Source organism: Phyllobates terribilis, unplaced genomic scaffold (assembly GCF_046119375.1).
Source record: "Phyllobates terribilis strain yellow unplaced genomic scaffold, ASM4611937v1 Scaffold_5__5_contigs__length_657084704, whole genome shotgun sequence".
Lineage (NCBI taxonomy): Eukaryota > Metazoa > Chordata > Amphibia > Anura > Dendrobatidae > Phyllobates > Phyllobates terribilis.
The window spans coordinates 5,875,724-5,947,812 of NW_027362765.1; the positions used below are offsets into that span (position 1 = coordinate 5,875,724).

The 72,089-nt window shown below is 44.6% G+C and overlaps 2 protein-coding genes across 2 annotated transcripts in view; one reads left to right on the forward strand and one right to left on the reverse strand.

Moving 5' to 3' along the window:
- Nucleotides 1-13,310: 13,310 nt before the first annotated feature.
- On the forward strand, nt 13,311-35,491 carry LOC141270819 (uncharacterized). The gene is made up of 9 exons (XM_073680924.1): nt 13,311-13,375; nt 19,392-19,464; nt 22,247-22,330; nt 22,460-22,639; nt 22,723-22,846; nt 22,930-23,027; nt 23,214-23,304; nt 33,015-34,222; nt 34,294-35,491. Exons 3-9 carry the CDS (start codon nt 22,253-22,255, stop codon nt 34,789-34,791), a joined length of 2,277 nt encoding a protein of 758 aa, XP_073537025.1. The 5' UTR covers nt 13,311-13,375; nt 19,392-19,464; nt 22,247-22,252; the 3' UTR covers nt 34,792-35,491.
- Nucleotides 35,492-71,376: 35,885 nt separating this feature from the next.
- LOC141271722 (uncharacterized) overlaps nt 71,377-72,089 on the reverse strand; it is an 8,619-nt gene continuing 7,906 nt past the window's right edge. Inside the window, exon 4 of the mRNA XM_073681817.1 lies at nt 71,377-72,089. This exon is cut by the window's right edge and continues 2,416 nt beyond it. The gene's annotated coding sequence lies outside the window, so the exon portion shown is untranslated.

Genomic DNA, 72,089 nt, shown 5'->3' on the forward strand with positions numbered 1-72,089 from the left:
GGGAGAACATACATGCCCCGCTTCTCCTTAAAAAATTTCTTTCAGGCCTAAAAAAGAGGGGGCGTAAAGGGGGGGGGTACTGTAGTATCGGCGTCTCTGCCCCCTGACAGGCAGAGACGCCGTCCCTCTTACCGCCGCGCTCCCCGCCCGGCATCCTCCGGCGCTCCTGCTTCTGCTGCTGCCGGTGCGCGCAGCTTCCCGGGCACTGTGCTTAGGGCGCGCGCACGCTCCCTCCCTCTTAAAGGGGCCACACGCGCTGTCCTAAGGAGTCCCCGACCAATGGCCGGAGGACCTATCATATAAAAGGCACCTCCTCCAAAATGGAGGTGCCCGTGCAAGATTGTAGCTTTGTGTGTTAAACTCTGCTTCAGCCCTGATTACCAGTCCTGTCCGCCAGCCTGACTACCAGCCCTGTCCGCCAGCTTGTCTACTCTCCAGTGCGACAGTCTGTCTATGGGCCCTGCCAGCTTGCTTACCTGGAAGCACCTGCCTGTTACCTGCCGTGCCTGCCAGCCTGCTTAACTGGAAGCACCTGCCTGTTACCTGTCGTGCCTACCAGCCAGCCTACCTGGAGGCTCTTCCTTTTACCTGCCGTGTCTGCCTGTCCGTCTACCCGGATCACCCGTCTGCCTGCCGTGCTCATCTGCTGTACTGGTCAGTTCCTGCCTTCTGACCCGTGGGAGTCACCTGTTCTCATACAAGGTCTGGCCCAGAGTACCACCTGGTCCCTCTGCTTGGACTTTCCCTGGTCACAGAGTCGATTGAGCCGCCGTACGACCTTGGTCAGTCCGAGTTGATACCTAGTTACGCTACTCTGGTCCCTCCTTGCACCGCAGCGCAGAGGTTCCACCACCCGGATATGTAACACATACTACTTTGATACAGTACCAGAACCAAGCTTACTACATAGCTACAGAACCAGAAACAAGCTTACTACACATCTACAGGAACATAACCAAGGTTACTACATAGCTACAGGAACAAAATCAAGCCTATTAGAAGCATACTGTAACAGAACCTAGATTACTGCTGATACACCTTTACAAAGGAGAGGTTACTGTGTATATATATATATATATATATATATATATATATATATATATATATATATATATATATATATATGGGATCAGAGAAAACTTACTGCATAGAAATAATAACATCCATACTCGTTATGTAGATACAGTAACACAATCAAGCTTTCTACATTGATACCACAACAATTGTATAATAAAAAGCGTGTGGCTTGGAAACTGCCGTCCTAATTGTGCTGCATTCAAGCAGCATTGTGATAACAATAGTGAACATTACATGAGGGTCTTAGTAAAGTCCCCACACACCAATTGTTTATTTAATTCACCTAAAAAAACTGATAGATAATGTGTACATAAGTCTCTGAATCATAACGGTGGTAGTTTGGAAATCCTGGGGAACCTGACACGATGAGAGGAGATGAATTTAATAACAAACCTGAAAACATTATATCTGCATAACCTGCATTTTCTTACATCATAAGACACAATACGTATATCCACATCATTGGTTTTTTTCTTTAAAAAATTGTTCCATATAAACAGCACGCAATTTGCAAAGTTCTATCCTTTTTTAGAAGTAGATATATATATATATATATATAGCACAGACCAAAAGTTTGGACACACCTTCTCATTTAAAGATTTTTCTGTATTTTCATGACTATGAAAATTGTACATTCACACTGAAGGCATCAAAACTATGAATTAACACATGTGGAATTATATACTTAACAAAAAAGTGTGAAACAACTGAAAATATGTCTTATATTCTAGGTTCTTCAAAGTAGCCACCTTTTGCTTTGATGACTGGTTTGCACACTCTTGGCATTCTCTTGATGAGCTTCAAGAGGTAGTCACCGGAAATGGTCTTCCAACAATCTTGAAGGAGTTCCCAGAGATGCTTAGCACTTGTTGGCCCTTTTGCCTTCACTCTGCGGTCCAGCTCACACCAAACCATCTCAATTGGGCTCAGGTCTGGTGACTGTGGAGGCCAGGTCATCTGGCGTAGCACCCCATCACTCTCCTTCTTGGTCAAATAGCCCTTACACAGCCTGGAGGTGTGTTTGGGGTCATTGTCTTATTGAAAAATAAATGATGGTCCAACTAAACGCAAACCGGATGGAATAGCATGCCGCTGCAAGATGCTGTGGTAGCCATGCTGGTTCAGTATGCCTTCAATTTTGAATAAATCCCCAACAGTGTCACCAGCAAAGCACCCCACACCATCACACCTCCTCCTCCATGCTTCACGGTGGGAACCAGGCATGTAGAGTCCATCCGTTCTCCTTTTCTGCGTCGCACAAAGACACGGTGGTTGGAACCAAAGATCTCAAATTTGGACTCATCAGACCAAAGCACAGATTTCCACTGGTCTAATGTCCATTCCTTGTGTTCTTTAGCCCAAACAAGTCTCTTCTGCTTGTTGCCTGTCCTTAGCAGTGGTTTCCTAGCAGCTATTTTACCATGAAGGCCTGCTGCACAAAGTCTCCTCTTAGCAGTTGTTGAAGAGATGTGTCTGCTGCTAGAACTCTGTGTGGCTTTGACCTGGTCTCTAATCTGAGCTGCTGTTAACCTGCGATTTCTGAGGCTGGTGACTCGGATAAACTTATCCTCAGAAGCAGAGGTGACTCTTGGTCCTCATGTGAGCCAGTTTCTTTGTAGCGCTTGATGGTTTTTGCAACTGCACTTATGGACACTTTCATAGTTTTCCCAATTTTTCGCACTGACTGACCTTCATTTCTAAAAGTAATGATGGTCACTCGTTTTTCTTTACTTAGAATTTGTATTATGGCAAGAAAAAAGCAGCTAACAGTCTATTAAGTAGGACTATCAGCTGTGTATCCACCAGACTTCTGCACAACACAACTGATGGTCCCAACTCCATTTATAAGGCAAGAAATCCCACTTGTTAAACATGACAGGGCACACCTGTGAAGTGAAAACCATTTCTGGTGACTACCTCTTGAAGCTCATCAAGAGATTGCCAAGAGTGTGCAAAGCAGTCATCAAAGCAAAATGTGGCTACTTTGAAGAACCTAGAATATAAGACATATTTTTCAGTTGTTTCATACTTTTTTGTTAAGTATATTATTCCACATGTGTTAATTCATAGTTTTGATGCCTTCAGTGTGAATGTACAATTTTCATAGTCATGAAAATACAGAAAAATCTTTAAATGAGAAGGTGTGTCCAAACTTTTGGTCTGTACTGTGTTTTCACTTCACAGGTGTGCCCTGTCAGGTGCTTTGCACACTCTTGGCATTCTCTTGTTGAGATTCAGGAGGTAGTCACTGGAAATGGTTTTCACTTCACAGGTGTGCCCTGTCAGCTTTAATAAGTGGGATTTCTTGCCTTATAAATGGGGTTGGGACCATCAGTTGTGTTGTGTAGAAGTCTGGTGGATACACAGCTGATAGTCCTACTTAATAGACTATTAGAATTTGTATTATGGCAAGAAAAAAGCAGCTAAGTAAAGAAAATCGAGTGGCCATCATTACTTTAAGAAATGAAGGTCAGTCAGGCTGAAAAATTGGGCAAACTTTGAAAGTGTCCCCAAGTGCAGTTGCAAAAACCATCAAGCGCTACAAAGAAACTGGCTCACATAAGGACATCCCCAGAAAAGGAAGACCAAGAGTCACCTCTGCTTCTGAGGATAAGTTTATCCGAGGCACCGGCCTCAGAAATCGCAGGTTAACAGCAGCTCAGATTAGAGACCAGGTCAATGCCACACCGAGTTCTAGCAGCAGACACATCTCTACAACAACTGTTAAGAGGAAACTTTGTGCAGCAGGCCTTAATGGTAAAATAGCTGCTAGGAAACCACTGCTAAGGACAGGCAACAAGCAGAAGAGACAAGTTTGGGCTAAAGAACACAAGGAATGGACATTAGACCAGGGGAAATCTGTGCTTTGGTCTGATGAGTCCAAATTTGAGATCTTTGGTTCCAACCATCGTGTCTTTGTGCGACGCCGAAAAGGTGAACAGATGGACTCTACATGCCTGGTTCCCACCGTGAAGCATGGAGGAGGAGGTGTGATGGTGTGGGGGTGCTTTGCTGGTGACACTGTTGGGGATTTATTCAAAATTGAAGGCATACTGAACCAGCATGGCTACCACAGCATCTTGCAGCGGCATGCTATTCCATCCGGTTTGTGTTTAGCTGGACCATCATTTATTTTTCAACAGGACAATGACCCCAAACACACCTCCAGACTGTGTAAGGGCTATTTGACCAAGAAGAAGAGTGATGGGGTGCTACACCAGATGATCTGGCCTCCACAGTCACCAGACCTGAATCCAATCGAGATGGTTTGGGGTGAACTGGACCGCAGAGTGAAGGCAAAAGGGCCAACAAGTGCTAAGCATCTCTGGGAACTCCTTCAAGATTGTTGGAAGACCATTTCCGGTGACTACCTCTTGAAGCTCATCAAGAGAATGCCAAGAGTGTGCAAATAAGTCATCAAAGCAAAAGGTGGCTACTTTGAAGAACCTAGAATATAAGACATATTTTCAGTTTCACATTTTTTTGTTAAGTATATAATTCCACATGTGTTAACTCATAGTTTTGATGCCTTCAGTGTGAATGTACAATTTTCATAGTCATGAAAATACAGAAAAATCTTTAAATGAGAAGGTGTGTCCAAACTTTTGGTCTGTACTGTGTATATATATATATATATATATATATATATATATATATAATATAATATATGACGCGCCCCCTGGGCCGTGGGGTACTCGGTGCCGGGCCGGTCGTTGCTAGGGGAGATGTCACAGTGGCGGTTACCCGGTCCGTGACCCAGGGCGGCCAATCAAAAGGGGAATATTACAGGGGATTATAGTTCTTATATACAGTTCGTGACGCCAACAGTGGTAGACGGCTAAAGGGAGCCGCCGCAGCGGAGCAGATCCTCTGGAGCGGTTGTTAATGCAGCAGAGTTGGTTTAGCTCTCCACAGGTAGAGCTTAGCTCCAGGGCTGTGCTGAGATGTTTGGATGTTGCTGTTGCAGTTGTGGTGCAGTGTAGTGCAGGGGGTGATGGCGCTGCAATAATTTTGCAGAGACAGTGGGGTGCAGTCATCAGGGTTTGCTCACAGATAAGTTCCTCAGGTTGCACTTTACGGATTACGACCTCCCACGTCGCGCTGCGTTCACCAGGCAGGGGTTCAGCAAACTCCCAGGTGTTTCAAGATTGCCTGACTGGACCCCGTTCTATATGCCCTTCTCTGCCGTCTTTCTGCACTGGCCCTCACCCTTCTTGCCCTGCGCCTCGCCAAACAATGTCCCAATCCGGTATCCTCGGATCTTTCTGGGCAACCTGGAGTTCCCTGGATCCTATGTGGTTACCTTTTTGGCGACATGAGTGCGGATATGGCAACTGCACCCTGAAAGTACAGAAGCCTCCGGTTTCTAGTTGAACTTTGTAATTCTCACTAGTTAGGGGTCGGTCCCCTCTGCGGCTGAATCCCTCCACTGCCTGGCAGATTCGGGCGTACCGGTGGCCTCCAGCACTGCCCGTACCCCTGGTATCCCTTCCACGTTCCTGGAGCCTTTCTCCTGCTCCTCTCTCTCTTCAGTCTTGGGCCTCTCTGGCTAGGCCCTCCTCCTGACCAGAGCTCCTGCTCCCACTCACTGTCCTCCTCTGAGTGGAACTCTACTAAGACTCTCTCTAGAATGTTCCACCCTCTTTTTATATCACTTCTTTCAGTGCTCCCCTAATCTTCTTCCTCCACCCACACCCACTACATGGCTCCCCCTACTTTGGTTCCCCCCACTCCAGCCAGGGACAGGGCTCAGCATTGAAGCGACGCATCTTGCCCTTCCTGCTGGTCTGGAGTAGTGTAGTGTTGGATGCAGGTGTTAGGGTCCCGGGCAGCACTCTATCCTTACCTGAGAGTGAGATACCACAACTCTGGGTGAGATGCAGTACCTCTGTGGCAACTGAACCCGCAGAGGCGCCACATATATATATACACATACAGTTGTGCTCAAAAGTTTACATACCCCAGCAGAATTTTTCCTTTCTTGACCTTGTTTCAGAGAATATGAATGATGACAAAAAACTTTTTTCTCCACACATGGTAATTGGTTATGTGAAGCCTTCTGTTGTCAATCTACTGTGTTTTCTCTTTTTAAATCTTAATGACAACAAAAAACATCCAAATGACCCTGATCAAAAGTTCACATACCCCAGTTCTTAATACCGTGTATTGCCCCCTCTAACATCAATGACAGCTTGAAGTCTTTTGTGGTAGTCGTGGATGAAGTTCTTTATTTTCTCAGATGGTAAAGCTGCCCATTCTTCTTGGCAAAAAGTCTCTAGTTCCTGTAAATTCCTGGACTGTCTAGCATGAACTTGAGATCTCCCCAGAGTGGCTCAATGATATTGAGGTAAGGAGACTGAGATGTCCACTCCAGAACCTTCACTTTGTTCTGCTGTAGCCAATGACAGGTCAACTTGTACTTGTGTTTTGGATCATTGTCATGTTGGAACGTCCAAGTACGTCCCATGCACTGCTTCCGGCCTGATGAGTGCAAATTTGCCTCCAGTATATGCTGATAACACGCTGTATTCATCTTTCCTTCAACTTTTACAAAGTTTCCTGTGCCTTTCTAGCTCACACATCTCCAAAACATCAGCGATCCAACTCTGTGCTTTACTGTAGGAATGGTGTTCCTTTTATCATAGGCTTTGTTGACCTCTCTCTTCAATTTTGGTCTCATCACTCCAAATTACCTTGTTCCAGAAGTTTTGAGGCTTGTCTCTGTGCGGTTTGGCGTATTGTAGGCGAGATACTTTGTGGCATTTGTGCAGTAATGGCTTTCTTCTGGCGACTCGACCATGCAGCCCATTTTTCTTCCAAGTGCCTCCCTATTGTGCATTTTGAAACAGCCACATCGCTAGTTTTCAGAGAGTCGTGAATTTCATCTGATGTTATTTGTGGGTTTTTATTTGCATCCTGAACAATTTTCCTGGTAGTTGTGGCCGAAATTTTTGTTGGTCTACCTGACCCTGGTTTGGTTTTTACAATGCCCCTGATTTTCCATTTGTTAATCACAGTTTGAATGCTGCTGACTGGCATTATCAATTCCTTGGATATCTTTTTGTATCCCTTTCCTGTATTATACAGTTCAACTAACTTTTCCTGTAGATCCGTTGACAATTCTTTTGCTTTCCCCATGATTCACAATCCAGAAACCTCAGTGCTTGGATGAAAGATGCAAGAGTCTGTCTGGATCCTAGAAACTCACTCAGCTTTTATGCACACACACTGATTACAAGCAAACCGGTCACAGGTGAGGATGTTACCTTTAGTAGCCAGTCAAACCCATTTATGTCAAATTCTGTGCATGTTATCAGGCCAAAATCACCAGGGTATGTGAACTTTTGATCAGGGTCATTTGGATGTTTTTGGTTGTCATTAAGATTTAAAAAGAGAAAACACAGTAGTTTGACAATAAATGACTTCACCCAATCAATAACCATGAGTGGAGAAAAAGTTTTTTTTATTATCATTCATATTCTCTGAAACAAGGCCAAGAAAAGAAAAATTCTCCTGGGGTTTGTAAACTTTTGAGCACAACTGTGTGTGTATATATATACATATATACAGTATATATTGTAAGGTGGCTGCCGGACAAGTCGTGGACGGGAGGTATGTGTCTCCGAAGTGCCGAGCTTCGGTGATGTAGGACCCAGAGAAGCAGGCTCCAGCACACATAGTGCTGAGAGGAATTTAATGGGCCCGGACTACAGGCCGGGTTTTACGAGCAGCTGAAAGAGTTGGGGGGGGGAACAGTTGCTCACTTACCTCCAGTCCAGGTCTTGGAAGGCTAATTTAAGACAGCTGCACCTATCTCTGTCTGTCTGTGTTGTTGGGCAAGGTGAGCAGACCTTGCAGGTGCTTCTTAGACTCTGCAGGAGGCAGAGAAAAACACCTTGTTTAAACGGCTGAGGCCGTGCTGCATGGACTTGTTATTTTGAGCTTTCTTCTGTTATTCCTTTCTGTGCCAGGAAAAGGCTGTTACTTTTGTTTCTTAACTGGTGTATGGACACTAAATAAACCGCCAGATTGTTTGAACCCGTGGACTGCACCACTGTGTGAACCCGTGCCTACCTCCAACGCGGCTCAGTGAGTACAAATCCCTTATTTTTATTTATATATATATATATATATATATATATATATATATATATATATATACACAAAAATAAAGGGAACACTCAAATAACACATCCTAGATCTGAATGAATGAAATATTCTCATTGAATACTTTGTTCTGTACAAAGCTGAATGTGCTGACAACAAAATCACACAAAAATCATCAATGGAAATCAAATTTATTAACCAATGGAGGCCTGGATTTGGAGTCCCCCCCAAAATTAAAGTGGAAAAACACACTACAGGCTGATCCAACTTTGATGTAATGTCCTTAAAACAAGTCAAAATGAGGTTCAGTATTGTGTGTGGCCTCCACGTGCCTGTATGACCTCCCTACAACGCCTGGGCATGCTCCTGATGAGGTTGCGGATGGTCTCCTGTGGGATCTCCTCCCAGACCTGGACTAAAGCATCCGCCAACTCTTGGACAGTCTGTGGTGCAATGTGACGTTGGTGGATGGAGCGAGACATGATGTCCCAGATGTGCTCAATCGGATGCAGGTCTGGGGAACGGGCGGGCCAGTCCATAGCTTCAATGCCTTCATCTTGCGAGAACTGCTCACACACTCCAGCCACATGAAGTCTGGCATTGTCCTGCATTAGGAGGAACCCAGGGCCAACCGCACCAGCATATGGTCTCACAAGGGGTCTGAGGATCTCATCTCGGTACCTAATGGCAGTCAGGCTACCTCTGGCGAGCACATGGAGGGCTGTGCGGCCCTCCAAAGAAATGCCACCCCACACCATTACTGACCCACTACCAAACCGGTCATGCTGATGAATGTTGCAGGCAGCAGATCGCTCTCCACTGCATCTCCAGACTCTGTCACCTCTGTCACATGTGCTCAGTGTGAACCTACTTTCATTTGTGAAGAGTACAGGGCGCCAGTGGCAACTTTGCCAATCCTGGTGTTCTGTGGAAAATGCAAAGCATCCTGCATGGTTTTGGGCTGTGAGCATAACCTCCATCTGTGGACGTCGGGCCCTCATACCACCCTCATGGAGTTGGTTTCTAACCGTTTGTGCAGACACATGCACATTTGTAGCCTGCTGGAAGTCATTTTGCAGGGCTCTGGCCATGCTCCTCCTGTTCCTCCTTGCACAAAGGAGGTAGCGGTCCTGCTGCTGGGTTGTTGCCCTCCTACGGCACCCTCCACGTCTCCTGGTGTACTGGGCTGTCTCCTGGTAGCGCCTCCAGCCTCTGGACACTACGCTGACAGACACAGCAAACCTTCTTGCCACAGCTCGCATTAATGTGCCATCCTGGATGAGCTGCACTACCTGAGCAACTTCTGTGGGTTGTAGAGTCCGTCTCATGCTACCATGAGTGTGAAAGCACAACCAACATTCAAAAGTGACCAAAACATCAGCCAGAAAGCATTGGTACTGAGATGTGGTCTGTGGTCCCCACCTGCAGAACCACTCCTTTATTGAGTGTGTCTTGACAATTGCCAATAATTTCCATCTATTGTCTATTCCATTTGCACAACGGCATGTGAAATTGATTGTCAATCAGTGTTGCTTCCTAAGTGGACAGTTTGATTTCACAGAAGTTTGATTTACTTGGAGTTATATTCTGTTGTTCAACCCCTTTACAGCCTGTGCTGTATTAGTACGCAACAGGCTGTAAACCCCTGTTCAGTGAGGGCTCCGGCGCTGAGCCCGCACTGAACCGGGCACATGTCAGCTGATTATTACAGCTGACATGTGCCCGCAACAGCCGCGGGTGGAATCGCGATCCACCCGCGGCTGTTGACATGTTAAATGCCGCTGTCAATCTCTGACAGCGGCATTTAACATCGCCGCACCGGAAGCGCGTCACTTACCCCGCCCATCGGTGACCCCGTCACGTGATCGCGGGTCACCGATGCATGGGCATGTCAACTCTGGGTCTGCAGCAGACTCCAGTGGTTGTCATGAGCTGATCGCTATGAGCGCCAACTAGTGGTCGGCGCTCATAGCACAGGATCATTTCTGCTACATAGAGGTGATCTGCTGATCACCTCTATGTAGCAGAGGCAATCAGACAAGTGCTGCTTCTACCCCACATACACATATTTGGTATCGCCGTGTTCAGAATCGCCCCATCTATCAATATAAAAAAAGATTTAATCCGATCGGTAAACGGTGTAACGAGAAAAAAATTCTAAACGCCAGAATTAAGTTTTTTGGTCTCCACAAAATTGCAATAAATGCAATAACGGGCGATCAAAACATCGAATCTACCCCAAAATGTTATCAATAAAAACGTCAGACCGGCGCGCAAAAAATAAGCCCTCACCCAGCCCCGGATCACGAAAAATGGAGACGCTACAGGTCTCGGAAAATGGCGCTAATTTTTTTAGTTTTTTTTTACCAAATTTTGGAATTTTTTTTCACCACTTAAATATAAAATAACCTATACATGTTTGGTGTCTACGAACTCGTAATGACCTGGAGAATAAGAATGGCAGGTCCGTTTTAGCATTCAGTGAACGTGGTAAAAAAATAAAATAAAAAACAACTGTGGTATTGCACTTTTTTTGCAATTTTACCGCACTTGGAATTTTTTTCCCGTACACGATATGGTAAAACTAGCAATGACGTTGAAAAATACAACTTGTCCCGCAAAAAATAAGCCCTCACATGGCCATATTGTCCAAAAAATAAAAACGCTATGGCTCTGGGAACAAGGGGAGCAAAAAACGAAAAAGCAAAAACGACAAAACCCAAGGTTGAGAAGGGGTTAAAGACAGCTGTCTTACATAGTCACCTGTATAAAAGACTCCTGTCCACAGACTCAATTAATCAGTCAGACTCTAACCTCTATAACATGGGTAAGACCAAAGAGCTTTCTAAGGGTGTCAGGGACAACATCATAGACCTGCACAAAGCTGAAATGGCCTACAAAACCATAAGTAAGGTGAGAAGGAGACAACTGTTGGTGCAATAGTAAGAAAATGGAAGAAATACAAAAAAACTGTCATTTGACATCGATCTGGGGCACCATGCAAAATCTCACCTCATGGGGTATCCTTGATCACAAGGAAGGTGAGAGATCAGCCTAAAACTACACGGGAGGAACTTGTTAATGATCTCAAGGCATCTGGGACCACAGTCACCAAGAAGACCGTTGGTAACACATTACGCCTTAAAGGTTTAAAATCACAAGGTCCTCCTGCTCAAGAAGGCACATGTGCAGACCCATTTGAAGTTTGCCAGTGAACACCTGGATGATTCTGTGAGTTATTGGAAGAAAGTGCTGTGGTCAGATGAGACAAAAATTTAGCTCTTTGGCATTAACTCAACTCGCCGTGTTTGGAGGAAGAGAAATGCTGCCTATGACCCAAAGAACACCGTCCCCACTGTCAATCATGGAGGTGGAAACATTATGTTTTGGGGGTGTTTCTCTGCTAAGGGCACAGCACTACTTCACCGCATCAATGGGAGAATGGATGGAGCCATGTACCGTAAAATTCTGAGTGACCATCTCTTTCCCTCTGCTAGGACATTAAAAATGGGTCGTGCCTGGGTCTTCCAGAAAGACAATGACCCAAAACATACAGCCAAAGCAACAAAGGAGTGGCTCAAAAAGAAGCACATTAAGGTCATGGGGTGGCCTAGCCAGTCTCCAGACCTTAATCCCATAGAAAACTTATGGAGGGAGTTGAAGCTTCGAGTTGCCAAGCGACAGCCTCCAGATCTTAATGATTTAGAGATGATCTGCAAAGAGGAGTGGACCAAAATTCCTCCTGACATGTGCGCAACCCTCATCATCACCTACAAAAAACATCTGACTGCTGTGCTTGCCAACAAGGGTTTTACCACCAAGTATTAAGTGTTATTTGCCAGAAGAATCAAATACTTATTTCTCACTGCAAAATGCAAAAAAAATTATCTAATTTATACGACGTGATTTTCTTGATTTTTTTCTTGTATATTCTATCTTTCAAAGTTAAAATTATAGACTGTTCATGTCTTTGTCAGTGGGCAAACTTACAAAAACAGCAAGGGATCAAATAATTTCCCTTCACTGTATATGAGGCTTTCACGCTCAGGTCAGGATACCCACTGCCAGCCCATCCATTGCAGTCTGACTTGGACATGTGAATGAGCCATAACGAGGTTGATTTTATCCTCTTTGCTGTAATCTATTGGACACGGTTCAGACTGAACTTTCCTCAGTCCTCATAGTGCAGAGACGCTTAGCATGTGATACCAGTAGAACTCACAGTATTAGAAGCATTTATTTTTTTTCTCCCACCACACATTCAAAAAACATCACGGCAAAAAGGCGGCCATATTTACCAAAACCAAGATGCTGTTACACTGACTCAGTTTTCGCAGACAAGCCGTAAGTCAGGATAGTCAAGGAGTTCGAGGTCAAGAGCCAGGAAGGTACGTTATAAAAAAAGGGAAGAGACAAAGGCCTAGTCAGGTCATAGTCCAGAGTCAGAATTCCAAGGTCTCAGTGTGTCAAGGCAAAAGGGGTAATACAAACTGGTAGTCAATAGGGAAATCCAGGGTCCAGCAACAGAAGATCAGAATGTCTGAATTCAGAGCACAAACCACATTGAGCTGAAAGCTACGACCGGCAGCTATATGGGACTGACCGCTCTGCTAAGTAGCGGGTTAATCACTAGGAACAGGGAACACTTTACACGCCTGAAGGAAAATCAGCACCTCCCAGACTCAGATTGGACAGCTGAGCTGTCAATCAAAATACCAACCTCTCAGCACATCCCTGCACTAGATTGGATGACTGAGCTGTCAATCACTGCGTCCAAGACACATTGAGCGGAGGAATCGTGACAGACACAATATCAACTACACTGCAGGACACAACAGTCCCCATGATAAAGGCGGAGGCAGCACAGGTGCAAAATAGATGAAACAACCACTCACATCGACGGTTCATGGAGGGGCGGCTGCGTAGTATTATAAGTGCACGTGGATAAGGCCGGTATAGGGCACCAGTCACACAGATAAGTGAGGTACATAGTGTCTGGCCTATAACCTAATAGAGACGCTCCCCACACACTAAACACTTATACACGCTGCATCCTGCAGGGTGCAGCAGAGTCCTGCATCCACTGAGGCCCCTGATCATGTGACCCCTGACTCCTCCCCTCCTGTGACCTCATCACAGGTCCTGTGTGCACAGAACAGCCATATATGTGGTGGCGGCTCTGCAGGTGGAGGTATGTGGAGATTCCCCTTTATTGTTCATCAGGATTATTTATTCCTCTTCCTTCTATATCACCACCATACTCCGCAGCGCTGTACACACATCATTATCACCGTCCCCATTGGGGCTCTCACTCTCTATAGACTTTATTCACACATTGCATTTTGCAGCTACAAAAAAAATTAGATTTCTACATTTGTGTGACCTCCCAACTTTCAAAGAATATAAAGAGGGATAGATTGTACATCATGACAGAATCTTAGGCCACGTCCATAACCATTCCTCCAACCCCTAACCACACCCATTACCATTTAATTCTACCTTGAACACAAACTAAATGGACAACCCCTTTGACACCTTTACACCCCAGGGTGGTTTGCACATTAATGACCAGGCCAATTTTTACAATTCTGACCACTGTCACTTTATGAGGTAATTACTCTGGAACGCTTCAACGGATCCCCCTGATTCTGAGACTGTTTTTCGTGACATATTGTACTTTATGATTGTGGTAAAATTTCTTCGATATCACTTGCGTTTATTCGTGAAAAAAACGGAAATTTGGCAAAAATGTAGCAATTTTAAAACTTTGAATTTACATTTCCTTAAATCAGAGAGATATGTCACACAAAATAGTTAATAAATAACATTTCCCACATATCTACTTTACATCAGCACAGTTTTGGAACCAACATTTTTTTTGTTAGAGAGCTATAAGGGTTAAAAGTTGACCAGCGATTTCTCATTTTTCCAACAAAATTTACAAAACCATTTTTTTAGGGACCACATCACATTTGAAGTCACTTTGAGGGGCCTTTATGACAGAAAATACCCCAAAGTGACAACATTCTAAAAACTGCACCCCTCAAGGTGCTCAAAACCACATTCAAGAACTTTATTAACCCTTCAGGTGCTTCACAGGAATTTTTGGAATGTGGAAGGAAAAAATGTTACTTTAGACCCCAATTTTTTTTTTATTTTCGCAATGGTATCATTAAAAAATGAACCCCAAAATTTGTTGTGCAATTCCTTTTGAGTAAGCCAATACCCTATATGTGGGGGAAACCACTGTTTGGGCGCACGACAAGGTTCGGAAGGGAAGGAGCGCCATTTGACTTTTTGAATGTAAAATTTGCTTAAAAAATTAGCAGATGCCATGTCGTGTTTGGGGTGCCCCTGATGTGCCTAAGCAGTCGAAACCCCCCCACAAGTGACACCATTTTGGTAACTAGACCCCTCAGGGAACTTATTTAGATGTGTGGTGAGCACCCTGAACCCCCAGGTGCTTCACAGAAGTTTAAAACATTGAGCCATAAAAATAAAATTTTCACATTTTTCCAACAAAAATGTTTTTCAGCCTCCAATTTTGCATTTTCATAAGGATAACAGGAGAAATTGTACCATGCAATTTGTTGTTCAATTTCTCCTGAGTAAGCCGATACTCCATAAGTGGGGGAAAACCACTGATTGGGTGCACGGCAGGGCTCGGAAGGGAAGGAGCGCCATTTGACTTTTTGAACGTAAAATTTGTTTGAATAATTAGCGGACGCCATGTCACGTTTGGAGAGCTCCTGATGCGCCTAAACAGTGGAAACCCCCCCCACAAGTGACTCCATTTTGGAGACTACACCCCTCAAGGATTTTATCAAGGGGTATAGTGAACATTTTGAACCCAGAGATACGACACAGAATTTGATAACATTAGGTCATCAATTGAATAAGTTGTCATTAGTCTTGAGTGAAAGTGCTGGATACTTGAGTTTGCATTGGGTACTCGGGTATGCACCAAGTATCGCGGGTGCTCAAGTGACATGCTCGAGTCCCCTCCCCGCATGTTTCACGGTTATTAAACACACAAAAAAAAACATGCGGGGTTCGCTCGTGCATTGCAGGCAATCCCTGCGAGTTTTTTTTGGCTGTATAACAGCTGCAAAACATATGGGGCGGAGACTCGAGCATGTCGCTCGAGCACCTGCGATACTCTGTGCATACCCGAGCACCCGATGCAAACTCAAGTAGCGAGCACTTGCGCTCAACACTAGGCACCATATCGTCATTTTTTTTTTCTTTACTTTTGAAAAAATCCCAACACCAACACAACCCTAACCCTAGCCCAACCCTAACCCTAGAGTTTATTTTTTATGCCGTTCCCCATGCGGTATAAGTGATTTGACAACTTTATTCTTTGGGTAGGTGCAATTACAGCGATACCAGATTCATATCGGGTTTTTATTATTGACTGCTGTCACACACCTAAAACCCCTTTTTTTTTTGCAAAGACTAGTTTTTGCATTGCCATATTTTGAGAGCTATAATTTTTACATATTTTGGTCGACAAAGTCATGTGATGGCTTGTTTTTTGCGGGACAAGTTGACGTTTTTATTGGTACCATTTTCAGTCACGTGACATTTTTTGATCGCTTTCTATTTCGATTTTTGGGAGGCAGAATAAACAAAAACCAACAATTCCGGAATTATTTTTTTTTATGTCATTCCGCGTGTGGTAAAATTGATAAGGCAGCATTATTCTTCGGGTCAGTACATTTACAGGGGTACCACATTTATATTGTTTGTTTTTTTTTTGGCGCTTTTACGCAGTAAAAACTTATAGAAAAAATAATTGTTTTTGTATTGCTTTATTCTGAAAGCTATACCTTTTTTATTTTTCGGCCGATGGAGCTGTATGGCGGCTTGTTTTTTGCGGGACAAGATGGAGTTTTCAGCAGTACCATTTTTATTTACATTCGTCTTTTTTATTGCGTGTTATTCCATTTTTTGTTTTGCGGTATGTATCGTTTTTTGCTTCTTTTTTTTTTTTTTCTTTTTTTTTAAGCGTGTTCACTAGTTGGACAGTTTTATAGGTCAGGTCGTTCCGGACGCGGCGATACCAAATATGTGTACTTTTATTGTTTGTTTTTTTTCCATAAGATTATATATTTATGGGTACAATATATTTTTATTTTTGTGGATTATTTTTTTCAATTTTTTTAAAATATTTTTACAATTTTTTTTTTCACTGTCTGACTTTTTTACTTACTTTTACACCTTGTCCCACTGTGGGACTTTCACTTTTTTCAGCCTGATCGGCTGTATAGCATAGAGAGCAGCAGCTCCCTATGTTATGCAGCCTGTCCGCTCTGAACACAGGGAGAAATTACTGCAGACACCACGGGACGCCGGGAGAGGAGGTAAGTATCGGCGCTTACCTCCGCAATGCTGCAATCGATTTCCTGTGTGCGGGCGCAATCCCCAGGGCGTAATAATACGTATCTGGCTCTTAAAGCCCAGGGCGCAGGTACGTATTAGTACGCCCTGGGTTGTAAAGGGGTTAAGGCTGTGTTTACTGCTAAATCCGACCGTTGTTCTGTTCCTTTGTAGGAATAGAGCAATGCAAAGGAGACTGGGGATGGATTCATCACTAGATGCCCAGGAGCGGAGCCCGACTGTCCCCACTGACTATAATGAGTTCCATCGACTTTCTGTCAAGATTCCCGTCATATTTCACTCTGAAGTTCTTGTTCTAATAAGTCCACACTCAGGCCGTCTCCTCGGTGTTCCTCTCTATCCTCAGCGCTCTTCTTTACTCTCAGCCCGTCTCCTCAGTGCTTCTTTCTGCACTCAGGCCATCTCCTCAACACTCTTCTATGCTCCCAGGCCATCGCCTCGGGGCTCCTCTCTACTCTCAGGCCATCTCCTCTGGGCTCCTCTCTACTCTCAGGCCATCTCCTCGGGGCTCCTCTCTACTCTCAGGCCGTCTCTTCTCTACTCTGAGGCCGTCTCCTCGGGTCTCTTCTCTAGTCTCAGGCCGTCTCCTCTGGGCTCCTCTCTACTCTCAGGCCGTCTCCTCTGGGCTCCTCTCTACTCTCAGGCCGTCTCCTCTGGGCTCCTCTCTACTCTCAGGCCGTCTCCTCTGGGCTCCTCTCTACTCTCAGGCCGTCTCCTCTGGGCTCCTCCCTACTCTCAGGCCGTCTCCTCTGGGCTCCTCTCTACTCTCAGGCCGTCTCCTCTGGGCTCCTCTCTACTCTCAGGCCGTCTCCTCTGGGCTCCTCTCTACTCTCAGGCTGTCTCCTCTGGGCTCCTCTCTACTCTCAGGCTGTCTCCTCTGGGCTCCTCTCTACTCTCAGGCTGTCTCCTCTGGGCTCCTCTCTACTCTCAGGCCGTCTCCTCAGGGCTCCTGTCTACTCTCTTGCCCTCTCCTCGGGGCTCCTCTGCTCTCTTGCTGTCTCCTCGGGACTCCTCTCTACTCTCAAGCCATCTCCTCTGGACTCCTCTCTACTCTCAGGCCGTCTCCTCGGGGCTCCTCTGCTCTCTTGCTGTCTCCTCGGGACTCCTCTCTACTCTCAAGCCATCTCCTCTGGACTCCTCTCTACTCTCAGGCCGTCTCCTCAGGGCTCCTCTCTGCCCTAAGTCTGTCTCCTCCCAGGCAGTCTCCTCAGCGCTTCTCTTTACACATAGGCTGTCTCCTCAGTGTCCCTCTCTGCTCTCTGGCTGCCTCCTTCGCACTCCTTTCTACCCTCAGGTCGTCTCTTCAGTGTTCCTCTCTGCTTACAGGACTTCTCCTCAGCACTCTGCTCTCAGGTAATCTCCTTAGCGCTCCTCTCTGTATTCAGGCAATCTCTTTTCTTCTCTGCTCTCTGGCTGCCTCCTTGGTGCTCATATTTAACCTCAGGCCATCTCTTCAACACTTTTCTCCAATTTCAGGCCGTTTCCTCAGTGCTCCTTTCTACTCTCAGGCTTTCCCTTCAGCGCTCCTTTCTTCACTCAGGCTGTCTCCTCAGCACTCCTCTCTTCCCTCAGACCATCTCCACACTGTTCATCTCTGCTCTCAGACCATTTCATAATTATTCCTGTCTGCCCTCAGGTTAAGGCTCATTACAACTCTGAACATCACAATGTGCCCTGTACCAGCAGAGAGGAGTATCATAGAAGAGGATTCCCCTTTCAGTGTTCTGTACACAATCTACGACCCTGTGTAACAAATACTATAATCAGCATTACTCACCTTCCCCTGCTCCAGTGCCAGCTCTCTGCTGCTGCTCGGGTCTTCTTTATAGGCTGCAGTGGTGATGTCATGTCTTTAGCGTGTGTGACAACTGCAGCCAGTCACTGAGCTCAACGAGTCATGCTGAATAAATAGTCATCAGTTCTGAGATCAGTGGTTGACTGCAGCGGTCTAATGCGCTACAGTTATGATGTCACCAAGGCTGAAAATTTAGTATCTAACAATTTTTTCATGTCGCCATTTTCTGAAACCCGTAACGATTTTCATTCTTCCTATCGATGGACCGGTTTCAATGATTTGTTCTTGTTTCTTCACTTTTGTTGATACAATTTTGTAGGAAATATGACATTTTAATAACTTTTTATTACGTGGAATTGTGGTGATCAAAAACATTATTCCTAGTGTTTCGATTTATACCACATGGGAAAAAATATTTAAAAATTTTATTAATTCAGGCAGTTACGTGCATGGCAATACCGAATAATTTTTTCAATGTATTACATTTTGCTATTTACTTTGGGGGAGGGGAATGATATAAAGATTTATTGTTTCTGTGTTTTTTAATATTTTGTCTTTTTCATATATATATTTTTCATTACTCTCCTTAGGTGTCCTGCCCATTTTTCCCCATTTCCACATCGTGCTATAATTATCTATAGTGCCCTATAAAGTAATAGCCCCCCCTCTCATTGCCATATACAGTAATGATCCTCATCTTTGTTACCCCTATAGTTTTAGTGCCCCACAGCCCACACCACTAATAGGGTCGTTCTTCTCTTTTGCTGTAATATGCAAGACATGATTGTAATCATTTATTTTTTGTAACACCAGAAATTAACTCCTGAGCGTGCACTGCACCCTGCTAGGTGCCACCATGCCAGTGTTTCTTTTTGTATTACCATATAAAACAGTGCACCCCTAAGACACATTGAAATAACTGAGAGATTTAAACTTGCTTATAACATATCATAATCACAATGGAGCTTCAGAATATTACCCAACTATTTTCACTTTTTGGCTTTGTCAGGGGTGAGATGTGTAATCCACGTTCTATGGATTGAGGGATGATTCCTGAACATTGCACCCATAGCTTATAGCAGGTGAGAATAAAAAATAGTTTTCTTGATCACTTTGAAACATACACTGTGTGCGCAATTATTAGGCCAGTGAATATTTTGACCATATCATCATTTTTATGCAGATTTTCCAAATGCAAGCTATATAACTGTTTGTTTATTGGAGGAAGTAGATCAGGTGATGTGTATTTGTGTAATGAGGGCATGTAGCTTAAAAGGGTTGTCCAATACTTTTAAAAATATGCCAGTGTGTTTTAATGATAAATAGAAGCTTCTTTCTAATTACCTCCTGGTGCTGTTTCTGCCTGTGAGTGGCGCTATCGGTGGCCTCTTACAGGCAGCACGTGACCCCCCCACTGACGTCACGTCAAGTGAGGCGTGACTCAGCGCTGGGGTCCCCGCGGTGGCTGCTGGGTTGTGGGCGGGGTTATTCCCTGCGTCACACCCAGCATATACCGCGCGCTTTCCCAATGAATGGGGACAGGGAAAGCGCGCTGTGGATGCCGGGTATAACTTGCGGGGTAACCCGGCCCACAACCCAGCAGCCACCGGTGGAAAGCGAAAGAGGGACCCTCGGCTGCAGCCTGGACTTGTCGTGACGTCAGCGGATGTCAGAGTCGGCTGCAGCCGGGGGTCACGTGCTGCCTGTGAGCGGCCAGCGATAGCGCCGCTCACAGGCAGAAACAGCACCAGGAGGTAGTTAGAAAGAAGCTTCTATTCAACATTAAAACACATTGGCATATTTTTAAAAGTACTGGACAACCCCTTTAAGGATATTGACACCCTTTATCAGGGGGGCAGAATTATTAGACAGCTTCTTTTCCTCAGGCAAAATGGGCCAAAAAGAGTTTTAACGGACTCTAAAAAGTCAAAACTGGTTAAAAGTCTTACAGAGGGATACAGCACTCTTTAAATTGCTCAGATATTGGGGAGTGACCACAGAAGCTTTAAAAGTCTACAGGGTTGCAAAAGAAATATACAGAATAACATTAACTGCAAAAGATTTCAGAAGACTCAAACGTGAAGCGACCAGGAAGATGTTATCCTCCAGTGCTGTTGTATTCCAGAACTACCGCCTTCCTGGAGGCCCAGAAAAACTTGGTGTTCAGTGCTCAGAGATAAGGCCGAGGCTGAATATCAATCTCCACCGAACAAGACACAAGCGCAAACATCAAGACTTAACCAAAAGATATCTGAAGACAGATTTTTTAAAGGTTTTATGGACTGATGAGAGTGATTCTTGACGGACCATATGGATGGGCTCGTGGCTGGATCAGTAATGGGCACAGAACTAGACTTCAACTCAGACGCCAGCGAGATGGAGTTGGGCAATGCTATGGGCTGGTATAACTACAGATGAGCTAGTTGGACTTTTTTGAGTTGAATATGGACTCAAAATCAAATCCCAAACCTTCTGCCAGTTTTTAAAAGACATTTTCTTTAAGCAGAGGTACAGAAAAAATCTGCATCTTTTAAAAAAAGCTGCTTTTGTTCTGAGTGAGAATGCTCAATCGCAGCATCGAAGTCTTCACTGCTCAGTACCCGGAAAGGCCTTAAAGATGAAAGAACAATGTCATGACTTTTTCCTCACTGGACCTAAATCTTACTGAGAACTTTTGAGCTTTTCTTAAACTGGAGATTTATGGTGAAGGAGAACAGTCGCCTCTCTGATAAGTGTCGGGGGCTGTGCCTGGTGCTGCCCACAAAGATGATCGTCAACAGATTAAGGAACTAATTGACTCCATGGATGGATGGCTTATCGCTAGTATTGAGAAGAATGGTGGCTATATTGCTCACTGATATATTTTTATTAAATGTCAGAAATGTATTTTTGGACATTGAGATGTTTTGGTTCTTATTCTCACTACACCAGATGAAAATAAACAATTAAGATGGAAAATTTACATTTTTCATATAGTTGCATAATAATTCTGGACACAGAGATATTCTCCTAAGACAACACCTCACTTTTACTTTCTTATATATTCAGACTTCTTACCCTTTGGATTGACTGACAGCACAGGAGATGTTAAATAAAAAAAATAATCATCAAAAATACAAATTGTCTAATAATCGTGCACACAGTGTAGAGTAGGCGGTGGAGATAGAAGACGTCTTCTTTCCAGAACTTATCGTGGAGTGGTGAGATGTATATAAATAAACCATTAACATATTTTATTGGCTGTATAAAGACTGCTGTTTCTTTATATTGTTAAATTACCTGAATTATTTTATAACTTCCGTAATCCCAACTGATAGCACATAGGTATCTCCTTATGACCTGAAGATGTATGAAGTGCTCTACCGCATTATTGCTTTATACCAGCATCACAATGCTATTATTTTTTTTTGGGCGATACACACAGATGCCGCTCTGCCGCAGACTGGGACCCACTAGACACCAGATACCTTGAGAAAGGCCTATGATAGGCCGAAACATTGGAAATATCTGATTTCATTAGAGGTCTATCAAAATTAAGAAAACTTTCTTTGCTTCATTGCATAATAAAAAATCATTTTCATGACAATTTGTGTGCCGGAGTATATATATATATATATATATATATATATATATATATATATATATATATATATATATATATATATATATATATATATATTTTTGGACTGTTTCACTATTTTCCTCCTGAGCACCACAAGCAGTGAGCACCCATTATACACTTTTACACTTTCTATTAATTTTTTTATTAAACAGAATTTTATATATTTTACACCAACTCATCTTCAATCCACTCAGATTCCCACAGTATGAGATACTAATAATTCATCTATATAATTTTCCTAGAGAAGAATGGATAGAGACAAAACGAATATAGTGGAGAGGATAATGCACCTCACCCTAGAGATCCTCTTCCGGCTTACTGGAGAGGTGAGAGACTCTGATGACGTCACATTACATCATTCTTATCTATGGGAATAACAGATGGACAGAACTGGAGAGGTGAGGACTCTGGAAATGTCTGTAGTGAGATTTATTAATGTGTCTCTCCATAACCAGGATTACATAGTAGTGAAGAAGACCTCTATTGGGCGCTGTCAGGACCCTGAGTCTGAGGGATGGGGAAGACCCCTAAGCCCAATCACAGGGCCTCCACCTCACCCTCTCATACATGAGGACATTAATGACCAGAAGATCCTAGTACTCACCTACAAGATGATTGAGCTGCTGACTGGAGAGGTGACACTGCTGGGAATGCTGGGACATTATACAGTAACGCTATGGAGGGAATGAGGGGATAACAGTATCATTGTATGTGTCAGGTTCCTATAAGGTGTCAGGATGTCGCTGTCTATTTCTCCATGGAGGAGTGGGAGTATTTAGAAGGACACAAAGATCTATACAAGAACGTCACGATGGAGGTTCACCAGCCCCTCACATCACCAGGTAATGGACAGGACTAAATACACACGGCCTATAATTATCTGTATGTAAAGAATAAATTCAATACCTGTATGTGTTTCCTCCAGATCTATCCAGTAAGAGGACAACACCAGAGAGATGTCCCCGTCCTCTTCTTCCACAGGACTGTAAACAAGAAGATCCCAATGTTCCTCAGGATCATCAGGTAGATGGAGAGAAGGTGTCATGAGATCTCCCCTATGATGTGTAGGTCTTGTGTTCAGTCTTGTTTTATGCACCAGTACTATATGTTTTATACTGGTGTAATGAGGACGGTGGAGATGGCAGGATTAGAGCTGATCATAGATGTGACTTCTCCATCTGTTTGTGACTTTTACAATATTTGTTTCAGGGTGAAGATCTGACCAATATTAATACTACAGAAACATGTGTGAGGGGTGATGAGCGGTGTAAAGAGGAGATTCCTACATATGACTACCCAGGTGAGTAGTAACCACTAAATGCAGAGAAGTCACAGATTCTTCTCAATTACCGGCTGTGGCTGCTTTATCAGTGGTGTAGTCCGGTTGTGTGGCAATTGTGTGATCACCATTTTACCTCTAGACCACAACATTTTCCTCCATCCAAAAATGTTCACATTACTTTGTGTAATTGTGAAAGACCTTTTCTATAGAACTTACAACCTGGAGGATCTACCTACCCCCTGGGATTAGGAGACGCTGACCATTACCTGCACAGATCTGTAAACTACAAAGCCAAATGACAGCGTACGTACAATGTGCTGACAAGTGAGAAAATCAGTTGAAGAGAAAGTGGAGGGTAATGATGGTGTTGGCTTCCTAGATCCCTGATATCTTATTGGATGAATCCACCTTCTGTGCTGCTGAATGTGCTCATATGGTCCCTACAAGACCAGGTCCAGTCTTTCTGGCCAAACTTCGCTTTTACGATCTACAACATTAATTGTGCAGTGACGGCCAAATGTGAATTTCTGTACAATAACAACAGAGTTTCCCTTTATTCTGACTTTTCAATTTCTTCTAAAACCGACTAACTTCAAACAGGATCGTGATAAACTATACAGAAAACATTACACCTGTGCCATGATATATCTCTAAGCTGTGCGTGGCTGATGGCTGTAATATACATTTATTCCCGCCTGCAGGAGATGTGTTGGCATGGCTCCAGCCCTGGTTTCATGGATTCACTCCACGTCATAAATTCCATTATGTTTTCAATCCTAAGGAATTCAGATTACTGCACAATCTCTCCTGAAATGGGGGCATTAATACTTTCTCTACTCTTCTGGTCAGGAGTCCTAGTAGCTCCAATGGTCCACCATATATGAGTGCAGCTCTGGTTTAGATTTGAAGTTCTCTCCCCTGATACATACATTGTTGTTGAGGATGTAACATATCTTTTATTCTGTCTTTTTTTAACAGGTTAATTTTGTACGATAGCTTTATTGTGGTGGGATCGGCCTGACTCACTTATGTGACTCTGTAACTCTCTGGTAGTCTTTAAAAGAAGGTCTCCATTACGTCTTCCCAATGCCTGAGGTCTAAATTTAAGACACCTCAGCTCTGCACTATTTATAAAAAGTTCTCTTTCAATGTCTGATATTTCATCTTGAAACTCATCTCACAGAAAATATTGGCCCTTATCATTGTTTAGACCTCCGAAAGGTTTCACCACTAGTTACTCATTTATTACTGATGGAGACTGTTGAGCTTGATCAATTCAGTAGATGTATTATTGTTACTCACAGTTTTTGTCTACAGTAGTTAGCGCCCAAAATACTCTGATTTAACCACTTCCCGCAGCCAGTTTTGTGTTCCTAATCAGGCCTCATTTTTGAAATCTGACATGTGTTACTTTATGTCGTGATAACTTTGGAATTCTTCACAAATGATAATAGGAAACAAATGGACCTTACAAATTATTTTCCAACTTCTCTTGAATCCGACAATACCCTATATAGGGTTGTACACTACTATCTGGGCACATGGGAGGTTAAGAAGGGAAGAAGCGCCATTTAGCTATTTGAATGCAGATCTTGCTAGAATAGTGTTAGAACCTTGCTCTTAGGTTTTTTCCTTTGCTGGTCACATGACCTTGTTGGCCTATTTAATCCTGCTCCGCCCTTCTGGCTTTGCTGGACTTCATTGTATAACTACTTTCTAGCTAGCCTGTGCTCTGTATCTAACTCTGTTAGTTTGCTTGGTCTACGGACCTCAGTGTTCTATATATTTTGTTTGTTTGTCTGTCTGCTACTATTTCTGTTAGGAGGTGTCCCATTTTCCTCCCAGTCCTTAGTACTTGTAGGGATTCCTTCCCCACATCTATAGGTCTCCGTACAGACTAGCTTAGGACTTTAGCAGCTCTGATCGCAGGATCAGGTCCCCTGTTACATCGTAGGGATAAAGCTGAGTTCTATCGTAGGGACAGATCTCCTCTCTTTCCTTAGCTCTGGTAGCAGAACATAACAGTAAGTCCAGCCTGCAAATTCTCTAAGGAAAGATTTTTCTGTTCCATCATGGTGTCGGTTCTGGATTTGGCTAAACGCCTGCAGGGACTCTCTCTGGAGGTGGCCGAGCTCCGTCAGCACGTGAGTAACTGTCCTGGAGCACATTTCTTGGAGCCTAAGGTATGTTTGCCGGATTTATTTTTTGGTGAACACCGAGAATTTTTTTCATTTAAAAATGCTTGCTTATTGTATTTTCGTTTGAGACCCAAGTCCTCTGGGGATGAATCCCAGCGCATAGGGTTCATAATGTCACTTTTGCGCAAAGAGCCTCAGGAGTGGGCCTTTTCTTTGCAACCTAGTGATACATGCTTCAGATCAGTGGATAGTTTTTTTTCTGCTTTGGGACTATTATATGATGATCCTGACCGTGTCGCATCAGCTGAGACTGAGTTGAGACGTTTGAAACAGGGATCAGGTAATGTGGAAAAATATTGTACTCATTTCCGTCGTTGGTCTACTCAAACAGGGTGGAACGATTCTGCTCTGAAAAGTCTATTTCTTGCTGGGCTCAATGAAAGGGTTAAAGACCTGCTAATTGCTTATCCTACACCTGAAGATTTGCAACAGGCTATGCAATTAGCTATACGGGTGGATAGGAGACTGCGTGCAAGGGTTAATGAGAGCAAATCCTCTGCTATGTCAGTTTCTGGTTATGAGAATGTGTGTACTAACAGTGGTGAACCGATGGAGATTGGATCGGTGGCACCTCGCTCTCAAGAAAAAGACCGTAGATTTTCTGAAGGCTTGTGTTTCTATTGCGGAAAATCTGGTCATTTGATTAAAGGCTGTGAGCTTCGTATGAAGAAAGAAAAAAAAATGGTCAGTCATGCCCGTATTGCCTGTTTAAATTCCAAGGGTGTATTTTTAGCTGCTTCCACGATTGCTCAGGAAAAATTAATGGAATTTCGGGTGTTTGTTGATTGTGGGTCTACTCTGAATGTAATTGATGGGGGATTCTTGGAAAGACTCAATTTAAAACCCGAACCTTTATCATCCCCCATTGCTGTGGTTTCTGTGGATGGTTCCCCTTTGAAGAATATTACTCTCAAGGTCTGTGAATTTCCTCTCACTATTAATGGTGTTCACCATGAGAAATTGGATTTGGTAGTTTTGAATAACTTGCCTTCTCCAGTAATATTGGGATTGCCCTGGTTAAAATTTCACAATCCTGTACTGGATTGGTCTACCAGTGAAATTAAATCCTGGAGCCATAAATGTTATGACAAGTGTTGTAACGGGCGTATTGCAGCTTTGGATAGGGGAGAATTGCCTGTTCCTATCCAGGATTTTTGGAGAGTTTTTTCTGAGAAGGAATCGCAGGTTTTGCCTCCCCATAGAGACTATGATTGTTCTATTGAATTTGTCCCTGGAGCGACTCTTCCTAAAAGTCGTTTATTTAACCTTACTATTCCTGAGAGGAAGGCTTTGGAGGAATACATACAGACAAGTTTGGCCGCCGGTCACATTAGGCCCTCTAAGTCTCCTGTGGCGGTTGGATTTTTTTTTGTAAAAAAAAAGGACGGCGGTTTACGTCCTTGTCTGGATTTTCGTGAGATTAACAAAATTACTGTACGCAATCCTTACCCACTGCCATTGATTCCTGATCTGTTTAACCAGTTAATGGGGGCCAAGTGGTTCTCTAAAATTGACCTTAAGGGGGCATACAATCTGTTGCGCATGAAAGAGGGTGACGAATGGAAGACTGCTTTTAACACTCCTGTGGGTCATTTTGAGAATCTGGTTATGCCTTTTGGTCTTACTAATGCTCCTGCATTTTTTCAGAATCTTATTAATGACATCCTTAGACCTTTGATCGGCAAAAATGTGGTTGTGTATTTGGATGACATTTTGATTTATTCGCCGGATCTGGAGTCTCATTGGCGGAGCGTACGTGAGGTATTACAGTTGTTAATGGACAATTCGCTTTTTGCTAAGCTGGAGAAATGTGAGTTCGCTGTACAGAGAATTAGTTTTTTGGGTTACATTATCTCCAGCGAAGGTTTTGAGATGGACCCGGTTAAAGTTCAAGCTGTACAGGAATGGCCTAGGCCTATTGGTTTGAAATCGATACAGAGGTTTTTAGGTTTCGCCAGTTATTACAGAAAATTCATAAAAAATTTTTCTAGTATTGTCAAACCTCTGACCGATCTCACCAGGAAAGGTGCTGATGCGGTTCAGTGGTCTTCTGAGGCCATTGAAGCTTTTGTGTATCTCAAGGAGAGGTTCACCTCTGCTCCCATCCTTATGCAGCCTGATGTGACTAAGCCGTTTTTGGTTGAGGTTGATGCTTCCTCTGTGGGGGTTGGCGCAGTATTGTCTCAGGATAACGGGGATGGATTACATCCCTGTGCCTTTTTTTCAAAAAAATTTTCGGAGACTGAACTGAATTACGATATTGGTAATCGGGAATTATTGGCTATTAAACTCGCATTTGAACACTGGCGCCACTTCTTGGAAGGTGCGGAATTTCCCGTTCAGGTTCTTACGGATCATAAAAATCTGATATATCTTGATGCTGCCAAGCGCCTGAATGCCCGTCAGGCTAGGTGGGCACTGTTTTTCTCGCGGTTTAATTTCTCCGTTACTTACATCCCTGGTACTAAGAATGTTAAGGCGGATGCCTTGTCTCGCAGTTTTTCCCCCATAGTCGGTGCTGAGAAAGAGGAGAACATTTTACAAGAAGGTGTTGTGATAGCTGCTTTGGACTCCGTTTTGGAAGATGAGATTCTTAAAGCACAGGAGAATGCCCCATCTAACACTCCTCATGGGAGGTTGTTTGTGCCTAGGACCTTTAGGAGAGATTTGTTTGTTGAGTGTCATGAATCTCGGTTGGCAGGTCATCCCGGAATCTCTGAGACCAAGAGACTGGTGGGTCGCAGTTTTTGGTGGCCTGGATGGCAGAAGGAAGTCATTAAGTGGGTGCGTCAATGTACTATATGTGCTAGATCTAAGTCCTCACATACTCCTGCTGCGGGGTTGCTTTGTCCTTTGGAGGTTCCCAGTGCTCCTTGGACACATTTGGCTATGGACTTTATAACTGACCTTCCCCCCTCTGAGGGTTTTACTGTCATCTGGGTGGTCGTGGACCGTTTTAGCAAGATGTGTCACTTGGTTCCCTTCGTCAAACTGCCCTGCGCTAAAACTCTCGCTAAGGCCTTTGTCAAGGAAATTGTCAGACTTCATGGCGTTCCTACTGACATTGTTTCTGATAGGGGTCCTCAGTTCGTGGCTCGTTTTTGGCGTGCCTTTTGTGACAGGTTGGGAGTTCATTTGTCGTTCTCGTCCGGATATCATCCTGAATCTAATGGCCAGACAGAAAGGAAAAACCAGGATGTTGAGCAGTTCTTGCGTTGTTTTGTGGCAGACAATCAAGAGGGGTGGTCTGAGTTTCTGCCACTTGCTGAATTTGCTCTGAACAATCATACATCTTCTTCTGCTGGTTGTTCGCCTTTTTTTTGTTGTTCTGGGAGACATCCGTCGTTTGGGTCATTCTCCAAGTTGGGATCTGCCGTGCCTGAGGAGGAGAATTTTTCCGGTGATTTGGAGAGAGTTTGGACAGATGTGCGTGGTAATCTTCAGGAGGCCAACAGAAAATCTAAAGACTACTTTGATAGGAAACGACAGGAGGTTTTGTTCGCTGTTGGTGACATGGTTTGGTTGTCCTCTAGGAATCTGCGGTTGAGGATTCCTTCTAAGAAATTGGGTCCCAAGTTTGTAGGGCCCTTTAAGGTGCTTCAGGTTGTCAACCAATCTGCTGTTAGGTTGGAGGTTCCTACCTCCTGGAGAATTAATCCGGTATTTCATGTCTCTCTGTTAAAAAAAGCTGTTGTGTCGGATGGTGACGCCTCTGCCTCTGTTCCTCCGGTGGTGGAGGACGGGGAATATGAAATTTCTCGCATCCTTAACTCTAGACGGTATAGAGGTAGTTTGCAGTATCTTGTGGCCTGGAAAGGTTTCGGACCCGAGGATAACTCTTGGGTGAGGTCAGATGATGTTTCCGCATCCAGACTTATCAGAGCGTTTCACAGGAGATTTCCTGATAAGCCTGGTCCTAGGGGATCCGGAGGATCCTCTTAGAAGGGGGGGTACTGTTAGAACCTTGCTCTTAGGTTTTTTCCTTTGCTGGTCACATGACCTTGTTGGCCTATTTAATCCTGCTCCGCCCTTCTGGCTTTGCTGGACTTCATTGTATAACTACTTTCTAGCTAGCCTGTGCTCTGTATCTAACTCTGTTAGTTTGCTTGGTCTACGGACCTCAGTGTTCTATATATTTTGTTTGTTTGTCTGTCTGCTACTATTTCTGTTAGGAGGTGTCCCATTTTCCTCCCAGTCCTTAGTACTTGTAGGGATTCCCTCCCCACATCTATAGGTCTCCGTACAGACTAGCTTAGGACTTTAGCAGGTCTGATCGCAGGATCAGGTCCCCTGTTACATCGTAGGGATAAAGCTGAGTTCTATCGTAGGGACAGATCTCCTCTCTTTCCTTAGCTCTGGTAGCAGAACATAACAAATAGTTTGCAGACACAATGTATTGGGGACACTGTTCATGGTCACCTGGCAGCTCAAAGGATGGCTACTACGAACAGGCTTGGTGCTATATACTCCATTTTCCAGATACCAGGGTTTGCCTTGCTCATCACCCTTTAACCCCAAGAAGAATCGTCAGGTAGCTGGGTCAGAACCAGGAGGGCAGAGAAAATATAAAATCAGAAGACACAAGAGTCGTCAGTAAACGGGCCGGGGTCACAACAGGAAACAAATACACAAGCCGGGAGCTGAGCACAGAGGACTGACCAAGAGGAGGACAGGGCTGTATCTGGCAGCTTCCGGCAATATGCTTCCAGCTTTCGTAGGGTGTGGTGCTTTCCAATTGGATGAAGCAGATTACTCCAGCTGGACAGCACACACACCCATACTGCCAGACTGGATGGTACTACAGGTCCCAGGCTACCTAATTTTAGTGGCTGGACAGAGCCTGCGCCGCTCAGAGCTTCTGGTTCCGACATCTCCTCCTTCACCAGTGCCGCCTGCTGAATGATTAAGGCGGCACCTGGTGACAGATGCAGACGTTGGGGGAGCAGATCCCAGAGGAGATGGGACACACCATTTACAGAAGCCTTAAAGAAGTTGTCCAGTACTTTTTACAATTTCCCCAATGTCCCCCAATGTATTTACCCTGTGCCCATAAGTCTTTTTGTAATTACCTTCTGCTGTCCTTCTTGCCTGTAAGTGACGCTATCACTGGCCGCCTACAGGCATCACGTGAGGCGTGACATCAGTGACGTGGTCCCCGCAGTGAATGCTGGGCTGTGGGCGGGACTACCCCACGCGTCACACCCAGCATCCACCGTGCACTTTCCCTCTCCTCATTCATTGGGAAAGCGCGCGGTGGGTGCTGGGTGTGACGCGCGGGGTAACTCCGCCCACAGCCCAGCATCCCCCGTGGGGACCGCGTCACTGATGTCACGCCTCACTTGACGTGACATCAGCGGAAAAAAGAGCCGGCTGCTGCCGGGGGTCACGTGATGCCTGTAGGCGGCCAGCGATATTGCCGCTCACAGGCAAGAAGGACAGCAGAAGGTAATTACAAAAAGATTTATGGGCACAGGTTAAATACATTGGGGGATTGAAAAATGTACTGGACTACTTCTTTAACCCCTTAACCCCCGAGGGTGGTTTGCACGTTAATGAGCAGGCCAATTTTTACAATTCTGTCCACTGTCACTTTATGAGGTAATTACTCTGGAACGCTTCAACGGATCCCCCTGATTCTGAGATTGTTTTTTTGTGACATATTGTACTTCATGATTGTGGTAAAATTTCTTCGATATCACTTGCGTTTATTTGTGAAAAAAATGGAAATTTGGAAAAATTTTGAAAATTTAGCAATTTTCAAAATTTGAATTTTTATGCCCTTCAATCAGAGAGATAGTTCACACAAAATACTTAATAAATAACATTTCCCACATGTGTACTTTACATCAGCACAATTTTGGAACCAAAATTTTTTTTTGTTAGGGAGCTATAAGGGTTAAAAGTTGACCAGCGATGTCTCATTTTTCCAACAAAATTTGCAAAACCATTTTTTTAGGGACCACATCACATTTGAAGTCACTTTGAGGGGTCTTTATGACAGAAAATACCCAAAAGTAAGACCACTCTAAAATCTGCACCCCTCAAGGTGCTCAAAACCACATTCAAAAACTTTATTAACCCTTCAGGTGCTTCACAGGAATTTTTGGAATGTGGAAGAAAAAAATTAACATTTAACTTTTTTCACAAAAATGTTACTTTAGACCCAATTTTTTTTTATTTTCACAGGGGTAACAAGAAAAAATGGACCCCAAAATTTGTTGTGCAATTTCCCCTGGGCACGCATATACCCCATATGTGGGGAAAAACCACTGTTTGGGCGCACGGCAGGGCTCGGAAGGGAAGGAGCGCCATTTGACTTTTTGATTGTAAAATTTGCTTGAATAATTAGCGGACGCCATGTTGCATTTGGAGAGCCCCTGATGTGCCTAAACAGTGGAAACCCCCACAAGTGACACCATTTTGGAAACTAGACCCCCCAAGGCTCCTATCTAGATGCATAGTGAGCACTTGGAACCCCTAGGTTCTTCACAAATTGATTTGTAAAAATGAAAAAGTGGAAAAAAAAACACTTTTTCATTTTTACGAATCAATTTGTGAAGCACCTGGGGGTTCCAAGTGCTCACTATGCATCTAGATAGGTGCCTTGGGGGGTCTAGTTTCCAAAATGGGGTCACTTGTGGGGGAGCTCCAATGTTTAGGCACACAGGGGCTCTCCAAACGCAACATGCGGGGGTTAATGTGCTGGGAGCGGTGCGGGACCGCTCCCTGCACATTGTCACAGCTGACACCCGGTACTATCAGCTAACACCCGGCTGCGATCGCGCCCGCACAGCCTGTGTGCGCGCGCGATCGCGATGACGTACTAATACGGGTCTGGCTCTTAAGTCCCAGGGCACAGACGCGTATTAGTACGTCTAATGTTGTTAAGGGGTTAATATAACAAAATGGCAGAAAGCAGGAGTAGTAGAAGTCACCATAAAGTGTCTCCATTTTGGAAATTATAACCCGCAGTGAATTAATCTATAGACTTAGCGATTATTTTGACTCCACAGGCACTTTCCGTAAATTAGCACGTAATTCATGTTGGAGTGTGAAAATTGCACATTGGCCATTTTCTTACCCAACACTTAGTGCCCAGATTGTGCTCCAGGAGACACACACCGTAAATTAAGTGGGTTCTTCTCACTATAGTAATGCCAAATACATGGATGATAAATGTGGTTTGAGCACACTGCAAAGCTCAATAGCGGAGGGGGAGATTTGACTTTGGGAGAGCGGATTTTGCTGTATTGGTTCATGGATGAGAAGAAGTTTTTATTGGTATAATTTTTGCCTACATAAAAATTTTTGATGGCTTCTTATTCCATATTTTGGAGGCAGAATGAACAAACAGTTGAACACCATGCTCTACTGTTTCATCCTATGAGGTTTTCTATTAGATTGAATTGTCATTCACTGTCATTCTGTCAATAACTTGTCATTTTTACAGACATTTTAAGTAGAAATGTTCAAAAATATAAATTTAAAGGATATTTTATTCAAAATTAATCATTGTTTTTTTCTTGGCAGATGACTGTACCAGGAGATCAGAGGGACAGCTGACATCTTCAATTTTTAAATCGGATGATCTTGAAATCCCACAGTATACAACTGAAGTGAATGCCATTACTCCAGATATCCCATCATCCCTTCACAGCAAAGATCTATCATCTAGTCCTATGAAACAGCTCCTGTCTTCTGATTCATTACCGACTACTAAGGAAAATAAAAATAAAAAAATAAGCATTACAAAACGAACTGCTCCTAGAGCAAAGAAGTCATTTTCACGTTCAGAAAATGGAAATAGTTTTACCCTCGAAAAGTCTATTCTTAAACATCAAAAAATATACACAGCGGACAATAGATTTTTTTGTTCAAAATGTGGGAATTGTTTTAACCAGAAATCAGATTTTGTCAAGCACCAGAGACTTCACATAGGGGAGAAGCCTTTTTCCTGTTCAGAATGTGGGAAATGTTTTAACCATAAATCAGCTTTGGTTAAGCACCAGAGAATTCACACAGGGGAGAAGCCTTTTACCTGTTCAGAATGTGAAAAATGTTTCAACCAGAAAGCACATCTTAATATCCACCAGAGAACCCACACAGGAGAGAAGCCCTTTTCATGTTCAGAATGTGGGAACTGTTTTAACGATAAATCAGCTTTGGTTAAGCACCAGAGAATTCACACAGGGGAGAAGCCTTTTTCATGTTCAGAATGTGGCAAATGTTTTAACCGTAAATCATTTTTGGTAAACCACCAGAGAATTCACACAGGGGTGAAGCCTTTTTCATGTTCAGAATGTGGGAAATGTTTTAACCATAAATCAGCTTTGGTTAAGCACCAGAGAATTCACACAGGGGAGAAACCTTTTTCATGTTCAGAATGTGGCAAATGTTTTCATGATAAATCAGCTTTGGTTACTCACCAGAGAACTCACACAGGGGAGAAGCCTTTTTCATGTTCAGAATGTGGGAAATGTTTTAACCAGAAATCAGATTTGATTAAGCACCAGAGAACCCACACAGGGGAGAAGCCTTTTTCATGTTCAGAATGTGGGAAATGTTTTAACCAGAAATCAATTTTGGTTAACCACCAGCGAATTCACACAGGGGAGAAGCCTTTTTCATGTTCAGAATGTGGGAAATGTTTTAATGATAAATCAGCTTTGGTTACGCACCAGAGAACTCACACAGGGGAGAAGCCTCTTCATGTTCACAATGTGGGAAATATTTTAACCAGAAATCAGATTTGATTAAGCACCAGAGAAGCCCTTTTTCATGTTCAGAATGTGGGAAATGTTTTAACTAGAAATCAGATTTGATTAACCACCAGAGAATTTACACAGGGGAGAAGCCTTTTTCATGTTCAGAATGTGGGAAATGTTATAACCAAAAATCAGCTTTGGTTAAGCACCAGAGAATTCATACAGGGGTGAAGCCTTTTTCATGTTCAGAATGTGGGAAATGTTTTAACCATAAATCAGCTTTGGTTAAGCACCAGAGAATTCACACAGGGGAGAAACCTTTTTCATGTTCAGAATGTGGGAAATGTTTTAATGATAAATCAGCTTTGGTTACGCATCAGAGAACTCACACAGGGGAGAAGCCTTTTTCATGTTCAGAATGTGGGAAATGTTATAACCAAAAATCAGCTTTAGTTAAGCACCAGAGAACTCACACAGGGGAGAAGCCTTTTTCATGTTCAGAATGTGGGAAATGTTTTAATGATAAATCAGCTTTGGTTACGCACCAGAGAATTCACACAGGGGAGAAGCCTCTTCATGTTGAGAATGTGGGAAATGTTTGAACCAGAAATCAGATTTGATTAAGCACCAGAGAAGCCCTTTTTCATGTTCAGAATGTGGGAAACGTTTTAACCAGAAATCAGATTTGATTAAGCACCAGAGAAGCCCTTTTTCATGTTCAGAATGTGGGAAATGTTTTAATGATATATCAGCTTTGGTTACGCATCAGAGAACTCATACAGGGGAGAAGCCTTTTTCATGTTCAGAATGTGGGAAATGTTATAACCAAAAATCAGCTTTGGTTAAGCACCAGAGAACTCACACAGTGGAGAAGCCTTTTTCCTAATCTTTTTTTTCTTTAATCCAATACATTTTTGAGATTTTTTTCATTAGTTTTCTTTTTGACAAAACAAGAAACTAGTACATACAATAATAAAATAACATACCATAGGGATGACATACATGCATCTCTCCTATATAGCCTTTCAGCTTGCCCATTACCGTCTGATAACTTGCAGTCACTATATCTTACACTTAACATTCCACATTCTTGAAATCTCTTATATAACCATAATATTGTAATAAACATTATAATCCTATACACATATAGGTGTGCTATATTACCCATACCACATTTAAGGAATTCCAATACACATTACAATGAAACATTAGACCTCGCCAATACCACACCTCTCCCCTCACAAGTCAAATTGTCTCTCCAACAATAGCCCCCTTGATAGCATTCCAGGTGTATCCAACCATAAGCCCTATATTTTCTCAAATTTATTCATTGAATCTTGTTTTTTATATACCCCTTTTTCTAATCTGATAATATTATTTATCCTATTTTTGAGTTCACTAATTTCAGGATGTAAGGGGTTAATCCATTTGGATGCAATATGTTTCCTAGCTTGAAATAAAATATGTGAAATCCCTATTGAAATTGGGTCAAATTCCATATCATCCTCTAATACAGGGGTCCTCAATCTACGGCCCGCGGGCCACATGCGGCCCGCCAAGAATGTTTATCCGGCCCGCCGGGTGTTTTTGCCGCGGCTGCCTGTCCTGCTTAGCAGGCGGCAGTTCAATGACGGCGGGCCCTGTAATCGTGGGTGGAATGACGAGGCGGCAAGTAAAGGTGATGCGCTGCCACTCCGGAAGACTTGCGGCCCTCCGTATACAGCACAGACGACGTGATGACGTCACGCGCCTGTGCCAGAAGTAGACAGAATCAAGCGGGCGCCTATTCAGAGCAGTGGGGTACATAGGTGAGTACTGGTATTTTTTTTATTTTTAACACTGGGTCCGGTCTAACATGCTTATTGGGGACATTTACCTGCCTATTGGGGACATTTACCTGCCTATTGGGGACCTATGCTGCCTATTGGGGACATTTACCTGCCTATTGGGGACACTTACCTACCTATTGGGGACCTATGCTGCCTATTGGGAACATTTACCTGCCTATTGGGGACATATAGCCTTCCTATTGGGGACCTATGCTGCCTATTGGGAACCTATGCTGCCTATTGGGAACATTTACCTGCCTGTTGGGGACTTATGCTGCCTATTGGGAACACTTACCTGCCTATTGGGGACCTATGCTGCCTATTGGGGACATTTACCTGCCTATTGGGGACCTATGCTGCCTATTGGGGACATTTACCTGCCTATTAGGGACCTATGCTGCCTATTGGGGACATTTACTTGCCTATTAGGAACCTATGCTGCCTATTGGGGATATTTACCTGCCTATTGGGGACATTTACTTGCCTACTGGGGACTCTCGCACCACACCAGTCTGAGCCTGAGGTAAAAGCAGAGTTCCACCAATATGGGCACTGGTGAGGCTGAAATGATATAGACTGGCAAGGCTTCATTGATGGGCACTGATCAGACTGCATTATTGGGCAGTGCAGTCTGTATGTCTCTATGTGGGCAATTTTATTGCTGGTATATTGTTTTTGTAGCGCTGTGTATATATATTGGTATTTTACTAAAAGCAATTTGGAATCCCTAGGAAACAATGATATCAAGAAAAAGAAAAATTGACGCGGAGTGTAGGATATTCAAAGAACAGTGGACTTATGATTACTTTTTCATGCAGTACAAGGAAAGAGCTGTGTGTTTGATATGCCAGAATATAGTGTCTGGGTTCAAAGAATACAATTTGCGTCGACACTATCAAACTCCACATAAAGATAAATATGATTGGTCGGAGAAAGGATAAAATATTAAAACTGAAAAATACATTGACAACTCAGCAAAATACTTTTGTGAAGCAGAAGCAGCTAAATATTCATCACTGCGAGCAAGTTATCAAGTTGCCAAGCTAATAGCGGGCACTGGCCGACCATTCGTGGGGGGAGAATTTATTAAAGAATGCCTTCTTTCTGTTGCCAAAGAGAAGTCCAGAGAAGGCCGATTTATTTAGTTCAGTGAGTCTTTCAGGATCTACAATTACACGAAGGATTGAAGAAATGGGAGACAATTTGCATCAGCATTTGCAAAACTCCGCAAAAAAACTTTCCTATTTTTCCTTGGCACTCGACGAAAGTAATGATATTCGTGATTCTGCACAACTTCTAATTTTTATTCGTGGGACAAATGACTGTTTCGAAGTCACAGAAGAGCTTGCTGCACTGCAAGGCATGAAAGGAAGAACTACAGGAGAGGATATCTATGAAAAGGTTTGCCAAACTGAATGGTTTGGAGCTGGACTGGGCTAAACTGGCCAGTGTGACAACTGATGGTGCTCCTAGCATGGTGGGGTCTAAGGAAGGAGTAATTGCTCGCATTAACCAAGAGATGGACAAACATGACCATTCTCATCCAATACTGCCTCATCCACCAACAGGCACTGTGTAGTAAATCACTGGAGTGGGACTCTGTTAGGAAAATTGTGGTATCTTGTGTTAATTTCATTAGAGCTAATGCATTAAACCACAGACAATTTCAGGAATTTCTGCCTGAGCTAAATGTTGCCTATGAAGATGTTCTGCACCACACAGAAGTGCGTTGGCTGAGTAGAGGGAGAGTTTTGAGACATTTCTATGACTTACTTCCACAGATTACAGCTTTTCTGCTTTCAAAAAACAAAGAAGTACCGGAGCTCAATGATGCGGAATGGAAATGGCACCTTGCCTTTCTGACAGATGTAACAGAGTTACTTATCAGTTTCAATGTGCAACTTCAAGGAAAGGGGAAGCTCCTCTGTGATATGCAATCACATGTGAAAGCATTTGAAGTAAAATTAGGCCTCCTCATCAAACAAGTGAAGGAGGGAAATCTCTGCCATCTCCCCGCAACTCAAAATCTGTTAGCGGAAAAACCATTGGTTGCATTCCCAAACAAAACATGTGTGGATTCACTGGAAAAGTTACAAAAGGAGTTCCAAAGTAGATTTAAAGAGCTTCATCTCCATGAACAGGACATACAGCTTTTCCGTAACCCATTTTCTATTGACATTGAAAATGTGGATACAATTTACCAAATGGAACCGGCTGAACTGCAGAATTGTGACTCTCTGAAAGATGCATTCAAGTCAAGCAGCCTTCCTAATTTCTATGCATCTCTCCCCTCTGAGACATATCCTAATCTCAGGAACCATGCATTCAAAATGCCAACCAGCTTTGGCAGCACTTATGTCTGTGAACAGACTTTTTCCAGAATGAAACATCGGAAATCTCCAACCAGATCCAGACTAACTGATGGACACTTGCATCACTTGTTACGACTAGCAGTGACAAATATGGAACCGGACATTGACCATCTCATTAGCCAAAAGCTGGCCCATAGTTCCCATTGACATACCGGTAAGTTTGTTGATTTAACTTTACTTGTTCTTCATTTTAAATAATGTATTTATTCTTGTTTTGTTTTTTTTACTTCAAAATAAGATATGTGCAGTGTGCATAGGAATTTGTTCATAGTTTAAAAAAAAACTATATTCCGTTCCTCCAATGGTCCGAGGGACAGTGAACTGGCCCCCTGTTCAAAAAGTTTGAGGACCCCTGCTCTAATATACCTAATAGGCATTTTTTGGGTCTGGTTGAATATCTATTTTATATACCCTCTTTATAATAGACAGAACTCCTTTCCAGTATTTACCTAACTCCCGGCATTCCCATAGCGGATGTAATAGGCCCGCAGCATCCATGTTACATCTTGGACATTCAGCAGCAGTCCGGTATCCTATGTTACATAGGAATCTAGGCGTCTTATATTTCCTATGTATTAATATGATCTGGGGAAATCTCTGAGCCTCATGTAAAGATAATTGGGGAACCAGTTCTAATACCGCTCTCCATTGATCCTCAGAAATTGGACCTATATCTTCATCCATTTTTGTCTAGCTGGAGATGGAAAATTTGTTAAATAAGAATTAAGAATGATTCAGTAAATATCAGAAATACGACCCTTAGTATTTCCCTTCTCTAATACCAACTTAACAAAAGTATTATTTCTACCCAAAAAGGAGTCCATTTTGATTTGCATTTAAGTGATGAGCGAGTATGTTCGGTTAACCCTTTCGCTGAGTATACTCGGCCGAGCACCGAGTATTTATAGCGTGCTCGGGCTTTAAGTTTTCGTCGCTCCGTGAACATGATTTGCGACTGTTTTACAGATTTAATACATGTGAGGAATGCTGGAAAAACAGGCATTCCTCACATGTATTAAATCTGTCAAACAGTCGCAAATCATGTTCACGGACCGATGAAAACTTAAATCCTGAGCACGCTATAAATACTTGGTCCTCGGCCGAGTATACTCGGCGAAAGGGTTAACCAAACATACTCGCTCATCACTAATAAGGATCAATGAGTATCATACTTATTCATTGTGTTATTTCTCATGGCAGCCGCTAGTTCAAAAGTATTATTTGTGATTACTCTGTCAAGTACCTCTGATATCAAAGACACATTCGTTTGAAATCAGAAGTTTACATACTCTATATAAAAAGACACATATGCATGTTTTTCTCAATATCTGACATGAAATCAGAATAAACCTTTCCCGTTTTAGGTCAATTAGGATTATCATCATTTATAATATTTGCCAAATGCCAGAATAATGAGAGAGGGAATGTTTTAAGGCATTTTTATTACTTACTGCAAAGTCAAAAGTTTACATACATTTCATTAGTATTTCTTACCATTGCCCTTAAACTGAATGACTTGGGTCAAGCGTTTGGAATATCCTTCCACAAGCTTCTCACAATAGTTGGTCGATATTTGGGCCCATTCCTCCTGACAAAACTGATGTAACTGATCCCGGTTTGTAGGTCGCCTTGCTCGCAGCCTTTTCAGCTTTGCCCATAAATTTTCAATAGGATTGAGATCAGGGCTTTGTGATGACCACTCCAAAGCATTGACTTTGTTATCCTTAAGCCACTTTGTTACCATTTTAGCAGTATGCTTCAGGTCATTGTCCATTTGGAAGACCCATTTCCACCCAAGCTTTAACTTCTTGGCTGATGTCTTGAGATGCTGCTTCAGTATTGCCACATAATCTTCTAAAGTTCCAAATTTTCTATTCCTTCATTGGACTCCAAAGTTTCCATTCCTTGATACACAGTTTTTCTTATGGCAGAGTCAGTCTTTGAACAAGTCCTCTAATGCACGGAATAGCACAGCATCCACAAATGATCAGAATACTAGTCACGATGGCAAGAGATATCAATGCAGAAGTGAATAATCCAGACCATTTCCCAAACCATCCTTCAATCCAGGAAGTAAATATATCATCATATCCATAGTTTTCAGCTATCTCATTAGACAGGGCAGTCAGTCCATCAAGAGCTTTGGCGATACTTCCATCAGGAGCTGTATTATTAGGGATAAAGGTGCAACAAAATACTCCAAACATTTTACATACACTTTCTTTTTCTGCTAAAAGCATGTCTAGGGCCATTCTATTCTGCCAAGCCATGAGAGACGTTGGTGCTAATTGCTCAACTATCCCTGCAATTGCGTCTTGGGTATAATTAACAAATCTCTGCTGGTTGTAATATATGTAATTAATCCAATCTACATTCTTATTTATAGTCACCCACCAAATTATGGATTCCCACCCGGCTGCTACCTAGTTCCTAGCCATGTATTCATTGGGCACTCCCCTGGGAACTCCAATGTCATCTACAGTACAGACCAAAAGTTTGGACACACCTTCTCATTTAAAGATTTTTCTGTATTTTCTGGACTATGAAAATTGTACATTCACACTGAAGGCATCAAAACTATGAATTAACACATGTGGAATTATATACTTAACAAAAAAGTGTGAAACAACTGAAAATATGTCTTATATTCTAGGTTCTTCAAAGTAGTCACCTTTTGCTTTGATGACTGCTTTGCACAATCTTGGCATTCTCTTGATGAGCTTCAAGAGGTAGTCACCGGAAATGGTTTTCACTTCACAGGTGTGCCCTGTCAGGTTTAATAAGTGGGATTTTCTTGCCTTATAAATGGGGTTGGGACCATCAGTTGTGTTGTGCAGAAGTCAGGTGGATACACAGCTGATAGTCCTACTGAATAGACTGTTAGAATTTGTATTATGGCAAGAAAAAAGCAGCTAAGCAAAGAAAAACGAGTGGCCATCATTACTTTACGAAATGAAGGTCAGTCAGTCTCAAAAACTGGGCAAACTTTGAAAGTGTCCCCAAGTGCATTTGCAAAAACCATCAAGCGCTACAAAGAAACTGGCTCACATGAGGACCGCCCTAGGAAAGGAAGACCAAGAGTCACCTCTGCTTCTGAGGATAAGTTTATCCGAGTCACCAGCCTCAGAAATCGCAGGTTAACAGCAGCTCAGATTAGAGACCAGGTCAATGCCACACAGAGTTCTAGCAGCAGACACAGGCCTTCATGGTAAAATAGCTGGTAGGAAACCACTGCTTAGGACAGGCAACAAGGAGAAGAGACTTGTTTGGGCTAAAGAACACAAGGAATGGACATTAGACCAGTGGAAATCTGTGCTTTGGTCTGATGAGTCCAAATTTGAGGTCTTTGGTTCCAACCACCGTGTCTTTGTGCGACGCAGAAAAGGTGAAGGGATGGACTCTACATGCCTGGTTCCCACCGTGAAGCATGGAGGAGGAGGTGTGATGGTGTGGGGGTGCTTTTCTGGTGACACTGTTGGGGATTTATTCAAAATTGAAGGCATACTGAACCAGCATGGCTACCACAGCATCTTGCAGCAGCATGCTATTCCATCCGGTTTGCGTTTAGTTGGATCATCATTTATTTTTCAACAGGACAATGACCCCAAACACACCTCCAGGCTGTGTAAGGGCTATTTGACCAAGAAGGAGAGTGATGGGGTGCTACGCCAGATGACCTCCATAGTCACCAGACCTGAACCCAATCGAGATGGTTTGGGGTGAGCTGGACCGCAGAGTGAAGGCAAAAGGGCCAACAAGTGCTAAGCATCTCTGGGAACTCCTTCAAGATTGTTGGAAGACCATTTCCTGGGACTCCCTCTTGAAGCTCATCAAGAGAATGCCAAGAGTGTGCAAAGCAGTCATCAAAGCAAAAGGTGGCTACTTTGAAGAACCTAGAATATAAGACATATTTTCAGTTGTTTCACACTTTTTTGTTAAGTATATAATTCCACATGTGTTAATTCATAGTTTTGATGCCTTCAGTGTGAATGTACAATTTTCATAGTCATGAAAATACAGAAAAAACTTTAAATGAGAAGGTGTGTCCAAACTTTTGGTCTGTACTGTATGTAAATACTAGAATCAAAGGATCCTCAGGGGGGTTTCACTCTTCAGTCTCTTTCCACTACATACCTTTGGCCATATCCCTGTTGACAGGTGGAACCGCATGCATGATTAGCTGGACCACCGCACAATCCCCTCTGGAATCATGTGGTGATCTGTCTCTTCTCCTTTTATCACCACATAGCCACCATATATCCACTCTTAGGGTTGTATAGTTTGACTATATGGCTGAGTACTTGACGCTGTGGGAGACATTGATTCGTTCTCTACAAAAGTCGTCCCGGAGCTCACCGAAGTCGTGCCCATGCCCTGGGAGACTAAAACAAGTTGTAACATCCCTGGCGGCGTGCTGTCATGGCTTACCACCTTCCACCATGCAAGACTGCCATCTTACCTATCAGTCCAGGCTGCACACTTTGCTCCAGTCCCTGCTGTGTGCATGTCTCTTGTCTGATTGCTTAGGGCAGCGGCATGGTTACTGCCTGATTCTTATAGTTACTGTGTGCGCACTCCTAATGCCTCCCCAGCCTATTGCTGTGAGTCACTGGATACTTAAACCCCCTCCATCCAGTAGGAGGTGCCTGAGCAACGCTTTCTTTCAGTGTGGTCTGTGCAACTGAGTTGCCAGGTCCTGTCCTGTATCTAGTCTGTTCTGCCACCCTGGGGGCTGTATACCCAGGCCTGTTGCCTGTATCTGTGAATTTTAGTCTGTTTCCGCAACCCTGGGTTCTGAGTTCCCAGGCTCGTTCCTGTATCTTTTTCCTGGTTCAGTTCCTGTCTGAACTGTGTCCTAGCCTGTTACCTGTTTGTCTCTATGTCCAAACCTTCCCTTTTCCTGCAGTGTCTGAACCTGCACCTAACTCCAACTCGTCTCTGTACTTCTGTTTGTGAGTTTTGTGTCCACTCGCTACTTCATTGTAAGTACCTTGTGTGTATCTGGTTCTGCTTGTCCCATTTCCATGCCTCCGTATCTACTTCCTGTGTTCTAACTATCTTCCTGTATTTTCCAGTCTGTTCCATGTAAACAGAGCCTTGTCCTGTCTGCCTGCACCTTCTGCTCTGTTCTGCTCTAGTTGTCCACCGCATCTGCGGTTTCGCTCTGCTCTGCTTGTCCACCGCACCTGCGGTTTCGCTCCGCTCTGCTTGTCCACCGCACCTGCGGTTTCGCTCCGCTCTGCTTGTCCACCGCACCTGCGGTTTCGCTCCACTCTGCTCGTCCACCGCACCTGCGGTTTCGCTCCACTCTGCTTGTCCATCGCACATGCGGTTTCGCTCCGCTCTGCTTGTCCTCCGCGCCTGCGGTTCTGCTCTGCTAGTCCACTGCACCCGCGGCTCTGTTCCTGTATCCCAGTCTGTACTGGTCCCTATCCAGCCTGCGTTCCTACCTGCCAGTACCCGCCTGTCTGCATACCAGCCGTGCCTGCCAGTACCCACCTGTCTGCATACCAGCTGTGCCTGCCCGTTCCTGCATTCCCCGGTGTGGGTCAACAGCTGTGACCGGGGTCTGACCTGGAGTAGAACCTGGTCCCTCTGCTCGGTTCCTCTCTGGTTCACGGAGTCGACTGAGCCGCCGTGCGACCTTGGTCGGACTGAGTTGGTACTTAGTAACGCCCCTCCAGGCAATCCTCGGTTCATGGTCCAGTGGGAACACTAACCACGCTCACGCCAGTTAGTTCGGTATAGTATAGTTACCAGGATAAGCAATCACCTGTCGTGGGATATCCGGTTTCTCAAGTGGGGGAAATAAATATGATAACGTTTTGCATTTCCCTTCTGTTTTTGAGGGAACATAAGTCTTATTATATAACTTAATTATACACTGTAATCCTTCCGGATCTTCCTGATCATTGAGGGGAAAAGGGACAGTTCCTAACTGTGGTCTGGCTGTTGCACAAGCTATACAGTTTAATTTTTTTAAGGCTTTTTGCAGTATATTTAAGCCATTCTCACCATTCATTCATTCTTCTCCTCATAGCCTGTCTCTGCAGCTAGTTTATCTTCATAAGTTAGGTTAGAAAATCTAACTATGGGTCCTTTGGACTCTACTATGGTTCTGTCCGACATACCTTCTTTGGATCTTGGTTTAGTATTATTTTCAACTTCTATGTGGAAATGTCATATTGGATCTGTTCCTGATACATCAGCTCCTATGGCATCTAACCTTTGATCCCTCATCTTAGGGTTTAAAGTTATCAGTAGCTGGTTACAATTATCCTTATTTGTGCAAGGGGAGGTTTCTTTTTTCCTAATGGAGCGGTCGGGCTTTTAAGTCTGTGTAGCCATAAGGCTTATACCCATAATCTCGGGCCCCTGTTCCCCATGCTGCTTTATGCCAGTCAACACACATTCGATCTCCTCTGCTATTTGAACTTATGATACAAACATACTTATCGGACTTTGCTAATATGACAGCTTGTTCCTTATCTCTGCATCCTTTATATAACAGGCAGAAGTCTACTATGCGAGTCTGCTAGTCCTGTCTGATTTCAAAAGTAAGATTTAAGATCTTAAATCCGAGACCATTCCACCACCCTTGACTTTCTTTTCCTGCTGGATCCATTATTCTCCAATCTCCCATTACCCTGGACACGAAAAATATACATGTAACTAACCCTGATATACACATCCTAGATCTGACCGTCCCGTCCGGGAAGGGGATGGGAGACTTCACCAGTTTGAGACAAGCTTCCCTCTATGGAAAACCTCCCTGTGTAGCTGGACTTTGACAGGCAAGTCAGATCCTACTCTGTCCCTACCTGTCTGACAAGTTTACAGTGTGAGAGATGGATCCAGGAGGAGCGCTCAGCAATTTTGTTCGCAGTAGGAGTAGTCAACAGGTTAAACAAAATTTTTTTTTTGTTTTTTTAATAGCTGGTAAAGCCATACATCGTAAATACCTTAGATATGATCTCTATCATTCCTCCTGTTAAGATATGGCTAATGCCATGGCTCAATACTACAGCATATCTGAAGAGGTTACTGGGCAGTATATACTTATTTTCTGTAGATACATATAGACAATCTTTTTGTTACGTGTATGTGCTGCACATTTACATATTGCTATTTTCTTGGGAAGCTGTATTGCCTCTAACAGGTTTAAAATAAGATTTTTATGATTTATTTCTTTACCTGTGGAAGTAACCAAACCCATATTCTTCCACTGTTGTGCAAACACATGCTAGAGAAGACATATTGACTATCCGTGTATATAGTCACAATTGTATCTTTAGTAAGTTTCCAAGCTTCTGTGAGTGCTGCAAGTTCTGCTGCTTGTACTGATAGGTGTTTTATTATTATTATTTCCTTGCTCCCTTAAGAACCACAGCAAGGCTTTAGTATCTGATTCACAAATTTCCTCATGGAATGTCTCCCACATATAAGAGTATCTGGCTCCCCATGTGGCTCAGATTGAGCTAGGTTAGCCGACATTGCCTGTAAGAAAATGGTAGGAGATTCACAGTACCCTTGTGGGATTCTGGTGAAGGTATACCTTTTCCTTTATATGTAAATGTAAACCAAAACTGGATGTACCGGGATGCTGAAGAAGGCATCACTGATATCTATCACTGTAAGGACCTTATTTTCCGGTCACAAGTCGTTTAGCAGATTATGGGGGTCTGGCACTGTGGGAGCTCTTGGAATCACAGCCTTGGTTACTGTTTGAAGGTCCTGCACCAAGCACCATCCAACAGATAGGGGCGCCTTATTACTGGAAACAAGGGTGTGTTACAAGGTGAGCTGGGTCAGGGTACAATCACCCCTGCCTGGAGGAGGCTCTGTATAATGGGTTCTGTACCCTGCTCAACTTCTGGCTTAAGGGGATACTGCCTTTGATGGGGTCTAAAAGTGGATTTTGGTGTTATAGTGACAGGTTCTACCCCTTTCATTAACCCCACATCTGCAGGTCCTGAGGACCACAAAGCTTCTGCACATGTGATCAATTCCTCCTCTAGTTCTGGAGAGAGGATCATCATTTCTCCACTAGTTCTCCTGTCTTGCTGCAGGTGGACACTGGGTTTAGAGATGGTGTCCAATTCAGCACTTTTCAGTATGCCTGCAGTTTGGCATTAATACAATGAGTCCTCACTCAAATCCTCCCATTGTTTACTTTCCTTACATTCTTCCACAAAATTACCAAGCAGGGGCGTACATAGAAATCATGGGGCCCCATAGAAGAAGCTCTAATTGCCCCCTCCACAAAAATAGATATTTGTCTGTGTCACAGAAGAGCCGATCTCACAACTTTCCAGCCTTTATACAGTAATTTTCCTCCTGCTGAAGTCCTAGATTCCTCTTTCATTGCCCCATAAAGTATGATGCCAACAAAAGTACCCCCCAAACACAGTATGATACCCCCATGGTGCATTCCTCCACATTAGCCTCCACATGCGCAGTATAATGACCCTACTGTACCCCATCTCAATTCCCAAGGCAAAGTATGGTGACCCTAACACAGTATGATCCCCCAACTGTGACCCCCACAGAGCCCCCCATACACTATAATGTGCCTACATACAGTATAATGGCCCGCAATAGCCCTCCAAACAGTATAAAGGATCCCATATAAACCTTCACACTGTCTAATTGCTTTCATACAGTATAATGGCCCCCACATAGCCCTCAAAATGTTATAATGGCTCCACATAGCCTTCCATATAGTATAATACACCCCCCATAATCCTCCATATAGTATAGTGCGCCCCCCATAATCCTCCATATAGTATAATGAACTTCCCATTGTCCTCCATAGAATATAATGCACTCTCCATAGTCCTCCATGCAGTTTATTACAAACCCCATAGGGTAATATGCAGCCCCCATATAGTATAATGCACCGCACAGTCCTGCAGTATTATGGGCACCACGTACTCACTGATTTCAAAATACTGTATATTTTAAATAAGCCGACCCGAGTATAAGCCGAGGCCCCTACTTTTACCACAAAAAACTGTGAAAATTTATTGACTTGAGTATAAACCTAGGGTGGGAAATGCAGCAGCTACTGGTAAATTTCCCCATCCTGATATGTATGGCACCCCTCAATCTCCCAATCCTGGTATGTGTGGCACCCCTCATCCCCAGCCCTGATATGTGTGGCATTCCCAATCGTGGTATGTGTGGCCTCCTCAATCCCCCCAAATCCTGGTATGTGTGGCTTCCTCAGTCCCCCAAACCTGGTATGTGTGGCCTCCTCAATCCCCTAATCCTGGTATGTGTGGCCTCCCTAATTCCCCAATCCAGGTATGTGTGGCCTCCCCAATCCCCTAATCCTGGTATGTGTGGCCTCCTCAATCCCCCAATCGTGGTATGTGTGGCCTCCTCAATCCCCCAATCGTGGTATGTGTGGCCTCCTCAGTCCCCCAATCCTGGTATGTGTGGCCTTCTCAATCCCCCAATCCTGGTATGTGTGGCCTCCCCAATCCTGGTAAGTGCGGCCTCCTCAATCCCCTAATCGTGGTATGTGTGGCCTCCTCAGTCCCCCAATCCTGGTATGTGTGGCCTCCTCAATCCCCCAATCCTGGTATGTGTGGCCTCCTCAATCCCCCAATCCTGGTATGTGTGGCCTCCTCAATCCTCCAATCCTGGTATGTGTGGCCTCCCCAATCCTGGTATGTGTGGCCTCCTCAATCCCCCAATCCTGGTATGTGTGGCCTCCCCAATCATGGTATGTGTGGCCTCCTCAATCTCCCAATCCTGGTATGTGTGGCCTCCCCAATCCTGATATGTGTGGCCTCCTGAATCCCCCAATCCTGGTATGTGTGGCCTCCTGAATCCCCCAATCTTGGTATGTGTGTCCTCCTGAATCCCCCAATCCTGGTATGGGTGGCCTCCTGAATCCCCCAATTCTGGTATGGGTGGCCTCCTGAATCCCCCAATCCTGGTATGTGTGGCCTCCTGAATCCCCCAATCCCGGTATGGGTGGCCTCCTGAATCCTCCAATCCTGGTATGTGTAGCATCCCAATCCCCCAATCCTGGTATGTGTGGCCACCTCAATCCCCCAATCATGGTATGTGTGGCCTCCTCAATCCCCCAATCGTGGTATGTGTGGCCTCCCTAATCCCCCAATCCAGGTATGTGTGGCCTCCCCAATCCCCTAATCCTGGTATGTGTGGCCTCCTCAATCCCCCAATCCTGGTATGTGTGGCCTCCTCAATCCCCCAATCCTGGTATGTGTGGCCTCCTCAATCCCCCAATCCTGGTATGTGTGGCCTCCTCAATCCCCCAATCCTGGTATGTGTGGCCTCCTCAATCCTCCAATCCTGGTATGTGTGGCCTCCCCAATCCTGGTATGTGTGGCCTCCTCAATCCCCCAATCCTGGTATGTGTGGCCTCCCCAATCCTGATATGTGTGGCCTCCTGAATCCCCCAATCCTGGTATGTGTGGCCTCCTGAATCCCCCAATCTTGGTATGTGTGTCCTTCTGAATCCCCCAATCCTGGTATGGGTGGCCTCCTGAATCCCCCAATTCTGGTATGGGTGGCCTCCTGAATCCCCCAATCCTGGTATGTGTGGCCTCCTGAATCCCCGAATCCCGGTATGGGTGGCCTCCTGAATCCTCCAATCCTGGTATGTGTAGCATCCCAATCCCCCAATCCTGGTATGTGTGGCCTCCCCAATCCTAGTATGTGTAGCATCCCAATCCCCCAATCCTAGTATGTGTGGCCTCCTCAATCCCCCAATCTTGGTATGTGTGGCCTCCCTAATCCCCCAATCCAGGTATGTGTGGCCTCCCCAATCCCCTAATCCTGGTATGTGTGGCCTCCTCAATCCCCCAATCCTGGTATGTGTGGCCTCCTCAATCCCCCAATCCTGGTATGTGTGGCCTCCTCAATCCCCCAATCCTGGTATGTGTGGCCTCCTCAATCCTCCAATCCTGGTATGTGTGGCCTCCCCAATCCTGGTATGTGTGGCCTCCTCAATCCCCCAATCCTGGTATGTGTGGCCTCCCCAATCGTGGTATGTGTGGCCTCCTCAATCCCCCAATCCTTGTATGTGTGGCCTCCCCAATCCTGATATGTGTGGCCTCCTGAATCCCCCAATCCTGGTATGTGTGGCCTCCTGAATACCCCAATCTTGGTATGTGTGTCCTCCTGAATCCCCCAATCCTGGTATGGGTGGCCTCCTGAATCCCCAAATTCTGGTATGGGTGACCTCCTGAATCCCCCAATCCTGGTATGTGTGGCCTCCTGAATCCCCCAATCCCGGTATGGGTGGCCTCCTGAATCCTCCAATCCTGGTATGTGTAGCATCCCAATCCCCCAATCCTGGTATGTGTGGCCTCCCCAATCCTGGTATGTGTGGCCTCCCAAATCGTGGTATGTGTGGCCTCCTCAATCCCCCAATCCTGATATGTGTGGCCTCCCCAATCCTGATATGTGTGGCCTCCTGAATCCCTCAATCCTGGTATGTGTGGCCTCCTGAATCCCCCAATCTTGGTATGTGTGTCCTCCTGAATCCCCCAATCCTGGTATGTGTGGCCTCCTGAATCCCCCAATCCTGGTATGTGTGGCCTCCTGAATCCCCCAATCCTGGTATGGGTGGCCTCCTGAATCCCCCAATCCTGGTATGAGTAGCATCCCAATCCCCCAATCCTGGTATGTGTGGCCTCCCCAATCCTGGTATGTGTGGCCTCCTCAATCCCCCAATCGTGGTATGTGTGGCCTCCTCAATCCCCCAATCGTGGTATGTGTGGCCTCCTCAATCCCCCAATCCTGGTATGTGTGGCCTCCTCAATCCCCCAATGCTGGTATGTGTAGCCTCCTCAATCCCCCAGTCCTGGTATGGGTGGCCTCCTCAATCCCCCAATCCTGGTATGTGTGGCCTCTTCAATCCCCCAATCCTAGCATGTATGTTCCCAACCACTGCACACATAAAACAATAAACACTAATACTCCTTCCTCACCTCTGCTCCAGCGCTGCTGCATCCTGTCTGCTGCAGCTCATGTCGGCATCTGAGGCGCAGTGCATGCTCTCAGATGCTGAGGTGAGCTTCTGGCGGTACATTCTCTCTTCTCCACGCCGGGACTATGGGCGTAGAGAAGCGTGAATATGCACCTCCACCGCCGCAACCCGCTCCTCCGCCGCCGCCGCCGCATCCTCCCTCCCCCCAATACTCACCCTATCCTCCTGGTTTCCACGCTGCTTGGGGCCCTCCTGACTCACGGGCCCCCCTCCGGTAACAGGCCCCATAGTAGTGGCTTGGCCTGCCGCTATTGGCGGTACACCACTGTTACCAAGGAATTTCCATGATCTACCTTTACATCTGGAGAGGGAAACTTGTGCCTTGGTACCTCTAAAAAGCAAATTCATTTGTTCTGACAGTTTACAGCTGGCAGCGCAGTTCCCTTTCTGATCCCAGTACAGGGTGTCCAAGAACAGCATAGAGCATGGTTCATGGAAAAACCTATTTTCATATTTTAAATCAGGACACCTAAAATACCTGTAATACATGGTGCAGTGTAGTTCTTCAAGTGTGTGAAAATCTGCACATGGGTACCCTTTATCTCTTGCTTCCTTGATTAAGGACTCGGTAACTGAGGATGGTCCTGCAGTTATTAGATCTAGACTGTAATAGTATATGGGTTCCCCATACCCTTGGAGGACCATTGTCTCAGCCATGGATTTTACCTGAAGTCCTGCAGCAGTAGGAATTATTCCCAGGCTCAGGGCTTACATCATATCCCTCCCACACAGTTGATAATATAATTTGTGCAATTGCACCTTTACCTGTACCGGGGTCCCGTATCTCCACTGGTGTAGACAATGGTTCTCTGTGTGCCTCACCATTTGCTCCTAGGCAGCAGACAGTCCAATAGTGGGTATCTCGTCTGGATGTAATAAGGTTCTAGTGGCCCCTGAATCAACAAGAAAAATGACCTCATGGGCTCCCAACGAGGAGGGTTACTTCTGAAAGTGAAGTGTTTTGTAAATGCATTTCTATTTCAGCCAAATTAAATATTTCCCCAGGAATCTTATTTTTTTATTTTGTCCAAAAGGGATCTGATATTTGTGGTATTATGTTTTTTGTATCAGTTCCATCTAGTCATTTGTTCTGTTTGTCTGGGTCGTTTTGTCTGTCAGGGCATTCTCGGAGAAGGTTTCCAGTCTTCCCACAATACCAGCTGGATAGTCTGCCTCCTACTCTCTTACCTCTCCTTCTGCCTTTCCCTTACCCCTGTGTCCTTATCCTTTATTTGGATCTTTTTGAGTGAAGAAGATCTCACACCCATCCTCGACTAGAAATACCTGTCCCTTCTTAGCCTTTTTCTTGTCTCTGAAGTACCTTTCTGCATGTCTGGCGTAATCTAAAGCTTCAGTCAGTCGGGCTGTCCTGTGTGTAACCATGTGTTTGGTAATATATCCACTTATTTGGGATTGACAGCCTTTTAAGAATGCGTTCTTTAATTGCTGTTCATAGGGAGTATCATTCATCATGTTGGCAGGTTGGACTATACCACTATGGATGTCAAATACCTCTTTAATTGTGTGATAATATCTATCAACATCTTCATCATCCTGTTGTATAGTCCTGTTTATTTCTGTCCAGTTTGCTGTACCTGTGTATCTTGTCCTGACCCTGTCCATTAAGTTCCCTAGGGCTGCACTTAACAATCCTGCTTCATCAAATGCAATTGGGATTGGAGGGTTACCATTCACACCTCTGAAGTCTACACAGATAGAAAACCAATCAGTACCCATTATCTTTTTTACCACCCTTTCCAATTCCACACCATTCCATCTAAAATTTTGATAAAGTCCTCTCTCACCTTCCTCAAATTCTCTCACTTTCACCTTTGGGTAAGGAATATTCTGAGTGGCATCTATAATGTCCTTGTCAGTCCAAGGTCTGTACACATGGAACATTCCTCCTTGACCATTGGGGACCTCAATCATGGGGTAACTCTGTGCCTCATCTATTCTAAGGAGTTTGGGACTAGTCACACTCCAATGGCTATAGGCAGTACCACTGCGGGTCAAACTATGGTCTAACCTTATAGGAGACACTACATCCAGGTCTAGAGTTAATCCCCAGTCTGAGTTAACTCTATGGTAGGAGGAATGTCTCCAGACTCTGAAGCAGAGGGTGGTTTCATTTGCGGGGCAGGAGAGGAAGCGTGATAAGGTGGGGGTCTATTCGCAGCCATACATCTTCCTTATCACACAATGGCATTATCTCAGTCCTTTTCTCCTGTTTTTTCTTTTATTTACCATTTTCTCTCTTCTTGCCTCACTCAACCATTTATTTGCACTGGTGTAAGGGGGAAGACCGGGTGTAAGTACTGTCAGAGCAAGGGATCCGGAACTGCCAGGGCCGTGCCTCTGGTTGCAGGGGGAAGACAAACTGCGAGCACAGGAGTCAGGTGACTGGGAAGCTGGGTGCGTGTCCAGAGTGAGAGCTGGGAGGTCAGGTGACCGAGAGACTGGTGGCGTGGCTAGAGAGAGGAAGAGACGAGGACGTTTGCGCGGGAAAGCGGAGCTGGGTCCTGCTCAGCAGAGTAGTGTGAGAGGGTCCAGGCTCCTGGCTCTAGGACTGTGCGCAAAAGCTGAGTGCAGTGGACCGGAGTAGTCAAGCCGACTAGAGAAGAGACGCAGGGTCGGTGGAGCCGGGAACGTGAGGTGCCGTGTTATGGACTAGGGGCTCAGCGGGTAAAACCGAAGACCGCCCGCTACCGCCAGAAAACGGAGCATTGTTTGGGCGGGGAAGCCTGAAGAAATCAACACCGGCCTCAGCTGGCAACTGCCTTGCGGAGAAAAAGAGTCAGCTAAGTGTAAAAACTGTCGTTTACAACCGGTTCTACTCTGCTATATCTAGTTAAACTGTGAACTGTCAGTTACAGACTTTTACCTGCTACTTCCCTTGTTTTCCCCCATATTTTCCCCTGATACTCCCTGCGTGGAGATTTAGCCTGTTATTATAAACTTCCCCTGTTTATTAACCCTGTATTGGCTCTGTGTTTCTGTGTCGCTGCATCTAAAATACCCGTGTTACACTGGCAAGACCATACTTTCTTTTTTCCTTCTCATTACATTGTTCTATTTCTTGTACCAAATTTTCACATTTTGTCAAAGTAAGTTTACCATCAAATCTAAACTTTTTATGCCATTCATCAAGGTACTTCACACATTCAGGGTCTATTTTATGCATATACTTAATATCCCCTTCTAGTGTTCCCTTTTTATTGTCACTCCAGACACAACCACAATCCACACTATTGCCTGAAACATTTCCCATGTTCACAACTTATATCCCAAATTCAAGACTGTTTGTTCAGCTTTGGTGGTATGTTATTCTTGGTTGTGCAAGATTAAAGGGACACCTGAATGGTCTATTTTTTAGAAACATACAATTTTTCACTCTATTTGTGTAAGAGTTAGGCCTATAAGTTTATGGCCAACAAGAACACAATGTATATTTAATCTGAAGACTGTTATTTCCATGTATCATGATGAAAAGGGACCATATCCAGTTTCATTCAAGGGATACCCTTGAATATTTTATTGATCACAGCCATGGTAATAAAGCAATTCCAGGTAAATGGCCAAAATACAGTTCTCTCAGTCCTCAAGTTCCCAATCTGGGTTCAGTAGTTCCACTGGCTTTGTATAAGGCCATACTCACTATCTCCCAACTTTTGGTTGGCCCACAGATTTCGTATCTCCAGCCAGTATAGTCTGTAGCCACAGTCCATGATCCTCTAGACGGCAGATAAACAATGAAAGCACAGGTATCCAGTAGCAACAGTCCTTTTAAGAAAGTTTAAATCCAACCGACATAATCCATAATGGTAACATGTTTATCCATCCATCCTTCCAAGTCCATGGTCTCCATCCTCTTCCTTCAATCCTTCCACACAACACTTACTGTGTGGTGGAACCTCTGTGCTTCGGTGCAAGGAGGGACCAGAGGGGCATGACTAAGTGCCTACTCGGCCTGACCAAGGTCATACGGCGGCTCAATCGACTCAGTGAACCAGGGAGGGACCGAGCAGGGGGACCAGGTGCCACTCTGGGACTGACCTTGTGTGAGAGCAGGGTCAGATGGCAGAAACTGACCGGTACAGCAGATGAGCACAGCTGGAAGGCTGACGGGTGGTCCGAGTAGATAAGCAGGCTGGTTTGCAGATAGCCAGACGGGTGCTCTGGGTATGCAAGCTAGCGGGCACGACAGGTAACAGGCAGGTGTTCCAGGTAGACAGGCAAGCGGGCATAGCAGGTAACTGGCAGGTGCTTCCAGGTAGGCAGGCTGGAGAGCAAGGCAGGTAACTGGCAGACCGACTGGCGAGCAGGAATGACAGGCAGACTGGCAGGCAGGACTGACAGGCAGCGGGACCTGAGGGCTGAAGCAAGCCGCACGGAACAACAGCCTTGCAAAGGCACCTCCATTTTGGAGGCAGTGTCTTATATAGGGGCAGTCCTCCAGCCATTGGCCGGGGACTCTATAGGACGGCGCGCGCGGCCCCTTTAAGAGTGAGGGAGCGCACGGGAATCTGCGCGCAGTGTGTGCCACAGCAGCAGGGGAGCGGGAGGACGCCGGACCTGGACCGCGGTGGTGAGGGGAACGGCGTCTCTGCCCGGCATGAGGCAAAGATGCCGATGCTACACTTACTAAAACATGACTCTCCTTTCACTGGGATCAGTCCCCACCCAGGTCAGAAGTGATTACCCTCCCCCTTAAGCATTTACTGTTAGCTAAAAACAATGAAGAATATTCTAGAAGCCTTCATCTGAGACTGCAGGTAAGACCCCCTGTGGTGACGGCTCCACTGTGTCTACAATCTACACACACATAAAGAGATTATTGGCTGTTGGAACAATGGTTAGATACTCCTGAGATGCAGATATCCTGAGATACCGATTAGTGGAATGCTGGACATTTTACAAGTGAATCTAGTGCACATACTGACAAGTTAGCAGAACTACAGTACAGACCAAAAGTTTGGACACACCTCATTTTAAGATTTTTCTGTATTTTCATGACTATGAAAATTCTACATTCACACTGAAGGCATCAAAACTATGAATTAACACATGTGGAATTATATACTTAATAGTGTTGAGCGAGCACTAAAATGCTCGGGTGCTCGAAGCTCAGGCCGAGGTCGCCGTGATACTAGGGTGCTTGACCCGAGCAACGAGCCCAATGTTAGTCTATGGGAGACCCGAGCATTTTTGCGGCGGCACCCCCGGCAGTCTGTAGAAAGCCTAAAAGGTGCCCAAAACGATATTGACAGTGCTCAAAAGACATGGGGACAGCATGGACATCGCCCCAGGAAGCATTTCTGACCCCCAGGTCACTGCTGTCAACAATGTGGTCAGAGGTATTAAGCCACTTTAACGGGCTCACAATAAAACGTTCAAAAACAAAACTGAAACGGTTTTCCTGTGAAATATGTTAAGGAACTTCCTTTCCAGGGTAAAGACTTGTGCATAAGGTAAAATAAATAACCAAAAAAAAAATACTCCTCCACACCTTGGGCTATGTTCACAAGTAGCATTTTTTATGCGTTTTTACACTTTTGTATTGCTTTCAACCGTGACAAATGCATTCACCGGGAAATGTCATTTTAACATTTTACAATCTTATCTGGCCATGTGCTGTGTGACACATGTATACAGTGCTGAAAAGACATGGAAACAGCATGGGGAAGACCCCTAGAAGCATCTCTGACACCCAGGTTACTGCCTAAAAGTGTGCCCATCAGAAGTGATCCTTTCCGCATCAGTAGATGCAGACTTGCAACTATCCCTGTGCAAGTCCTTGTCCCAGGGCAGTGTTGAATTGTACCTCTCCCATTCCTTGCAATGCAAGCGCAAGTATGCAGCCTGCCACCCACCCACCCCAGGCTGCAATACCATACTGCTAGCTTGCTTGCACTTGAAATGGGGCCTTTTAGTTTGGAGGAGGCCGAAACTGGCCACTACCTCATGGCTGCTTCGGCAGCGTGGTATCCATACTCAGTCCCCAGCCGCCCGGCGGCAGGGTGTCCATACTCGGTCCCCAGCCGCCTGGGGGCGGCCGGGTGTCCATAAACGGTCCCCAGCCGCCCCTATTTCTCATTGGAACATCCCCCCACACACTTTTCTTAGCCCGGCCTGCTTTAGGGCAGCAGTGGACAAGCCCACCAGAGAACCAGACTCCTCCGGTGGGCCCTGGCTTCTCCATCAGGGGAGTTGAGAGTGCCAAGGTGAGGAGCATGATGATGATGATAGAAGTTAGCATCTGCTTTGTTTTCTTGAAATGCAAACGCATGTATGTAGTAGCGGCTAGGCCTGAGGTGGTCAGCGTTTTGGAGCATATCCTACCTCCTCCGAGGATTGCTGGATGTTTTCATGCTACTATCCCAGTTCTATGACTCCCGTTAAAACAAAGCTTCAGGTGATGAATGATGGATGAGGTGGTGGCAAAGGAGAAAGATCAGGAGGAACAGGGACCATTCACATCAATATCAGGCCAGTCAACCACATATGTCTAGTAGGATATGTTTCTGTACCAAAAGGAGAGGTTCAGCTACACAGTTATAGGGCATGCAGTGAGTGCAATGCCTACCAAAAATTTTGAGGCACTCCAATGCCCCTTGGAAGTGACATGGAGGTCAGAGGGCCTTAACAAAACCGTTTTTTCCATTTATAGCAACTGGGTCTCCTGTGCACTGTTGGCCTAAGCAGTGAATGGAAGGCTTTCCAAAAATTATGAGGAACTGCAATGCCCCTTGAAACAGACGTGGATTACAGCATACTAAAAACCTTTTACCCATTATTGGGGAGTGGGTCTCCCTTAGTGTTCGCCTATGCATTGAAAAGCAAAAGCTGACTAAAATTAGGAGGAAATGCAATGCCCGTTGGAAGAATGGTGGAGTTCACAGTGGAATAAAAAGACAATATCAATGCCCCTTGAAAAAGTGGTGGAGGTCGCAGTAGCTTAACAAGACAGTTTTAATTTCCCTTGGAAAAGTGGTGGAGGTCGCAGTGGCTTAACAAGACAGTTTTAATGCCCCTTGGAAGAGACGTGGAGGTCGCAGTGGAAAAAAAAGACAATATCAATGCCCCTGGGAAAAGTGGTGGAGGTCGCAGTAGCTTAACAAGACTGTTTTAATGCCCCTTGGAAGAGTGGTGGAGGTCACAGTAGCTTAACAAGACGTTTTAAGGCCCCTTGGAAGAGACGTGGAGGTCGCAGTGGAATAAAAAGATAATATCAATGCCCCTGGGAAAAGTTGTGGAGGTCGCATTAGCTTAACAAGACGGTTTTAATGCCCCTTGGAAGAGCGGTGGAGGTCGCAGTAGCATAACCAGACTGTTTTAATGCCCCTTGGAAGAGTGGTTGAGGTCACAGTAGCTTAACAAGACAGCTTTAATGCCCCTTGGAAAAGTGGTGGAGGTCGCAGTAGCTTAACAAGACAGCTTTAATGCCCCTTGGAAAAGTGGTGGAGGTCGCAGTAGCTTAACAAAACAGTTTTAATGCCCCTTGGAAAAGTGGTGGAGGTTACAGTAGCTTAACAAGACAGCTTTAATGCCCCTTGGAAAAGTGGTAGAGGTCGCAGTAGCTTAACAAGACGGTTTTAATGCCCCTTGGAAAAGTGGTGGAGGTCGCATTAGCTTAACAAGACGGTTTTAATGCCCCTTGGAAGAGACGTGGAGGCTGCAGTAGCTTAAGAAGACGGTTTAAATGCCCCTTGGAAGAGACGTGGAGGTCGCAGTAGCTTATCAAGACGGTTTTAATGCCCCTTGGACATGTGGTGGAGGTCGCATTAGCTTAACAAGATGGTTTTAATGCCCCTTGGAAGAGACGTGGAGGCTGCAGTAGCTTAAGAAGACGGTTTAAATGCCCCTTGGAAGAGACGTGGAGGTCGCAGTAGCTTATCAAGACGGTTTTAATGCCCCTTGGACATGTGGTGGAGGTCGCATTAGCTTAACAAGATGGTTTTAATGCCCCTTGGAAGAGACGTGGAGGTTGCAGTAGCTTAACAAGACAGTTTAAATGCCCCTTGGAAGAGTGGTGGAGGTTACAGTAGCTGTAGCTTAACAAGACAGTTTTAATGCCCCTTGGAGAAGTGGTGGAGGTTGCAGTAGCTTAACAAGACGGTTTTAATGCCCCTTGGAAGAGCCATGCAGTACAGCATATTAAAAACATTATTCCCATTATTGGGGAGTGGGTCTCCCATAGTCTTTGCCTATGCCTTCCAAGCAAAAGCTGCCAAAAATTAGGACGGAGGAACTTGCAATGCTGGCAACACGGACCACGGTCACCCTGGTGGTATAGTGGTGGTGGAGGCTGAGGATAAGGAGAAGAGCAAAAAAAAGCCGAATTGAGGAAGCGTATACCCATGTGTGGGTGTGAAGCGGTGCATGGGAATACAACTCCCGAAATAACACAGTGGATTTGACTATATGTTACCCTGCTGTCATTTGGTGGTGATGAGAAGTCTGGCCCAATCCAGCCCTTGTTCATTTTGATAAGGGTCAGCTTGTCAGCATTGTCAGCTGACAGGCGAGTGCGCTTATCAGTTATAATTCCCCCAGCGACACTAAAAACACGCTCCGATAACACGCGGCAAGGCAGGCCAGGACCTCCAAGGCGTACAGAGCGAGTTCATTTCAAGTGTCCAGCTTGGATACCCAATAATTAAATGGCACAGAGGAATCACGGAGGACGCTGGTACGGTCGGCAAGGTACTCCCTCACCATCTTTTGAAACTTTCCACTCCTTGTGAGAGTACCCTGCGCCTCAGGGACTGTAAGCTGGGCGGGTCTCAGAAAACTGTCCCAGAATGTTGACAGTGTTCCCCTGCCTTTGCTGGATTGGAGTTGCGTCTCTCTCGCCTGTACGCCTTGGTTGGTCAACGAACTGTGACCTCTGCCGCTAGCGTGTTCAGATGGGAATTTTTTTAACAGTTCTGCAGCAAAGGCCTTCTGGTACTGCCCCATTTTTGTAGACCTCTCCACCTCAGGAATAAGAGAGTAAAAGTTCTCCTTGTAGCGGGGGTCTAAAAGTGTCACCAACCAGTAATGACTGTCACCCAACATTTTGGCAACGCGAGGGTCACGGTTAAGGCAGCGTAACATAAAGTCAGCCATGCGTGCCAGACTGGTAACGGGCAAGACTTCGTGTCCTCACCAAGATGACGACTGACCATGCTCTCCTCCTCCTCCTCCTCCTCCTCCCCCCTGTCCTCAGGCCACCCACGCTGAACCGACTGTATGACAGTTGTACAGGTACTACCGTCTACAGCGTATGATACCAGCTCCTGTTCTTCCTCCTCCTCTTCTCCCTCATTGTCCCCCAATGCACGTTGGGATGAGATGAGGCTGGGCTGTGTGTTATCGCCCATTACGGGTTCTTGATCCATCTCATCAGACTCTGGCTGCAATGCCTCCTCTTTAATTCTCTGCAGAGAGCGTTGCAAAAGACAGACAAGTGGGATGCTGACGCTAATGATGGCGTCATCGCAACTCACCATCTTGGTGGACTCCTCAAAGTTTGTCAGGATGGTACATATGTCAGACATCCAGGTCCACTCCTGAGGTCTTATGTGTGGAGTCTGACCTGAATATCGACGGCCTTGTTGCAGCTGGTACTCCACAACTGCTCTCTTCTGCTTTGGAAGTGAATTGAGGTGAAGGGTGCATTGCTGGAAAAGGGAAAAAAAAAAACTCTTTAAATCTCTTAGTTTGCGAGTGTGAACGAGCTGCGTGTGTCCGGAGCGTAAGTGCGAACGAAAGTAAGTGTGTGACTTGTTTTTCAGTGACTTTGTATTCAGGGAGTTTGGAAGGGAGGACTTTGGACTGAATTGCTGACTGTATTTCATTAATTTCTTTACTTTACTTTTTACTTAACATTCTGTATATTGCAATCCCCATTAGGAAATGAGCTCCATTATTGACAATGCTATCCAGTGTACATCTTGCCACATGTATGTATTCCTTGAACAGACGGTCGAGGTTGCTTACTGCTGCGCGAGATGTGTGCATGTTGTGCATTTGGAAGCCCAGATACTGGATCTAAATGAGCAGCTGGCAACACTGAGATCCATTGACAATATGGAAAGGAGTTTGCTGCTCACTGAGCAGCAGCTCACTGGGGTAGATGTGGGGGAGGGTGGTAGTCGGGAGCTGCAGGACAGTGAGGTCGCTAGTTGGGTGACAGTTAGAAAGGGTGGTAGAGGGAAGAGTGCCAGGGAGGCTAGTCCTGATCTGGCACACCCCAATAAGTTTGCAAAGTTGGCAGATGAGGGGAGTGATGGTACAGGGGTAGCACTACTGCAGCAAGGCATGTCCCCTGAAAGCCGGAGGAATGTCAGCTCCAGTAAAGAGGGAAATAGGAGAGTAGGGCAGGTAAGGCAGGTGCTGGTAGTGGGGGACTCAATTATTAGAGGAACAGATAGGGCAATCTGTCACAAAGACAGGGATCGTCGAACAGTGTGCTGCCTACCTGGCGCTCGAGTCCGGCACATCGCTGATCGGGTTGACAGATTACTGGGAGGGGCTGGTGAGGACCCAGCGGTCATGGTGCACATTGGCACAAATGACAAAGGTAGAGGTAGGTGGAAGGTCCTTACAGATGATTTCAGGGAATTAGGCTGCAAGCTGAAAGCAAGGACCTCCAAGGTGGTATTCTCTGAAATACTACCGGTACCATGTGCCACGCCAGAGAGGCAACGGGAGATTAGGGAGATAAATAAGTGGCTCAAGAACTGGTGTAGGAAGGAGGGATTTGGGTTCCTTGAGAACTGAGCCGACTTCTCAGTTGGCTACAGACTCTGCGCTAGGGACCGGCTGCACCTTAATGGGGAGGGTGCAGCTGTGCTGGGGGAGAAAATGGCTAGAAGGTTGGAGGAGTGTTTAAACTAGGGATTGGGGGGGAGGGTATTCATTTTATAGGTGGGGAAGATAGTGCAGATAGTGACCTGGGCACAAATAAAGAAATTGGGGGTGGGGTTAGAACAGTCAATAAAGTAAGAAGGAATAGAGGTACAGAGAGATACATAAAATGCAAGTACACTAATGCCAGAAGCCTCACCAACAAAATGGAGGAATTAGAATTAATTTTGTTGGAAAATAATTATGACATGGTAGGGATATCTGAGACGTGGCTGGGCGAGAGCCATGACTGGGCAGTTAATTTACAGGGCTATAGTCTGTTCAGAAATGACCGTACAAACAAGCGAGGGGGGGGGTGTTTATATGTAAAATCATCCTTAAAACCTGTCTTGCGGGAGGATATATGTGAATCTAATGAAAATGTAGAGTCCCTGTGGGTGGAGATAAGGGGAGGGGGAAAAAATAATGAATTACTGATAGGAGTTTGTTATAAGTCTCCAAAAATAATAGAAGTAGCGGAGAATATCCTCGTAAAGCAAATAGATGAAGCAGCGACTCAAGGAGAAGTCATTATTATGGGAGACTTCAACTACCCTGAAATACATTGGGGGACAGAAACATGTAGTTCAAGCAAAGGAAATAGGTTTTTGACTACTATGAGAGACAATTACCTTTCACAACTGGTTCAGGACCCAACAAGAAGGGGGGCACTGCTAGACCTAATATTAACCAATAGGCCAGACCGCATATCAAATATACGAGTTGGGGGTCACTTGGGTAATAGTGATCACAAAATAATACGTTTTCATGTAACCTTTAATAAGATGTGCAGTAGAGGGGTTACAAGGACACTAAACTTCAGGAAGGCAAATTTCCAATGGTTAAGAGATGATCTTAGTGCAATAAACTGGGACAATATCCTGAGACATAAAACTACACAAAGCAAATGGGAGACATTTATTAACATCCTGAATAGGACCTGTGTACAATATATACCCTATGGGAATAAACATGCTAGAAATAGGAGGAAACCACTATGGCTAAATAGAGCTGTAAGGGGCGCAATAAGTGACAAAAAGAAAGCATTTAGAGAACTAAAGCAAGTAGGTAGTGATGAGGCATTAAATAAATATAGAAAATTAAATAAATTATGTAAAAAACAAATCAAGACAGCAAAGATTGAGGCAGAGAGAATCATTGCCAGAGTAAGTAAAAATAACCCCAAAATATTCTTTAACTACATAAATAGTAAAAAATTAAAAAATGATAGTGTTGGCCCCCTTAAAAATAGTCTGGGTGAAATGGTGGATGAGGATGAGGAAAAAGCCAATATGCTAAATGATTTTTTTTCAACCGTATTTACACAAGAAAATCGCATGACAGAAAACATGATTAGTGATAACAAAAATTCTCCAGTAAATGTCACTTGCTTAACCCAGCAGGAAGTACGACGGCGTCTAAAAATCACTAAAGTTGACAAATCCCCGGGTCCGGATGGGATACACCCGCGAGTACTGCTGGAATTAAGTAACGTCATAGATAGACCATTATTTTTACTCTTTAAAGATTCCATAATAACAGGGTCTGTAACACAAGACTGGCGTATAGCAAATGTGGTGCCAATATTCAAAAAGGGGACAAAAACTGAACTTGGAAATTATAGGCCGGTAAGCTTAACCTCTACTGTGGGTAAAATCCTGGAGGGTTTCCTAAGAGATGCTATACTAGAGTTTCTGAAGAAGAATAACCTCATGACCCAATATCAACATGGGTTTACGAGGGATCGTTCCTGTCAAACTAATTTGATCAGTTTTTATGAGGAGGCAAGTTCTGGACTGGACCAAGGAAATGCAGTGGATGTTGTGTATATGGACTTTTCAAAAGCTTTTGATACGGTTCCACACAAAAGGTTGATACATAAAATGAGAACAATGGGGATAGGGGAAAATATATGTATGTGGGTTAAGAATTGGCTCAGTGATAGGAAACAAAGGGTGGTAATTAATGGAAAACACTCAGACTGGGTCTCGGTTAACAGTGGGGTACCACAGGGGTCAGTATTGGGCCCCCTTCTTTTTAACATATTTATTAATGACCTTGTAGGGGGCATACAGAGTAATATTTCAATATTTGCAGATGACACTAAACTCTGCAGGGTAATCAATACAGAGGAATACAATTTTATATTACAGGAGGATCTATGTAAACTAGAAGCTTGGGCTAATAAATGGCAAATGAGCTTTAATGGGGATAAATGTAAGGTAATGCACTTGGGCAGAGGAAATAAAATGTATAATTATATGCTTAATTGTAAAACACTGAGCAAAACTGTAACTGAAAAAGATCTGGGTGTATTGGTGGACGACAAGCTCACGTTTAGTGGCCAGTGTCAGGCTGCTGCTGCAAAGGCAAATAAAATAATGGGATGCATTAAAAGAGGCATAGATGCTCATGAGGAGAACATAATTTTACCTCTATACAAGTCATTAGTGCGAACACACTTAGAATACTGTGTACAGTTCTGGTCTCCGGTGTATAAGAAAGACATAGCTGAACTAGAGCGGGTGCAGAGAAGAGCGACCAAGGTTATTAGAGGACTGGGGGGTCTGCAATACCAAGACAGGTTATTACACTTGGGGTTATTTACTGTGGAAAAAAGAAGGCTTAGGGGTGATCTTATTACTATGTACAAGTATATGAGGGGTCAGTACAAAGACCTTTCTACTGATCTTTTTACTCTGAGGCCTGAGACGGGGACAAGGGGGCATCTTCTACGTCTGGAGGAAAGAAGGTTTAAACATAATCACAGATGGGGATTCTTTACTGTAAGAGCAGTGAGACTATGGAACTCTCTGCCGCATGATGTTGTAATGAGTGATTCACTGTTAAAATTTAAGAAGGGCATGGATGCCTTTCTTGAAAAGTATAATATTACAGGTTATAAATACTAGATTCCTTGATAGGGCGTTGATCCAGGGAACTAGTCTGATTGTCGTAAGGAGTTGGGAAGGAATTTTTTAGTGTTTGCCACATGGTTTTTTTTTGCCTTCCTCTGGATCAACAAGTTAGGCTATGGATTGAACTAAATGGACTTAGTCTTCCTTCAACCTTAAAAACTATGTTACTATGTTACAAATCCTTTGCAACATGTGGAGGTTAGAGTTTCAACGTGTGGGGACATCACACACCAGTCGGTGTGCCGGAAGCTGCAAACGCTGCTGCAACACAGCAAGGGCGGCGAAACCTGTAGCCGACTTGTGAAAATGAGCTGACAGGCGGCGTACTTTGACGAGCAGATCTGGCAACTCGGGGTACGATTTAAGAAACCGCTGAACCACGAGGTTGAGCACATGAGCCAGGCATGGTACATGTGTGATCTCGCCTCGTCTCAGAGCCGCCTCCAGGTTACAGTCATTGTCACACACGACCATGCCTGGATCTGCCTGCTCTTTCACAGCTGTCTGCAACTCACAAGCAGTGTGAGGTTTATCACCTAAGCTTATGAGTTTCAGCACAGCCTGTTGCCGCTTGGCTGAGGCAATACTGCAGTGCTTCCAGCTTGTAACTGATGTGGTGATATCTGAGATGGAGGCTGAACATGAGGAGGAGGAGGATGATGCGCAGGAGCTGTACAATGTGGGGGCAACTCTGACTGACATAGGGCCTGCAATCCTCGGTGTGGGGAGGATGTGTTCCGTCCCAAGGTCCGACTGGGTCCCGGCTTCCACTATGTTTACCCAGTGTGGCGTCAGGGAGATGTACCGTCCCTGGCCACAAGCACTTGTCCACATGTCCGTTGTCAGGTGGACTCTCCCAGTAACTGCGTTGTTGAGGGCACGGCAGATGTTTTGGGACACGTGCTTGTGTAGTGCAGGGATGGCACACCGGGCAAAATAGTGTCGGCTGGGGACCGAGTACCGAGGGACGGCCACCGCCATAAGGTTGCGGAAGGATTCCGTCTCCACCAGCCTAAAAGGCAGCATTTCCAACGCTAGCAGTCGTGAAATGTGCGAATTTAGGACTGTGGCCTGTGGGGCGTTGGCTGCGAATTTGTGCTTTCATTCAAAGCTCTGGGATATGGACAATTGAACGCTGCGGTGGGAGATGGACGTTGATGCTGTTTCTTGAGAAGTGAAGACTGAGAGGAGGGGGCATCTTTGCATGCAGTATGGACAGGGGATTGCCTTGCACGCACAACAGGGGGTTATATTACGTGCACAACAGTGGAAGAAGCAGTGGTGACACCCGCTGACACTGGTCGTGGACCCTGGGTTTCACCCCACAAAGTCAGGTGCTTTGCTGCCATGTGCCTGATCATGCTGGTGGTGGTCAGGCTGGTAGTTTTGTCAACCCTGCTGATGCTGGCATGGCAGGTGGTACAAATGGCCTTTTTGGGTTATCAGCAGAGTCGTTAAAAAAATTCCAGGCTCTGGAAGACCTACCGGTTGTACTGGCAACGTCCCTCGCGTTGGTGTTACGGGGAACTGTTGCCCGCCTTCTGTGTGCGGCCACCACAATGCTTCTTCCTGCCTGTTGGGGTACTCTGCCTCCCTCCCCCTGTGTGCTGCTGGCCTCGGTCTACATGTCCTCCTGCCACGTTGGGTCAGTTACTAGATCATCCACCACCTCCTCCTCTTCCACTTGCGCTCCATGATCCTCCTCTTCACTTTGTGGCAATTGTGTCTCGTCATCGTCCACCTCTTGTGACAAATTGCCAGCGTCGACTTCCTCTGGCCGTGGCTGTTCAAATATTTGGGCATCGCTACATGGGATCTCCTCTTCCACCACTTCAAGCGGAGCAGGCGAGGGGCCCAAATATGGAAATGGACCAGTGAACAGCTCTTCAGAGTGTCCAAGTGTGGGATCAGTTGTTGTCTGACGACACTCGGCATGGTGGGAGGAAGGAGCATCAGGGTGAGGAGGAGTATGCGGTCGAGACTCACGGCTACTAAAACTTGACCGTGTGGAAGACAGACCGGAGGAGGTGGTGCCCAGGTAACTGGAAGTATTATCTGCTATCCAATTAATAACCTGTTCACACTGATCAGTTCGCAATACTGGTGTTGTAGTGTGCTTCCCTAGTAATTCGGTCAAGAAGTGGGAGCGAGAAGATGTGGCTGTTGGTTGTGGCACATCTTCACCTTGGCCACGGCCCCGTCCTCTACACGCACCATCACCAGAAAGTCTAGTTCCATGCGCCTTGCCCATTGTAAATGAAGTAAAATAGCTTACACTTGCACTATCAATGGAAAAAGGGTAACAAAAAGATTAGAACCGTGGTAGAGGAAAACCACATTTCTATTTCTCTGGCCTACACCAGACTCTTTTAAACAGATATATTGGTGTCTGACCAGTCAGGGAGACACTATTACAGTTTTTTTTACGGCAAAAAATGCCAAAAACAGAATAATACAGAGATTTGACCCGTGGAACTGCAAAACCACAGTTCTATTTTTCTGGCCTACACCAGACTCTTTTAAACAGATATATTGGTGTCTGAGCAGTCAGGGAGACACTATTACAGGTTTTTTTTATGGCAAAAACAGGATAATACAGAGATTTGACCCGTGGAACTGCAAAACCACAGTTCTATTTTTCTGGCCTACACCAGACTCTTTTAAACTGATATATTGGTGTCTGACCAGTCAGGGAGACACTATTACAGTTTTTTTTACGGCAAAAAATGCCAAAAACAGAATAATACAGAGATTTGACCCGTGGAACTGCAAAAACCACAGTTCTATTTTTCTGGCCTACACCAGACTCTTTTAAACAGATATATTGGTGTCTGACCAGTCAGGGAGACACTATTACAGTTTATTTTACGGCAAAAAATGCCAAAAACAGGATAATACAGAGATTTGACCCGTGGAACTGCAAAACCACAGTTATAGCTATGTGGCGTACACCAGACTCTTTTAAACAGATATATTGGTGTCTGACCAGTCAGGGAGACACTATTACTGTTTTTTTTTATTACGGCAAAAAATGCCAAAAACAGGATAATACAGAGATTATCAAGAGAATGCCAAGAGTGTGCAAAGCAGTCATCAAAGCAAAAGGTGGCTACTTTGAAGAACCTAGAATTTAAGACATATTTTCAGTTGTTTCACACTTTTTTGTTAAGTATATAATTCCACATGTGTTAATTCATAGTTTTGATGCCTTCAGTGTGAATGTACAATTTTCATAGTCATGAAAATACAGAAAAATCTTTAAATGAGAAGGTGTGTCCAAACTTTTGGTCTGTACTGTATATAAAACATAACAAGTAAATCACTGATAAACACAATAATAATATTGACAAAAATGGTTATCCGTTGCTGGAAAAGCATCATAGTCTTTAGTAAGTGGGCAGCTCCTCACATACCTCCCCTGCTTTTTCAGCACAGACACGAATGTAAGAGGTCTCGCCTTTATAAGAACAAAACTTTGTATCATTGGTATCATCCAGTTTCCTCAAAGCATATTCCATGTCGCTCTTGCGAATATACTCCACAGTCCCCATTCCTCGCTGGTATATGTCAGTGTAATAGCTTCTCTCATATGGTCTTTCAGATCCTGCCAACTTCCCGATGGGGGAAGCCCTGAGACGAGGACTCTGTATTTAGTTTGCTGGATCAGGGGTCTGTCCCTTCCGCGGGGTCCTCCATATCCCCCCCCCCGCGATCCCCGGTTTGTCCTGGGAAACTCCCCATGTGCCCAATGAGAACCAAACTTGTACTCATTGCGACCAACCCCAGAGTGCTGACACCCAGTTAAGGGGATGGTCACTTGGCCGCCTGGTAAAGGGAGCTCTGGGGGGACAGTATCTGTGCTGACCAGGGTTATGGTAGATCCAGTGTTCCAAAGTCCATGGGCCTCCTCCCTGATGTAATTTACCTCCCCCAGATTACATTCCTTCATTGTGACAGTCATTGCATTTTGTGTATCACTCACCGCTGACATGTTGATATTGCTCCTTTCCCTATCGGTTGATGCAGTGTGAATCGGTCCTTGGCTTCCGGTTACGACATTGGCCCGGTGGCACACCAATCCTGCTCCCAGATTGTTTCCCAGCAACACATCTACTGGTAGGTGCCACACTACTCCTACATCCACCATTCCATGACTGTGACCCCAGTCTAAATGTAGTGGGGCCCTCCGAATGTTCAAAGATTCTCCTCCGGCTATATTGGCTAACATACGGCTGCCTGGGACAATACATTGATCCAGTACTAAATGGTCTTTTATCAATGTGACTGAGGCTCCGGAGTCACGGAGCCCCACAGCCTCCACACCCTCTACCCAGACCGGCATGTACCTTGGTGTTTTAAACGTTACAATAATCTATGAGTTGTCTCCAGTCCACAAATGACTGTCAACCACACCTAAGTGGACTCCCTTATACACTCAGGATTTTATATTTCAATCCTTATACATTCACTCAAGAGATCATTCAAGGAGTCTCATATGTAACATAAAACATATTTATGGCGGTTTAGTTCTACAAAAAACAAACGAAGGAAAACTGCACATTTAACAGAAATCAACAAACTACAGAAGACAAAACAAAATACCAGTAAAAATTAATCTTATATTGAGCTCTTATATTGGGTTAATCCAGTGGATTCTTTAATCCCCGGGGGTCCTCGACCCTCACCATCTAGATAAGTTTAACGTGCACACAGAGTTTTTTATTCCACAGTAGCCTTCTCACATTGGCTGTGTACCCATTCTACAAAATTTCTTACAGGAACTAACAAACTCCAATCACACTTATGGAGTTTCGCAACTTACAAGAGTTTTACAACCCCAATTGCATGTGAACAACTTCCAACTTACAGGAGCCTACAAACTCCAATTGCAAATGTTCACAATCACAGTCCCCAAATCAATTTCTAGAATAACATCAATACTGGATTAACAAAGTTACTGAAGTAAATGGTCTTACCTGTATTCAGATATAGACGATTCCCAGAGATCATTAGACTATACGAAATCCGTCACTCTCCCTCAGTCCGGGATAACTGACAATGCCTCTGTTGACACCAAATTTGATGGCGGAGGACTTACTTCAAGAGTTACAAAACTCCCCTGTCCATGGTTTGCAGTCCTCACCGGTGAGGGAAAGATGTTGGATTCCCGGTCAACGCACCAAAATGTCAGTGGAATTTTCTTCCTTACAAATTATAAATCGTCCACACCTGAATTTGTAAGATAATTTGTTATTTATTTATTGATCATGTTAGCGAGGAGACAAATTGACAGCCCAAACAAGTTTAGGAGCAAAATCAAATGTCTGACCTATTATAATTTTGTTCATGTATAAATACATACAGTTAAAGGCGTGTATGCCAGTTCTGGAGAGTTACAAAGAGAGAAAAACAACATAAGATATGAAAACCCTATAGTCTAACAGTAAGTATTCTGTTAAAGAGATAAGGAAGAGAAGACATTTCTGAAGAGGTCAGCAGATATTCAAAACATTAAGATACACTTGTCATTCTTATGTAAACTGAATGTCATTCTATATCTAAAATGCCTTTGATATATTCTAATATTCTAATATATCAATAAACATTAAAATAAGCAAGGACTTTATTACAATTATTATAACAACGGGCAGTACTTTTGGATGCAGTATTTCTTAGGGGAACCGCTTCAGGGTAGAGCATGGCATAATCTACTATGACAAGAATATACTGGTGGCCCTGAAATGATTTTACAATTGGCCACACCAAATCCAATCATCTCAAAGGGTACTTCAATGATGGGGAAAATGGGACACGAGCGAAGTTATTTGGCATACAATAATCTTCAAGGTCTTTGTATATCCTGTGAGAGCAGGAGTTATACTTTATCTATCCTGACTCCATTTTGATTTTTGTACATGCATCTTCTGCTTACTAGAATGGAGTTTGAGCTGGTATATGTGTGAGATAAGGAGTCTTTTCGAATGTCTTTGTCTAAAGACTTCGAGAAAACGAAACTTGGGGGGGTGGTATAATACTACAGACAGAAGAGCTGGGTGTCAGTAGTGTTAACTTAGCCAATTAGATGTATGTATGCTAATGCCAGCACATATTTAGAGATAAGCTGAGCCAATTATATTGCTTTAAATTATGAATACTAATAGCCTGTATAAACCTGGACCAAAGCATGTAATAAAGTAGATCTAGCCTGATGCTCAAATGTATCAGTTGTAGTTCTTCCGTGCACATATTTGAATTTTACAATTTAATTTGGAACAGGCACAATGTCTCAGAACGTCTCACATTATGTGGTGACGACAATCCCCATGCAGAAGATCCTCCGGAGAATCCTCTCCTGGATCTTCTAGGTCCCCAAGTGTCCCTCGAAAACATGACTATGAGCTATATCAAGCATCCTACCAACCGATAGGCCTTAGGGACCAGCAATTGCTCAACTATTTCCAGATCTTTCTTGATCACTCTATACAAGAGCTTATTATTCATAGCAAAGTAGGGAAACCATTAGTTAGCTTCTGGATATTGGGAAACTTCATTAACGATGGCAACATTCTCCCTTGAATATCTAAGGGTGTCATCCTTCAATTGAGTGGTACCAAACTTATCCCGTGTTTCCTCTACCTCAAGTATTACTGGGGAATCGGAGAATTTCATCATCTACAGCGAAGATCTGCAATGGAGAATTTTTGCCCTCTTAATCTGGGCCGGTACTGGGTCTACCCTCAGTACCCGTCCCTTTCCCCCATAGCTTTCAAAACAAGGGAAAATTGTGGCCCAAGATTACGTTATGCATAAGGGCTTTCACTACCCCTACTTCATAGTCCATTATCCCATATGATGTCTCTATTTTCGCAAGGGCCACAGGATACATTTCGGTGTCACCATGGATACACACCACACTTATGAACCTGTCGGGTATATGACCCGCGGATATGAGGCTGTCATGTACTAGTGTCACTAGACTACCAGCGTCTAGTAGGGCAGTGATAGGACAATCATTCACCCTGATTTTGCATACTTGTGACTCAGTTTCTAGTCCAGGTGTGGCCACACAGGAGGGCGCAGCATCACAGGAGGGCACAGAAAACAGGGATTGGCGCCAGTGACACATTCCATAGGCTCTGGGCCTAATGGACAATTAGCCATGACATAACCGAACTCACGACACCAACAACACTGGAGCAGCCCAGGTTTTTTACACATAGAGTCCCTACCAGGTCTGACACTTTCCCGGCCAGTTCCTTCCACCCCACATTGGACGGTGGGACGTTTCTGATGGAGAGTGGGTCGGCGTGGCCCTGCGGGGCCGAGGTTGGGGGGTATCATCCGGGAGGTTTCCATCTGTAGCGACAAATCTCTCCAACAACTTTACTAGATGTTCCGCCCTCCAGGGGTCACCATGGCCAACCTAGTGCTGCAATTTACTGGGAAGGCTCCTGGAAAAAAGGTTGACAGCCACCCGCTCCACGATTTGTGCATGCGTACAGACATCAGATTCCAGCCATTTCTTTACCAGATGAAATAAGTCAAACATTTGGGACCGGGGAGATTTGTATAACTGGTATTCCCAGGCCCATACCTGTCTAGCTTGCACAGCGGCCGTAACCCCTAGGCGAGCAAGTGCACTTGCAGTATTTGTGGCCTCAAGGTGGTACTTATTTTCTTTGCACTATTAATTTGCATTTTATTTAAATGGTAGCTGATTTGCACTATAGCTAATGGCACTCTATGTGATTTGATTTTGATACATTTCTCAATTCTTATATAATTCGATATATTTAATTAACATAATTATGGTTCAGTGATTTTTGTGATTTTGAGCACTTGCTCTATATGGTGGATATA

Bases quoted from the DNA above. Each gene is read 5' to 3' on its own strand.
- LOC141270819 (XM_073680924.1), top strand. From the start codon at position 22,253: ATGGATAGAGACAAAACGAATATAGTGGAGAGGATAATGCACCTCACC. The intron at 22,847-22,929 runs GTAATGGACAGG...TGTTTCCTCCAG, and splicing joins CCAGCCCCTCACATCACCAG to ATCTATCCAGTAAGAGGACA. The intron at 34,223-34,293 runs AGAAATCAGATT...TGTTTTAACTAG, and splicing joins ATGTGGGAAATATTTTAACC to AAATCAGATTTGATTAACCA.